Here is a 72,089-nt window from a genome sequence, read left to right as displayed (position 1 = left end):
TATAGGTGACTTGTGTAATACTGAGGAGCAAGATTATGAGGACAGAGAGGGAGGGGATAAAAAGATCCATGATTTAGGTGATCTGGATGAAGAATTGATCAACGTGACATTACACACAGGTTTATCTGATATTGTGAGTAGTATAAAGGACGGGATTCATGTGTTGAGGAGTTCAGACATACTATGTGATGTTAATACAGCTGGCAATAGAGTAGTTATTTCAGGTGACTTGAAAACTGCATCCTGGTCAGACATCAATCAGGGACGACCAAATACGGCAGAAAGATTTGAATATTATCAGGTTTTAAGCACCGATAGTTTTTCCACCGGGCAACATTACTGGGAGGTGGAGACCAGTGAATCAGTAGCCTGTAGAATAGGAATGTGTTACCCCAGTACACCCCGAAAAGGAGGTCAGTCTCTCTTCGGGAATAACAATATATCCTGGTGTTTGCGATGGTGTGATAATCAGCTTTCTGCAATGCATAACAGTAAAGTAATCCAGTTAGTGCACAAGTTTACTAGTCGTAAATTGAGAATATATCTGGATTATGAGGCCGGTCAGCTGTCCTTTTATGAGCTGTGTGACCCGATCAGACACTTACACACCTTCACAGCCACCTTCACTGAGCCCCTTCACGCTGCATTATGTGTATGGGTAGGTTGGATACGAGTACGGGGATAGAAAACCAACCAGAGAGACATTTGTGGGTCATAGTGATATCGCAGGAATAAAAGTGTTTGATTTCTGAGCGCTGTACAGCCATCTATGTTCCTTTAGGTTACAGCTGGGCCACTCTCTTGTGCAAGAAACTAAATTGTACCTTTTACCTACCCCAAGGGTAGGCAACCTGCGGCTCGCCAGGCGTCGTGGAACTACAAGTCCCAGCATGCTTTGCCAGTAGAAAACCAGCAGATAGGTGGCAAGACATGCTGGGATTTGTAGTTTCACAACACCTGGAGAGCCGCAGGTTGCCTACCCCTGATCTAGCCAAACTGGAAGCAGCCATTTTTGTGGGCTAAACCATGTTTATAAGGACAGTCTAAAAAATTGGCTAGGTAACTGGTCACCAGTAACGGAGGCAGTTCAGGAGTGATATTCATGAGGTACCGGATCTCAGTGACTCAATAGGCTGCAGTGTAATAAGCATTGGTTCAGCCTACAAAATCCACACCTCCACTATCTGAGGGGATGTGCACTATAAGGTTTAAGAAAAAATACGATTATCAGTTTCTGGCAAAATGCATCTAGTTCATATTAATTTTAGCCTCTGGGTGGCATTGCTCAATTGTTGTCCAATAGAGTATTGCAACTTCTACTTACACAAACAAGTTTAAATCTTTAAAAATGATATTGTGTGACATTGAATAGTGAGACCGCATGGGCGAAGGTTTGAAAATAAATCTCTAAAAACCCGTTGAAACATGTTCTAATTTTCTTTAAGTTAGTATATTTCTTTTGTAGAGCTGCTTACTATAAAAAAAACAAAAACAAAGAAAGTTCTCCCAATTCAGAGAAAAGATTGGTGTGATAGTTATTGCATAGGAATGATAATGTGAATTATTTACCCCCAAATTATAAGGATATTGGAGACCACTGAGCAGTTTTCTACAGGTCATGGAACTCCGAGGTTCTAGAATCACTTCTATTTTACAGTAAGGGTTACATTACTGCCACCGTCTTTGCCAAGCATTAACTGTTGAAGCCTTTACGGGCAATGAGCTCATTGCTTTGGAAAGTTATGGTTTCACATTTTTTGCATAATGTCACAGGATTGGTGGAATAAGACGGCATTCTTTTTGGTGGCACGTTGGTTTTTCTCTTGATGCTGTGCACAGAGAGCTATGCACCAGATCTGGCACAAACATTTCTATGGGCACTGACTGCATAGTTACACCATCTTAAATGTGGCGGAGACTGGACATTCTCAAACTGGGTGATCCTGGCTATGATCAGATGGCGCATATAGGGGCTGCAAGGGAGTGGAAATATGCACATTGGGGCTGAAAGGCAACTGTACTGTACTGTGCATACTGGGAGCTACTAGGCAGCTGTACTGTACTGTCAATACTGGGAGCTACAAGTGAGCTGTACTATACTCTGCACACCAAGGGAGCTGTACTGTACTGTGCACACCGGGGGTTTCAAGGGAACTGTACTGTGCACACCGGGGGTTTCAAGGGAACTGTACTGTACTGTGCATAGTGGGGACTGCATGGGAGCTGTACTGTACTATGCACACCAGGGGATCCAAGAGAACTGTACTGTACTGTACTGTGCATACTATGGGCTTTTAGGGAGCTGTACAGTGCTGTGCACACTGGGGGATCCAGCTCATACAAGAGTGTGTGTGTGTGTGTGTGTTTGTGTGTGGACAAATACAAATGACATACAGTTTATATATGTATCGTCATTATGAGTAAATCATTTTCAGAGTACAAGTTATTTTAACTTAAGCTGGGTACACACTACAGAATATTACTGCAGATGTGATTTATGTGTCAATTTTACCAGCGACTGAAAGTGCTGATGAGCATGCAGACTCCTGCGTACACACTTACATAATGTACCCTCAGATCTGTGCTCTTCATCTGTTATAATCATCCACTGAAAAGATCGTAACTCTATGCAGATCTGCCTGCACTGCCGGTCGTGTGTACACTCTGCAGAACTTGCCCGAGCTCCTTCCATTGTTTATAGAGATTTGTAGTCAGTTTATAAAATCATATCAAATGATACATTGTGCTTCGGTGTGATAAAACATGATTGCGGGAGTGTACACACTGTTATATCAGACCTAACCATTGTTAATCATGTGATTGGCCAATACTCGTGTAATTGGCATCCTCCAAGAGTTCCATAGGTCACCTGCAAGAATGTGGCTTTTTCATATAAGTCAAAATCAATAGACAAGGCAAAGTTTATTTAGTGGCCCAAGCAATTGTATAACAAAATGTCCCAGCATGCCACGGCTGTAGCTGTCATTGGCATGCTGGGGTCATGTGGGTCAAAGGTGAGGACATTTAAACTAGATTTTGCCAAAGCATTGAACAGAAAACACCCTTTGGCATCTTATCTCTATATTTTATACGCGTCCTAATTTAGCAGCTTGGCCATTTAATATTGAACACCGCACTCCCATCCATCTCAATCCATTCCCAGCTAGCCATGTATAAAATGCTCAAGTTGTTTTGGATTTTGCACAGATGAATGCTGCAAGAATGCATACAAGATAATTCCAGCGTTAACGTTCCATTCAAGTGTTACCCTTATCCTGCTCAGTCATTCTTGGAATGCACAGGGTTAACATTTGGCAGCTGAAGTTTAAATGACAAATACTGGACTAGGATTTAAATAAAATGAACACACCCTCCTGAGCACACACCAGCTTCAGACTTCCTGTTGCTGTTCCAACGATGGCAGCGTCAACTGAGCTGAGAGAGGAGCTGACCTGCTCCATCTGTCTGAGCATTTATACAGATCCTGTAACACTGAGATGTGGACACAACTTCTGCGGAATCTGCATTGAGGATACACTGGAGAGACAGAAGACAACTGGAGTTTATACCTGTCCTGACTGCAGAGCAGAGTGTCAGGAACGTCCCGTACTGCAGAGAAACACAACACTGTGTAATATTGCAAAGCATTTCATGTCTACTCAGCCAGAGCAGAAGACTTGGGTCTTGTGCACTTACTGTGACTTACCTGTTTCTGCAGTTAAATCCTGTCTACAGTGTGAAACTTCCATGTGTGATAACCACTTGAGGAAACATGACAGGTCAGTGGATCATATTTTGATTGCACCCACAATTTTGGCGGCAAAAGCAAAGCGCTGCATTCACAGTAGCGTTGGGGACGGTACAATCCCTATAAATGTTTGCAGAACCCAGAAACAGCCGTTGGAGAAGAACGCAGAACGGGAGAATGATAAGCTAAAATACATTCTGCAGAAGCTGACAGCAAAGAGGAAGAAGACTGAGAAAAGAGTCCAGAATTTGCAGGAGTTCCGGAGAAAAATACAAGAAAAAGCTGCCGGTGAGAGAGAGCGAGCCGCAGCCCAGTTTAGAGACATCAGGAGACGGATGGAAGACCTAGAGAAGAGAGTCCTGGGTAAGATCTCCAGGCAGGAACAGGAGGCTTCAGTCTCAGTCTCTAATCTGATCCAGCAGCTGGAAATAAAGAAGGACGAGCTATATAGTAAAATACTTTACATAGAGGAGCTGTGTAACATGACCAAACCATTGCCAATCTTGCAGTTGGAGACAGCAGAGTTGTGTGATATTGATGATGGAGATGAAGAGGACGGCGAAAGAGATGTTTTAAAGTTTTTTGTTGCAAGTGATGCGGACAAGAATATTATCTCAGAGACCTTACAGAGCGGATTAGTTGATATAATGACTGGTGTAAAAGGAGGGATCAACGTCCTGAAGAGATCGGGAATATTACTGGATGTAAACACAGCTGGAAACAAGTTAATCTTATCAGGTGACTTACAAGCTATATCCTGGACTGAAATCAGCCAGAATCGTCCAGAAACCCCGGAGCTATTTGAGTATTATCAGGTTTTAAGCACCACCCGTTTTTCCTCAGGACAACATTGCTGGGAATTGGAGACTAGTAAAATTGGGCGCTGGAGGGTTGGCATGGCCTACGCTAGTATAGAGCGGAAAGGGGGCCTCTCTCTCTTGGGAAATAACAAGAAGTCCTGGTGTTTGCGATGGTGCAATGATGAATTTTCAATCATGCATGACTGTAGATTAATAAAACTACCTCACAAACTTTCTAGTCAGAGGATAAGATTGAATCTGGACTATGAGGCCGGGCAGCTGTCATTTTATGAGCTGTGTGACCCGATCAGACACTTACACACCTTCACTGCCGCCTTCACTGAGCCCCTTCATGCTGCGTTCTGTGTATGGACAGGTTGCATGAGAATCCTGAGCTCGGAACGCTGATCACTGAATAACCGAGGTTCAGAAAGGTGAATGATTTATAAAATTGAGAAACTATAATTGAAATCACTGGGAATTACAGAGTCACAGAGTGACTGGTGATGGTGTATGGGTAGCTTTCCCTTTCTAGCAAGGTAAAATCTGTATTATTTGTATGTATTTTCTATATGTTCTATCATCAATACGGATGAAGTCCACAAGACTGAGATACAGATAGTGGTCACTTGAGACAATTTGTGAGGCAGCCATTTTGTAGGTTGAACCAACGGTCAGGACAACGCAGCCTGTAAATCCTCGAGGAGAGAAGTGATCTAACTGGCTGATGGTGGATCGGGAGGTGACGGTTTTATAAAGTAGGTAATTCCACAAAACGTCCACCTCACAAATTGTGTCCGTGATATCACTGGTTTCTGCTAAAAATCTGGCTGCATTCTCCTATATAAGGGAGTCTGGTGTTAAAATGAAACTTTCACTCTTAGTGCTAGATTTACTAAACTGCGGGTTTGAAAAAGTGGAGATGTTGCCTATAGCAACCAATCAGATTCTAGCTATCATTTATTTAGTACATTCTACAAAATAACAGCTAGAATCTGATTGGTTGCTATAGGCAACATCTCCACTTTTTCAAACCCACAGTTTAGTAAATATACCTCTTAGTGCCTAACTGAAATCACAAAGCTTTGACCTACTGAGGTCTTATACTGCCACCAATCACATTAGCTCTAATAACTGTATCAGATCCCAAGCCTGGGATCTGTCCTAATTATGTGGTATGAGCTTTGCCTTTCACCAGTATGAAATGGAGTGGGAAGGTAATATTTTGTACTGTTGCTGCAGATGGATGGCAGGGGTAAGATATTCATTCCTCAATGCCTCCCTTACACTAGATTCTCCTGCTACTGAAATGTGAAATTCCAATCTTCAGATCCATAAGGATTTGTAATGTGGTTAGAGCCCCAGTCAGTTCCTTCTTTGGACACAGCAAGCTGGTCATTCATCACAGGGTTCGATAGGATCTTGGATCGTGTTACGATGACAAAAGTGTTTAACACAACATTTCAAAATTCTCCTTGCACCAGCAGCAGGATAGTCAACTGGTAGAGGAATTGGACCCTCTCTGAATGTTATAAGTGGGGAAGGGGATTTCTTATTAAAACCTATGTTTTGCTCTATGTTACACAAAGAAGCCTATGTAAAGTCAATAATTAATGTACATGTTTTAGAGTGGATGACGGAAAAGTAAAGCAAAAAATTGTAATGGTAAAAAGTACTTGCATAGAGAAAATGGAATGGTTTCTGAATCATAAACCAATTTAAATCTGAACTCTTTAAAATACATTGTTGTTAATAATAATAATAATAATTATAATAATTTCAACCATTATTTTGTTCTGTTCCCTTTCTGCATAAATGAAGAGTAATGGTGCTGTTTTAAAACACATTTACTTGGTTGCTGGAGAATCCAACTAAGCGAATAAAAAAAGGCGGCTTTCAGCCCCCCTTCCTGCCTCTTTGTTTCATACAATACACTTACCCCTTGTTAGTAGTCATACGGAGAGGAACCCTAGCTTGGCACCCCTAGTCCAGTGGTTCCCAAACTTTTTCAGTACGCGGCACCCTTAGAGTCTCCGTCATTTTTTCAAGGCACCCCTCCAAAATAATTACAGAGCAGTCCCGTTTCTAAGTAGTTGGGTCAAAAAACGTAATAAGTATTTAGCTCAGGACAGAAATACTTATTTAGTTTTATGCAAAGATACACATAAATCCAAGGGAAAACAATATTTTTATATATTTTTTTCAATTATATTTCTGTCAAAGAATAATTTACAGCTAACTCACACTGTGCCCCCTTCATCTCCACACGCTCTGTGCCCCCTCTGCATCCTCACCCTGCCCCCTCCATCATTCTCTTGCCCTTCCATTGCTGTTTCCTATGACTATTCCCTCTGTTTCTTTACTTGCCATACTTGACCTTCTTTCTTCTGTTTCTTCTTACCAATTTGGCGGTGCCTGGGACCCAGAATCCTCTCTCCTTCCGCCTGTCACTGAATGTCGGGCGTGATGACGTCATGCCCGACATTCAATGAGAAGCAAGGAGGGAGGAGGATGCTGGGTCCTGAGTACCACTGGATTGGCAAGTTTTTTTTTTTTTGTCCCCTGGCCACGGCACCCCTGGGAGCCGCGGCGCACACTTTGGGTACCTAGGCCCTAGTCTGTGCTGCAGGATTTTCACCACACTGTAAGTGACAGGTCTGTACCTACCCGTGCCATAGTGCAGCTACAGACAGGCAATGCAGTTATTAGGGAGGACCTATATCAGGCAGCTGTTAAGATGGGAAGGTCATCCACATTAAACAAGGCTTAGGAAATAAACTAAAATGCTGCATGTTTGAGCAAGTAAATACATAATCGCATCCAGTGCTCTCTGCATCCAGATTCTGTATGGGATGTGGTTGGGGGCTATGCAATTTATTATGTGGGGCTTTACTGGGAGACATCTGTATTTTATTTTTTAATGGCTCAGTGGGGTCATTGGTTCTTAGCAATTTGATAGGCTGCTGGTTAGGACAGCCCACAAAAGAAGTAGACAGAGTTTTTCACTCACCAGACGTTGAACATTACAAGCCAAACAAAATTGCCTCTACAACGTATGCAAACTTTTCCAAAAGTAATAGATGGATACTAAAATGTTAGTGATTTCCATCCTTCCTTTTTGAAGCTAGCTTGCTCAGGTTAAGTTGATAATTTGTAGACTGTAGATTAAGACGTGCTTCAGAACTTTGTCCTGTTAATCAAATGGTGTCTTGAAAAAACTTGCTCACAATAATAACTTGTATCAAAATCAGATCGAGAGAACGTAACTTTCTTTATTGGTGCAAATTTTGATGGTAGTTCTTCCCAAATACTGGCTGTAATGTCCAGGAATCGATTTTTACCCCTCAAAGCTGCTGGATCTACATGTTACACTTCTGAAAAATCTATTCATTCCAATTCCAGAGATTCTATTTGAAGAAACTTAAAACAAACAGATAAGTGTTATGATCTGCCCTGTTTCTTTGTGTGCATTTTGCCCTGTGTTATTATTTGCCTTGTTTTCCTGTGTGCATATTACCCTGCTGTTATGATCTGCCTTGTATCGTTGTGTGCATTTTGCCCTGTGTTATTATTTGCCTAGTTTCCCTGTGTGCATATTACCCTGCAGTGCCTGTGATTCTCCTGGGGTACTGCTGTTCAGCCTTTCCGGTCAGGGGTTAACTTGCACTGCTAGTTAATCACTCCACACCTGTCTGTGGCCTATATGTGCCTGCTGATGCCTGTATCCTTGGCTGGTCATTGAAGTTTTCTTGCCTGTTCATGTGATGTTCCTAGCCTGTTCATGTGTCTCTCTGTTCCTGGATTACCTGCATGTTTCTGGCTGCTACTACAAACTGGTTTCAGTTAAGTCATCTGCTGCATTTCTTTATTATTTACTGCTTGTTTGCCAAGATCTGGAAATCCATTGTTCCATTCAGCCTTACCTGGACTTTACTTTACTGCAATAAACAGTTTAAACGTTTATATCACGTGTCTGGCTCCATGGCTGTAATTAAGGAAGTGGTTGTGAACAGAACCCTAACAATAAGTTCCAGGTTATTTTATGTTGCTTTCTCAGGGTTCAAGATACATGGGAACACAGGGCCATGAATTTGGAAAACTTGAAGCCTTCGTGTAAAATCCTATTGCAAATGACAAATGTACGTAGAATGTTTAATTCTGGATGCCCAACAATTGGAAAGTATGTCAGAGTACTTTTGTGAATATTATCTGCGAAAATCTGAAGTTTCTATGTAAATAAAGCCCAATCTTCATACATGTGTAGCACAGTTTAGCAGGGGAACCCGCAGCATGGGGTCCCCCAGCCATAATGGTAAACTAGGCTGCTCAGCACAGGGCTGGATTGGGTTCACACACACCAAAATAAATAAATAAAAAAAGGTGCAACCTCTCCCCAGGATACGTCATTTAGGTATGTGCTGCTGTCCAGAGTGTAAAGACTTCAACATTAATAATGTTTTCAGTCATGTCAATTATAAGACGTTGAACAGTTCGAGCCGAGAGCGGTATATCGCAAACTTGAGCAATATCATTTTTGTTTTGGAAAATTCACAAAAATATTTTGTAGAGATGCTCACCGACCCCCGTGAACTGGTTTTGGATCATGATTTGCTTCGTGTTTTGGATTTTTTTTAGAAAAAAATCCTAATATGCTAAAATCACATAATTTTGAGGTGTTTTTTTTTTACATTATTATTAACCTCAGTAACACTAACTTCAAGTTATTTGCAGTCAGTTTAGACCACCTCACAGGTCACAATATTATTTTCATACACTTTCGGACAAAGACTGCAGTGACCTGGCTGGATGGTAAGCGACAGAGCAATGACACAAACACACAAGGCAGTTCCTAGCACATCTAGGACACATTGGCACATTGCCTCCATGATATTGGATCTTTAAAAGGAATTCAAAACTCGCGAGATCAGAGGACGTCACAATGACGTTTTGCCTCGTTTTCAATTAAGAGGGCGCGCAACAGTAGCTCGGTACTTGGATCCCCTAATTTCGGGTATGTTCGGCTCTCGACGAACCCAGCCTGAGCATCTCCAATATTGTCACAAAAAAAATAAAATCTTTCAAAAACTCACCCTTAGTAAAAGGTTTATCTTTTTATGCAATATGCATATAGCAGCCATATAGCTGCTGTGTAGGAATTTCACATTTTATAAATTTAAAAACACTACTGTTTGTTTTTTCAGACTCAACACGCTACTTTAAATATGTCGTTCTTCAACACCCAAATGTACTGTGTTGTAATGTCTTTGAACATGGAACGTGCATGCAACAAGACTCAACACAAAGCGCAAACGGTACACTTACCTTGTTCTTAAAGCCATATATATTGTTGCTTAGTTTCTTGGATATTTTGCATGTGCTGGCAATTGTTGCACAGGTTGTCATCTTACTGAACAAAAGATTAGCAGGGAGAGAGTTTATCATGAATTTGTGCTGTAGAACATTGAGCACAATACCCATGGCAGCAGGGCCACATTACACGGGTATAAATCGTTATAATTCGGACATACTGCAGATGAGGTAGAGGTATTACGTCCGCTGCAGTTTAGGCTGCAGTATTTGCACTGGACGGAGAGATGGAAGTTTGAGGGTGCCCAAACACTGAACTATATGAGCACACGCTATTATCAGTGTAGTTTATTTATCCAAGACACTGTTGAACAGTTATTGACAGAAATATGGCAGTGCACATAGAGCAACTTCTACATTATTTTCTGAATAACCAGAATATTTGTTTTAACATTCAAGGAGAGCTCACAATGTACAACTGGTTGCGAATGGTTCATGTGATTAACAGAAATGTTCCTAAATAAGCCTTCATGGGTGGACTTTATGAAAGTGGTGTTATGGTATTTCTAAACTAATGAAGTCTTTAATTGAACATTAAATTCAATAAGCAATGTGTAATGTAAACGATCTCCAAGGTCAAGCTTGAACTTGAAATCCACAAAAAACAAACAAAACCCCAGTGGTTAACACTCCTGCCTCATAGCACTGGGGTCATCAGTTCGATTCCGGAACAGGGACTTATCTGTGTGGTGAACGCATGTTCTCCCCATTTTCCAGTGAGTTTCTTCCCACACTCCATAAACATAGCTGTAGGTTAATTGGCTGTTGCCAAAATGAACCCTTGTGTGTTAAGAGAATTTAGACTGTAAGCTCCAGTGAGACAGAGGTGAACACAAAACTATTCTCTATACAGCGCTGCGGAATTGGTGGCGCTATATAAATACTCAGCCAGAGTTAGGATGTCCAAGCAGTCATAAGTGCAAGAATGCGCCTTTTCTGGGGATGCTCAATATCAATTTTATGCAGGATGAGCTACGCTGACTGTGCATTGTCCACTCTGCATCGGAACCTTAGGCTTTATGTTAAAGCTGCTTAATATTTTTTTTTAATGCAATACTGAGCACCCGCTATTGTTTTTCTGTCTATACATTCTACATAATAGCTAGCCATTCTGGTTTATCTTTTTTTATTTTACCCCAGATATAAAATAAGCAAAAAAGAGTAAAACATAAAAAAATGCTTAAAAAACAAACAAAAAACACAATCTGACTGCAAATTGTTTCATATACATTATTTATAGATATATTTACACACATGTATATCATGTACAAAGCTACATTCTAACCTCAAAGGGTTGATGATGGAAATAAATACTTAAAATTCCCAAGTACCAAAATGATCTCTCCCGATCACAGAAGTTCTCTTTTACAATTTACCAGGCAGCAGTTGAGTGTTCCACTACCGATGGTCAGTTTAATAAACAATGTTCAAACGTTAAATGCCGTTAAATAATTAAAAAATAGAATTCAACGGAAATGAATTGAAATGTGTTAAATGGGTTTATAAAGCAGATTTGAGATTGTAAATTAAAATGATTAAATACACTGACAACAGGTTAGCAAAATTGTGCACAAAAATATAATTTTTTGCAAGGCAATAGTTTCCAGCTGATAGCTTAGTCCTACATTTTTAAATGACTCATTAATAATAAAAAATAATAATAATGTAAAACCCCACTGTAATTATATTAAATCCTTTGGTACATTTGGAGTTACAGTTGAATAAATATCAAATTGCGCAACAAAATCATGCAGATGGCTAAACATTTACATTGTGTGCCGCAATTGTGATCAAATTGAAGTTACAGCGGAAACCAGACTTTGTTCATCGTATAATAATAATAAAAAAATCTATTACATACAATACATTGTGAGCACATAAGCTTGTGAAATGTTGTGTGTATATATAAAACACACACATCTACACACACAAGTTAGTGACATAATTCAGACATATATAAAAGTTAATTTTAATATACGTATATATCTATATAAAATACAATTCAGCAATGCATGAATGTTCATTGTGATGTCTGAAAAGGACAAAAACGTAACAATGTTAAATATGAAATAGAAACGCAAGGGACAAATGTACATATACAAACAACTGGATTATTTTCTTAGGGACCCCTCTTATGTTATACAAGCTTATTAGGTTTAGGTAGTTGGCAATAAAAAAATCTTGATTGTATTAGTCTACCAAATTAAATGCAAATAGCTTCTGATGTCAATCTTCTTGGCAAATTAAAATATCAGTTTGTGGTGAGAGACAGATCCAGACCACACACACAATGCTAGATTTCATCTTGAGAACTTGAGCAGGTCCAAAACGCGTTGGTTTAAAAATCGCATGACAACAGTATTTCAGTGACGCATTTTTCCATTAGTGTCACTTTTAACGAATACAATTTATAGTGCTGGTGTATGTGTGTTAATGTGAGAAATAGGGCCTGCTGCGTTCCATCATTTGAAATGTGGCAATACAACTTTAGAAAGCAATGATGAAAACAAGCCCATACCAACCAGATCACCCCATTTTTTAACCAAGCTTTTCTGGTGTTTGCAAATGAAAGGCGTGTTACACACACACACACACACACACAAAAAACCAACACTTGTTACAAAAATGATTTTAGTGCAAAATAATTCTGCCCATATTTTGCAATTTTAGAATAATTGAACACTATAAAATATTGAGCATTGAAAGGATGTTCCACTAAATTATGCAGGAGTATGCCAAGTCTAGAGGAACCGCTGATCATCTTTCAATGCTCGCCTATAAACCAGAGTGCTATCTTCTAGCTGCTTGCATACAGACAACGAGCAATTTCCATGTATCATACAAATACTTGGTGCAAACCATTTCTCTAAACACTTTTCTCATATCAAAGTGCATCAGTAACAAAATAAAAAATAAAGACCTAAATGGAAAAGAAAAATAGTATATAACAGCAACTCTATATGAACCAAGTATGTATATAAATGTGACTCTTACCTTCTAAAACTTATTTATACATATAAATATTTAATGTTAAATTATATACCATACATTTCCTATAACTTTTTTTTTTTAAGTGGAATTTTGTTCATGTTGTGGGAGATGTTAATTTCTCAGTAGCAGCCAAAACGTATGTGTAGAGATGTGGTTTAGGGTTCTTTTTGACAACATTAGACATTTTTGTCATGGATATTGAGCATGTTGAAAATATAAGGCTAACTAGACCTGAACGCAAGTCATTACCCAAAAGAGTTACTAGCGAGTTCATACTCGCTAGGTCTGGGATGGGAGAGTGACCTAAGAATTCCAGGTTAGCGGAGGACTACCATGGCCTGGAAAAGTACACTGACAACGGTCAATTATACCCCATTCATACTGCACCAAAAACCCGGGTTTTTGCAGAGGCACGCTGAAAAACCCGGGTCTTGGTGCAGTATGAATAGTCCAACCACAAAATCCCGGGTCTAAAATCCCGGGACTTAGACCCGGGATTTTGCGAGGGGTAATTCCCGGGTTGGACCCCGCTCGCCTGCAGTATGAATGGTGCAACCCGTGTAATTCCCGGGTCTCACCATTCATACTGTAAAAAAAAAAAAAAATGGGGAAGTAAAGGGAAAAAAAAAAAAGATTTTAATTAATAAAAAATACATAACAAATGTTTACTTAACTTATTTTCAGCCAGCGGTGTCTCCGGTGCGTTGCCGGCTGTCAGGGGGGACCTCTGGGTACTAAAATGACGTCATTTCTAATGAACTAGAAATGACGTCATTTTAGTACCCAGAGGTCCCCCCTGACAGCCGGCAACGCACCGGAGACACCGCTGGCTGAAAATAAGTTAAGTAAACATTTGTTATGTATTTTTTTTTAATTAAAACATTTTTTTACACTTTTTTTTTTCCTAAAACCCGGGTCGGGCAGGTGCAGTATGAACCCGCCCGACCCGGGAATCTTCTTATCTATACTGCCCTGTGCCCCGGCAATATCCCGGGTAAACAACCCGGGATATTGCCGGGGTGGCAGTATGAAAGTGGTATTATTTAAAGAACACCTTAAGGTTAAGTTCACCTTTTGTTGGCTTTAGATATTAACATGACTAGCTTCTTGGGGCCATTCTCATTAATAAATACCCTTACTGGCTGAATTAGTTTATTTACACGTCAGCGGATTGTATACAATATTTTCTTTACTCCCAACATTTTTTGTTACAATGTCATGTTTTCTACTTCGAAAGCTATTTTCAGGGCTCACTCTTTCACTTACCAATAACAGGCTCTGGATTGGAGAAGACCTAAAAGACATGAAGTGCAATAGGCCGATCACAGAGCCTTCACCTTCGAACCCTGCTCCTTCCTATTGCCATATGTGTTTGTTATAGCCTGCAGCACTTGATTTAAATGCCTGCCGATATGTTATTATGGATAGGTGTCTCTTTCTTTGATTAATTGTATTGTTTTAACTTATTACTGAGATTAAGGGTAACATATGGCCCTTATGAAGGTCAGAGGTCCATCCATGTGGGCCCTGAAGTGTATCAGGTCAGGTCACCTATCATTGAGAGCTTCTATCTAGGCCCACTGGTGTCCTAGAAGGACAAGATACCCCATGGCTCCAAAGGGGAGAGTCTCTGTTTTCAAGTGAAACGTAAAGTTAAATTTCATTCAAATACTAGGCTCAAATGACATCTAAATAGTGACACTTACACGATCAACACCCTAAACCTGAACTTACATCAAACTTTGAAAAAAATATCCAAATCCCTAAACAAAATCTAACCATAAACTGGACCCAAGCTCACGCTTCCTACTCCTCAAATTGTAACAGATGTGAGAATCCCTCAAACAGACTTTATACCAATGGAAATGTTTGTTGCTCTCAGGTGAAAAATTGCAACTATATCCCAGATATAACAGGTGCTAGTTCTCCTTTGTGTTTTGCAATTGGAATAAAGTCTCACTAGGAATCATTTTGTTGGGCAAATGATGTAACGGTGGAAACATACCATAGATGTTGAAGACAGTTATGTCAGCTTATAGCTTGTAAATAGATGTAAATACAGCAAGTAAAAGGTGAAACATCACATGCACACTAGTTGAAATTGCCACAAAATAATAGCTTGTTAGTATGTATTTTTCGTAAAAAACATCAAAGTTTGATGTAGTGTTCCCTGAAAAGTTAGAGAACACATTGGTGTGAACAACAGTTGATGGTTCCAAAATAATTTGTACTGTGAATGAAATCAAGATCTGATACACACAATTACTGTTCCTAAACTGTTCATTAAAAGGCCACACAAAGAGACACCATACTATTGGCATTGGGTAAAACTACAGAATGTGTTTTTGTAAACCTGCAATTTATAACAAGTGCGCTATTTAACGTCAATAGGCAGGCTGTAAAGGTTTCATTAAGAATGCTCTCTCAAGACGCTATTTGATTGATCCCCGTGAGCAACCGGAGGTGTTTAAACATTGTTTTATCAAATATAAGCTTAATATATAAAAAAAGATCAGCAACAACAATAAATGCTTATCGTATAATGAAGTTGTGAGACGGCATCTACACTATATGGATTTGCATAGCAAGATTGGAAGCATGTGTGTTTTTTTCTCTAATATTGGGTATAAGAATATTTTGGAAACTAAGTGATAGCTAGGACACCGTGGTTAGATTGCAAGATTATAAAACTTTATAAATATAGTTAACCGATTTCTATCACACATTACTCCAGAACAGAGACCATCTAATATGGAAATGCCGTATTGAATAGCCACAGACGTGGGTAAGGGAGAAGTGACGCTATATTTGCAGGACAATAAGGATCAAGGATAGATGTCTAGTGTAATTAGACAATCACAACTTCCTCAAACATCAGTTCTAAAAAAAAGGCTTTTGAAACACTCCTATTGTGTGAAGATTACTGGTGACTGTCTTATTAGTATACTGCTCCTATACAGTCTGTGCAGCTTGCATTTACCTTTGATCAGTGAGCCAATAAATACAACTTTTGTAGCACGTTAACCAGTTTTATGTTTATAAAAATAAATTAATCACAAAATAAAAACTTAAGCTTCAGGCAGCAGACATTATGTGGCCCCCAGACCGAGCAAAAAACGTTTAGACGGGAGCTGGTGTATCACACATCCCTGCTCCTCATCTCTTCTCCTCTGTGTTTTCCCTGCTCCTCATCTCTTCTCCTCTGTGTTTTCTTGCAGAGTCCCACTTTTTCCCCTCCACCTGTGCGTGAATGCTGGGACAGATGAGCAAAGACTTAAAAGCAGGCCTGTCCAACCTGCGGCCCTCCAGGTGTTGTGAAACTACAAGTCCCAGCATGCCCTTCCAGCTATCAACAGGTTGTCTACTGGCAAAGCATGCTGGGGCTTGTAGTTTCACAACACCTGGAGGGCCGCAGGTTGGACAGGCCTGACTTAAAGCATAGATTCTGGCAGCCAAAGTCAGGGAAGACATGGCAGAAAGATCTCGTTCTATGGTTACATAGCTGCCCATGTAACACATATCCCTATAAACCAAAAGGATCTTATTGATTGCAGATCTAAGCAACCAATTGCTATACTGCATTAAAATAGGGAGAGACCAAGGGGTATATTTACTAAACTGCATGTTTGAAAAACTGGGTGTTGCCTATAGCAACCAATCAGATTCTAGTTGTTTTGTAGAATGTACTAAATAAATGACAGCTAGAATCTGATTGGTTACTATAGGCAACATCTCCACTTTGTCAAACCCAGTTTATTAATTATACCCCCCAAATGTAGCGCTGCTGGTCTTTTGGTTGTTACTGGGAAGGTGGGTCCAGCTTCATTACCCAGAGGGAAGGGGCGTCTCCCCTCCCCCCAAAAATGGGAAAGATTACAAACTTTGTTCGGAGTACTATTATATACAGTGCATGTGGGTTAGGTTACTTTTAAATCCTTCTATAAACACATACATAAAACTAAAACAAAAAAACACTTCAGATGTACACAGCAATATTAAATAACAATAAAAAGCTGTTTAAAAACAAAACTAATGAAATGAACAACCAGCAATATCTTGTAGATATTTCCTGTTACCTTCCAATCCTTGTTAGAACCGTTCGTCACAGGCAACTGATGCATGTAAAGGGTGCCCGCCGCCACGATGCAGACGAGGCGTCCATTTTGTAGCTGGGACCTATATTACACCAATGAATTTACTAGGAACATCACTGAGGCATAAGGCGCAAAGTGGCTTGGTGAGGTCACCGTTTACTGGCCAATCGGCAGTCTGCATTCCCAGGAATGCAGACTAAGGTCGTGCTCAGGGAGGACAGAAACCTCCCGTGGAGCAGAACCTGCCCTCCTGCTCCACGGGAGGTTTCTGTCCTCCCTGAGCCCGCCTTAGGACACCTGCGTTACAGTTTGACAGGTGTACCGCCCCGCTCAGTAAACAAAATGGCCGCCTCCTCTGAGTATCAGTGATGGGTACACTTTAAGCCTTGTTGTGCAAGCTACGTTTTGGTCCTGCTTTTTAATCTAATTCTATCCATAAATCTTAGACAATTAAGCAATTGATGAAAAAACAAAACAAAATTCGGCCCAATGGGATTATTACACGTAGCTGACATACAGCCTCAAATTCATATTAAGCCAACAACTGTGTATCGCAAACTATATTTTATAGTTACAAAACACATTGGAGATCATAACCAATATGGAGCATATGCAAGTGTCATAAGTCTCTTGTTTTATCACAATGTCATTGTTTTTCCTTAATGAGACTGGAAACGACGCGTGACTATCTAGCTTATTATAAGGAGAGCGGATTCGTTAGCAGACCACAAACTCTACGTGTGTGTATGCCGTACACCACAGTGCAAGATAAGTCAAGAACATTACGATGCCACGTGTTCCTATGGCAGAACGACGCATTTCGCCATGAGTGTGAAGAGAACATTTTTATACATTCGCTGAAGTGTTAAAATACTGATAAAAGAATACAAAATAGGAAAAAAAAGGGGGGAGGGGGGGTAATATATACACCATGCAAAATGTTTTAGAGTTCTGATGTTCTCCTGTTCACTCGTTGCTGTTGCACATGACCTGCCAGACTATTAGGTGACTTCTCTCCACTTTGGCCATGGAAGGTTCGAATTGTAAGGATTCCTCCAAAATCCCAGAATCTGCGCCGTCATCACCTGAGGAAGCACAAATGAGTTTAGGTAATGGTGTAAGCCCTGTGCGTACATGCGCCTTCCTCAGAGATCACTAGAGATGAGCGGAGGCAGCCATTTTTTTTGAGCTGGTCCATCATTCACAATTGTGTACGTCTCGTCTCACCGACGTCGTTGCTTACCAGTGAACTGATAGAGTCCTACCCTTGCACACAAAATACAGCTCTACATTGGATGGCACAGGCGTGATTTTACAACATCCGCTTTTCTATACTAATTATCATTTGTTTAATTCATCTTTTACACGGTATAAAGTATATTAACCTGGAAACCAATCAATCTGCCACAGTCCTATTCCAATAAGCCTATAGAACAAGGCGTCTCTTTATAGACTTATAATTTAGCTCTTACCCATTCTAAAATCAATGTATCCTTCTCCTCCGCTCATCACCAACATGGACTTCTGTGCCAGGCTGCCCGCTTCCTGCTGTGACGTGGCACCTTTATCATCCGACACATCTGGCGTGCTCCCACTGGATGGGTATATTACCTGACCTGGGCAAAGGACCAAACAAGCACGTCAGGATTGAAGATCTTCTTCTACATTCGAAAGTTGTGTTTATTATACGGCATCGGTAACAGAAACAACACACCTACCTGGTACCGCAACAAAGAATTTGACGGCATCGCGGTGACCATGGAAACACAGCTGAGCATGCGCCATAGAACAATACGGGATGAATGTCCCAGGGGTCACTTTGTCGCTGTTCTCATCGCCGTAGACACGGATGACGCTTCCTGGACGACTCCCGCCACCGGGCAGCGCTTTATTCGCTTGAGCGTGGAAGTAAAAAAAAATGGTTGCAGATTTAATAGCTGCACGGATGTGCATTTAGAAGCACGGATGACAATTGGCATCTAAAAAGGAAAGCTAGTGGGGAAATTACAGTCAGCATTTAGTATTTCAAGACATAGCTTCAAATATTAGCGCAGCATGCTTAGATTCTGAAGGAGGAAGAGAATGGAATGTGTTTTTTGCTCATCTAGCAACAACCTAGAACCCAGCATGCCCACAATTAGACGTAATCTAGAACCCATCGTCTGACCCACAATGTTCCTTATACACTAATGTACACATCCACCTACTTGTGTGTATAGTACGATATTAAGGAGGCGCCAACCTTTCAGAAGACCGTTTCGTTTGGTCATTTCGTATACTTCAAATGGACCAGTACCTTATACAATAAAGGCAGACAACTTGTGGGCTGAACAGAGATCCAAAACAATACACAAAATGTGCGCCTCTACTAAGTCCACTTTCATTGTTCAAAATTATTCATGGGTTTGCACAATAAAGAGCTTTCAGAAAGCATCAGTAGGTTGAATCTAGACATTAAGGTAGTTTGGATTATCTGAGGAACGAAGGCTTCATAGAACCTCCGCCAGTATTCCCGTCTGAAGGAGTCTATCGTACCATGATAAACTGACTGTACCCTTTAGCACTGTACGTATTTCATTAAAATGTACAGCAATTATCTAGGCACCTGAAGACAATTCAGGATTTGGGGAATTTTAAGGGCCAATCCGACCCCAGATAAAATAGTGTACCTATTAACAACAGCAATTTTCTGGCCCAACTGAAATTGATGAGAATGCAGCCTATGAACTCATCAGAAACCAGGGACATCCCTGACGCATGAGGCACTGTGGCCATCAGTCATGTCACTAGCCCCCTACTGAATTAAGCTGAATTATGCTTCAGCCCAAAAAACGTCTGCTCCTATTGCATTAAAACGTCAGGCAGGCTTAAACGCCTATCGAGTCGTATGGACAGGGTAGACATTACCAATATCATGTCTGTGAGTTCGTTACTTTACACCTACGGTAAGTGGGATTTAATCTTCCATGTGACATACTAGATTTACAAGACACATCCATTAGAATTAGGGAGGCCATGACACAAGGAGAGAGGTCCAAGGAGAGAGAGCGGTGTGCAGGGATGAGAAGCCCAAGAGCGGATGGCTTGATGTGGTGACCAGTGTAAAGGACAGCAACTAAGATTAGCTGCGACACGTGAGCGGACACTAAACCGCTGAGCCGTTTAGTAATACAGGACACTACTGCCAATTAGGGGGGACTTCCAGAAGAAGACGACACTCAGGAACATACAAGGGGTGACTCTACACAGCCAGAACTAAGTGGCTACTAAAGCCGAAGGGAAAAGGTTTTTTTTTTTGCTTTGTACCAGCACTTACCCCTTAACCCAAGTAACCGGCCCTGGTGCAGTATAATAGCTATAGTGAGACAGTAAGGGGAGGGTGGTGGACAGGGTAGAAGAGTGAAGAACAAGTTCTTGAGAACCTGGTAGGCAAAGATTAGACAACATCTACCAACTATACTTGGGTTCTAGGATTAACCTCTATCCAGTCATCTGACCGGTTTTGGATACATTAAACTGTGTACAGTGAACAACTACATAATTTGTCCATATGCCTTGGTGAACGTCAAAATAAAGAAATTACATTCAGCTCGGAGCCAAAAGCATGAAACCCAGAACAGAACCACCACCACCACCACCGGCTCAGGATGGGAGGAGAACGCCGAGTGACGAAGGCACCACACGTTGCTTTTCTCCAGATAGATTTCCCCATTGTATCTCAGTCATTAAAGGATTATCTTTAGCTTTCAGCCTCTCCATGATATGGCGGAGAACAGTGAATATAAACCAGAACTGAAGTCTGAAAGCTGATCAGATATTACTGTCAATGTGGCAGCAACTTCCTCTCCTCAGTCCAAGATTAATTTATGTGATACAGAACAGAAAACAAGTCATTAAGACTGAGTGGAGACAGGACCAACAACACATTCTACAACAAACAGATTTTATTTTTTTTAAAATCTATACAAGTGTCAATACCTAGCAGAACAGACCTTTATATGAAATGATGATTGATAAAAGAGGATTTGCAAACTGTTTTTTTTTCCTAACATCGTCTAAGATTACCACCTGCATAGCCAAGTTTGAGTTTGGGATGCATCCCAATGTGATATATGTCTAAATGTGTGTATATCATTGTAAACTTAAAGGGAAGTGTTATAAGTTTTTTTATTTGGGATTTGTCAGGAGTTTCCTCTTGCCAGCAGTAAAGGATTCAGTGTACATTGGGCCTAACAGCGCAGCATTTGTTAGATTCCATTTAAATGGATCGAATAGTAACTGGTACAGGTCCTCCAGTGGGGGAAGCCATTGTGACATCACTGCAGTGACATCACAAGACTTCCTGTCCAGAGGAGAGCAGTCACTTCCAACACTATGTGTTGCACTTGTGGTCCCAAGAACTGAATGTTATTGACAGATGAGGATGCCAGTTTCTGCGCTCCCAAAACATGGTTGTCCAATCACTGTTGCAGTTTTAATACAGTGCACGGCTGCCAAATAGTTAAGGCACAGAGCAATTTCAATGCTCCGCTGCTGCATCCCAGAGAAGAGACACCAGTGGGCCATATTTATCTCATTATGAAGAAACCGGACACCCAGGCACATGGTTACCGCACAATGTAGGATAAAACGTGTCCTAGCAGGTCCATACCGGTCCAGCAATACGTGAAGACCCCTCAGCGCATGGGCTGCATTTTTTCCATAAGCATTAAGTATCCCTACTTCTCTTGGGGGATCTCTGCCTTCTACTGGCGCAAAGTTGGAGAACCACGCTATTCTAGTAAATGGTGAAGGGATGGCAGCGCGAGAGCCCAGTGTGCTATGGTTTCAAACTGAAATGATATAGGTCGGCTGAAACATCCAGCTCACAAGTAGATGGGTTACATTCCACGTAATGGTTTATTTCAAAACCAGAAGGCAGCAAAAAAAAAAAAAATTAAAAAAATTAACAGTTTGCAAACCAGAGACAACCAGTTGAACGTTAAATAAAGGACTTGAACCACTCAATATCGATATTAAAAAGGACAGTTCATCATCACAAACATTTATATAGCGCCAGCATAATTCTGTGACGCTTTACAATTGGGAGTTGTTGTGCACTGGTCTCTGCATAGTTATCACTACACCTATACACATGTCAAAGTTTCCCGTGTACTTACTTTCTGTTAAGGGGATCGAGATAATGACCCCGTTTCCTGTGCCTACCCAAAGTCGATTGCAAGACACCATCAACGCTGTTATTCTAACAAAGGAGAACCCAAGTTTTCCGGTGCCTAGAGACAAATAAAAGTATTTTTACATTACTTTATAAAACAAAACAAACCTGCATACCTCCTTTAGGTGTTTTTCTTACATCTCCTAAATAAAAGTCATTTGTCCCATCACTGAGAATATTCCAAGGAACCGCACCCAACCCACACACACAAATTTATACAAAATGACATTTGTTCCAACTGTGCATCAACATTCTTACTGTATCAAATGAAACCTCTTCTAATCTTTCTTGTAATCTCAATTTTGTTCTGCACAATTCAATATGGATTAATAATTTAGGATTTAATTCTAGCAAAAACTCACCTAACATTTTACTAACATAAGGTTCAATGTCGACATCCTGTAAGTGTTGGTATGTGTGCGCGTGGTAGAGCCGCAAGGTGGAATCCAGCCGGATGGAGACCCAAACGCCGTCACCCACCCAGGCTAGCTGCCTTACTTGGCTCTCTTTCCTTGGGTGGGCGTCAAAAGATTTCTGGAGAGCGCGAAAAACAAAAAGGAGAAAGGGAGTCACAAAACAATGGGCACAGCACAATAACGGGAAGTCTTCCGAGTGCCGACGTATTCCGTTGGTCCTAACACCACTACTACATTGACCAATCACAACCAGGAGTCTCAGCACTAGTTCTCCCGTACCTCTATCTTCATGGCCTTCGGGTGGACAATGTAGATCTTGTTCCTGTATCCACACCAAACCTTCTCGTGCACCACGGTCATACATCGAATAGAATGGTGGGGGCGGCCAAAGTCAAGAAGGTGGTAGTTCGACAGATCCCATTGACCATCTGCCGAGAGAGATCACAGAACTAATAAGGGCGAATGGATCTGTTCAGTTCCAAAACACATCTATTGATTAATAACCTACAATGCATTTTTTTTTTTTAAATTCTTATTTTATTAACAATTAAAAGAGGATTATGCTTTGCTTTTCAAGCAATCCGTCTAGAAGATTATTTTGACTGAGGTTGGAGTTCCCCTTTAAGAGCAAAACCCTTAAAAATAGAAAGGCTGCTTTTGTTTATATGAAACCTGATGGTTTTAATCATTAATCCATATTTATTTAGCATATAACCTCTCGGATCGAGACCTACCTACGCCTCGATGGAATATCGCCAGTGTCCCGTCAGCCAATGCCACCAACACAATCCCTTTCACGTGCCTGAAAAGGGGGAGGAAATACCACGACATGAGATTAAGACATAGGGGTATATTTACTAAACTGCATGTTTGAAAAAGTGGAGATGTTGCCTATAGCAACCAATCAGATTCTAGTCATCATTTATTTAGCACATTCTACAAAATGACAGCTAGACTCTGATTGGTTGCTATAGGCAACATTTCCACTTATTTAAACCTGCAGTTTAGTAAAGCTAGCCCATAATGAGACTCAAAGTGTGCTGCAAGCATGTTTAGGCTGTATAGCCTTGGTGCCGTCAGTGTAAAATACACCAGCTATTTTAAAAAATAAATAAAAGGGCCCCATTTAGCATATTTTTTTCTTATATCATTGATTCAAAATATAAAGCAAAAAAAAAAACAAAAAACCGAAACACAACCTAAAAGTGTTTTCTTAACTACAAATAATTAAAGAAAAAAATAAAAATAAATAAATTTACCACAAAAATATTGACCTTTTTTGTAAAGGTACAACCAAAACCCTGGTGCAATCAATTGTCTTCAGAGAGCACTTAATTGATTACTTGTACATAGGTGTACTCAAAAGTGTTCTCAATGGATTTAAAAATAAGTGCCGTCATCAGTGAACAGATGACTAGTGAATTTCTTATTAAGAGCTTCATCATGAAGATCAAAGAACATTTAAAGAAGTTATTGAACAGTGCAAATCAGAGGAAAAATAAAAAAGATTCCTATCCCAAGAGCCCTGTCAGGTCCATCATAAAGAAACGGAGAGAATAGGATACAACTGTAAATTTCTCTACAACAGGCCGACTTCCAGAACAACATGGCAGATATGGTAGAAACGGATCATTAGACAATAGCCTGCCTAATAGCAGATTTTCAAGCTCCCCCGTGTATCTTACTCACACAATACTGAGGATGGAGTCTTTCAGTTTAATCTGCAGCAGACACTTCTTCCATTGGGCGACAGAGGAATGCACATACAAACTATAACAAAACAAAAAAACAAAAAAACCTTGTACTTTAAGTTTATAACATAACAGAACAAAATCATGTTAAGGAGTCAGTGGCTGACAGTTTAGCATACAGAGTTGCGCATTTCTAAATACAGCTCTCTGAAACGATAGTCAATACATAAATGATCAACAGCGCACTCTACTGGTGAATAATCAAACTTCAGGTGAGCAGATTACTTACTATCCATTCTGTGCTCCCAGCCACATAGTAGGCAGCAGGCTATTCATCTTCTGGGCCTCCTCTCTCATGAGGTCCTGCTCGCTAGGAAGTGTCGCGACCCCATCTTTATAGAGGTCAGAGTCATTGCTGGGGTGGAATACAACACAAGTATATTTATTAACATAAGAGTTGCTACGTAATTCCTTATCCTCTGCGCTTTATCCTGGGAGCGGGTGGCAGCGGCTGATTATAATAGGGAGGTTTTGGTAGTAGCAGAAGACCCTTAACAGTACTGACCCCCCCTGTCTCATTAAATTCAGTGCTGCAGGTAAGTCCTTGACACAATATATCAATGAGCTGGGCGAGTGGGACTTCCTGTATATTTCAATGAACTTTGGAGTTGATATTTATTATATTACTGTAAGTAAAACACTAAGCGAGGAACATGCTGTGTTTAAACTTAGAGTACAAATAAGGGGATATTTCAGAACTATGGTGCGGTGTGTGAGATCAGGCACAAAAAAGTGAAGTGGACAGCTGTGGCTTCAGCATAGCCCAGATGCTCATGGGAGTTTAAATATGCCGCTGTCGAGTTGTAATATGGTGACAAGATACAATACACTATATACCCGTCAGTGACGGTAAAACGCGTCTGGTAGAGAAACTCTGTTTCAAATTAAAACTTGTGCATTATAATTCACTACTGCATTGTGTTAATATTGTTGGGGTATCTTACCTCCCCCACAAATCAATCCCCCAAAAAAGCCAATCATGACATAGTTGCAGTTTCCCTTCCTCTGGGTCTCTGCCCACTATACCACAGGGTCGGCCGCACACGTTCCAGAAACTCCGCCCACAGACCAGCGCATCACCTTGCTCCACCCACATCAGCAACACTACACTTAAGGCTCACCTAGGCTGGCAGCTGGTGTCCTCTGTCGTGCTCCGTACGCCTAGTGGGTCAGTGAAAACATGCTCCGTATAGATCCCTGCCTGAGAGATATCTGCCACTTCATCTGTGGATCCCTCACCCACTTCAGTGGCCTCTGTCGCTTCCTCTGCAGTGGGCACGTTATCGTCCAGCTCAGAACTGGCAGAGTCTGGATCTGTCACCAGGAACAAAATACACGGAGGATAATGAAGATAAAACTAGAAGTTATACAGCTTACATTAATAAAAGTAGTCATTTCGTCTAAGATAACCTTGTAAAAACCTCTCTCGCAAAAGCAACGCGGTGACGTGTTCATTCATATAAGCTATTAAGTTATGTTGTGTCAACCAGAGCCTTGTTACGGACTCCATCTTATTAACGTGCTATTCATCATCACCATTTATATAGCGCCACTGATTCCGCAGCGCTGTACAGAGAACTCATTCACATCAGTCCCTGCCCGATTGGAGCTTACAGTCTAAATTCCCTAACACACACACACACACACACACACACACACACACAGAGACTAGGTCCAATTTGTCAGCAGCCAATTAACCTACTAGTATGTTTTTGGTGTGTGGGAGGAAACCTGAGCACCCGGAGGAAACCCACGCAAACACGACGAGAACATACAAACTCCACACAGATAAGGCCATGGTCGGAAATTGAAGTCATGACCCCAGTGCTGTGAGGCAGAAGTGATAACCACTGAGCCACCATGCTGCCACCAATATTGCGGCAGACAACCAGCATTATCAAAGGCTACCGAAGTGTGAACGATTAAACCTCACCCTGTGAGATCTATTCGCCAATACGGCTTTCAGAGCAGCTGGTTTATACAAGCACGATACAGCCAGATATGCAGAATCACAAACCCAGGTTGCTGACAAGCTATTTCACTTTTGTAAGATCTCATCAGTGCAAGATATGAATCAATGGCTTCTGCGATGTAGGGCTTGAGGGACGCCCAAACAGGGCACCTATTTGCTTTTCAGGGGATGGCAGTCCCAGAAACCCTGAGAGAAGCTCCAAGATAAGTCACAGGGAGAACATTTAATTCTCCGGAAGCTGCACTCACTGCATGGAGTAATTTCATTGGACCAGACAAAGGTTACAGGTCATCTCTACCTGGACTGAGTTCTGCTTCAGGGGATATGACGCTTGGCGTTTGTGCTGCAGAGTGCTGGGTCTCTTCCACAGAGGCAGCGGTAACTTTGACTCCCGCTATGGCCTGGTCAGTGGAGGACGTGCTGCTCACTAGGCTTTCGGATAAGGAGGATCTGTCCGTCTGACCACAGTCTATGTCTTGTTTGACGTCCTCTCCAGTGGGGTAATCCGTTTCCATCACCCCTGTAACAAAAGCAACAAATCTGGTTACTTAGAATGTTGCTTCTAAACTAATCCATTCTTTAGATACTAGTAATAATAAATCTAATGTGTACATTAGCGATACATAGGATGTGGGAGTACTTAGTTGGGACTCTAGCAGTACATGGACCGTGGAACAAAGGTCTTACCTGGTACACTAGCGATACATAGGACGTGGGAGTACTTAGTTGGGACACTAGCGGTACATGGACCGTGGAACAAAGGTCTTACCTGGTACACTAGCGATACATAGGACGTGGGAGTACTTCGTTGGGACACTAGCGGTACAAGGACCGTGGGACAAAGATCTTACCTGGTACACTAGCGATACATAGAATGTGGGAGTACTTCGTTGGGACACTAGTGGTACAAGGACCGTGGGACAAAGGTCTTACCTGGTACACTAGCGATACATAGGACGTGGGAGTACTTCGTTGGGACACTAGCGGTACAAGGACCGTGGGACAAAGATCTTACCTGGTACACTAGCGATACATAGAATGTGGGAGTACTTCGTTGGGACACTAGCGGTACAAGGACCGAAGGACAAAGGTCTTACCTGGTACACTAGCGATACATAGAATGTGGGAGTACTTTGTTGGGACACTAGCGGTACAAGGACCGAAGGACAAAGGTCTTACCTGGTACACTAGCGATACATAGGACGTGGGAGTTGCAGACTATAAAACTATCCAACATTTTTCCCGGGTCGTTGGCATCGATGATGATGACCTTGGTTGAGGAATGGGTACTGGTGCAGATCCACGCCAGACTGGATAATTCATCCTGGTGTCTTAACTCCTTCTGCTGCACCTGTGCAAATAGCACACATTTTTATAGTCTGGTAATTGGCCCGGATTACCTTCTTATTAACTATAGTGAATGGGGTGGGTGGCATATAGCTTACCCAGAGGAGATAAAAGTAATATCCTTGTAATTCAGCTATAATACTACAGAACAGTATAATGCCGTCTATGCTTCTGTGAAACGTACCTTTAGCTCTTGTTCCAATTTCTCTAAACTGCTTTGGGACTCGCTTCTGGGTTTCTGGTTGTCTAATTCAGTGCCTGGGATGTCGCTATAGAAGACACTGGCTCCGATAATGGAGCCCCCGTCTCTGGTCTTTCCCCCGGAGAGGTTGACACCGACTGCGCACCACAGCTGCGGAGTAACACACGTTATCCAGTGAGCCGATAATATCGCACAATGTTCTTATTTCACACCAAGTAAGAACACAATAAGTGCATGCTGGACCTAATACTACCAGGATACAGAGAAGGTCTGTTCAGAGACCTTCCGCAGTCCTCCTGGCTCTCAGTTACAATTATGAATGATGCATTCTGGGAGTCATCAGTACTCAAATCAGCCACTGATCTATCAGGCTGTCACAACGGCCACCATTTGTACATGACCTGCATCGTGCCACCTGTAAATATTACCTTTATAATAAATACATGAGTGTGTAATAGGTCTAAACTCCTGTAAATAACGTCTGTATAACAGTGTGTTCCAAAATCAACATTTCAAAGTTCATGTGAAAAACTTGTGCATTATAAGGCTTAAAGCACCCCTAATGGACTTTTAGATGATTCCAGAACTCAGACTTCTAATATCCATATAATATACAGTAGGGAGAGCATTATCCAATAAATAATAGTATTGAGAAGACGCTAATCCAAAATAAAAATTATTTAAAGTTTAGCGGCCCTTCACAAACATGCAACGCTTCAGGAGCTGATCAGAAACGAAGATGATTGAGATCACGCTGTGTTTATGGTGGGGTTTCCCAATACACGGCGGACATCACCCTCTTCCAGTCTATTAGTGGATGCTTTGTCTGTAAGTGTGACTTGGTCGATACTACGCTACAAAAGTAAAAACAATGTCAGCCATCCACACACACACATAATGGGACATGGAGCAAGAGAAACTCTGCTTTATAAGAAATGCTCCAGGACACGATAGGTACACGTACATAATCTACATGAATGCACAATGGTGCTCAATAGTCCAATTAAAACACAGTAAGCAGAGTTTAGGGATTGTCAAGCCCAGAAAACCCATCAGCGTGACAATCCCCTTCCGCTATACGAATCAATTACCTCTGTTTTACCCAGCTGTTGTGGAACTACAAGTCACAGTTTAATGTCAGCCAATGCCGGGCAGGGCATTCTGGCACTTGTAGTGCCACAACAGTAAGACACACTCAGGTTAAATAGCTCCAGATTAAAATGAATAAAAACAGGGTAAACAAAAAGTAAATAAAACAATATATAACAAAAAACACACATTGTAAAATTATAAATTGTACTTTTCTTTTTATAAAATAAATAAATAAAATAAGAAAGTGTACTGACCTTCATGGATGTGTCCTTCTCATCCAGAGGCCTTAAATACACGGGAACTGGTAAATTCTTCATTTTGCCTTCATTTTGTCCACCGTTTGGCAACTGTCAGGTCGGAATAAAGATAAAATTTGCAATACAACAACATTTTCCTAGCAGTTTGCATCCTTCAGTATAAATGTTTGCGAGTATTAAGGAGAGAAACGTGTCCACCTTTGTGGCCCTGTGTTAAGCAGTTACACATATAAAGTAGACATGGTCCGTTTTACATATATCCCCGATGGGCTTGTGACAAGCTGGTGGGGAACGGCCATAGTCAGGGACAGCGGAAGCCACAAGCGGGGAGGTCACTCCAGCGAGAGAGTGAGGAAATAAGACAAACTGCTAAAAAAGTTATTTAAAAAGGTAGGACCAATCCCTGTCAAATCCCATTTAAGGATCCAATTTAAACCATTACTTGCAAACAGCAGAACCCGATTCACAAAAGTAAAGGACATTAGTTACCCCGGACCTAGAAGTCACTCTGTGACACGGACAATGCATTAGCCAAGGGGGCCTGGACTAGAAACTCTCCCTCAAGCTGAACTAGGGAAGGAGAAGAAGCCAACCAGCACAGCCACAAGCACCCAAACATGAGCGGCACTACATCTAATTAAATGGTAGATACACGCTATGAGAGAGCGTATCTAGCATACTAACATACATAAGGTATTTGCATGATAGACCTAAAGTGAAGTTCTCCTCTCATAGAGCACGTTCCCAGAAAACTAGACAGACAGTAAGGGGATTGGCCATAACTTGCGGAATGTAAAGTTACTTTTAGAGTATACTGGGACTTTTAGTAACAAAACACCAGAGTACGCTCTGAGGTTCTGTTACGAGAAAGTCATTGTCTGTGCAGTGGTTTAAAATAAAAAAAATAATGAAATATTGCACATGTGAATCATACGTTACCGGCTTGTACTTTTGAGGAAGACTCCAGCCAAACGCCTGCACGCGGCCATCTTCTTTTTGAACGTGTGCCTTCACTTGGCGGTACTGCTCCCGCTTCTGCTCCCGCCGGGAGGCTACAGCGGCTTCGTTACCCGTGGAGACACTGTCAATCAAGGACACACAACATTGTTTAGTCTGTTAAAAAAAAATAAAAAAAAATGCAAAAACGCAAGTGACCGCCTAAGTGTACAAGCTGCTTTAAGTAATATGTACAGTATACTTGTAACATTTACCAATAAACTAAGAAAGTTTATGTTTTTCTTCGTTAGAACTTGAGATTTGAGGAATATATTTGTGGTGGAGGCTTTTCTCCCCATGCACACAACACCGGCTGTCTTTGCCTATTCCCAGATACTAAGCGGTCACTCAGCTACACTAGTCGTCCATCATTTTCCAGTGTACAGTTAAAGGAGATAGATGTGTGGACACAGGACACTCACTCTTCACTGAGGAAGTCAAACGCTTTGTACTTGTCACTGGGGAGTTTGGCTAAGGCACCGCTCTTCTTCTTGATGGAGGGGGTGATGTGCGAGGTTGGAGCGTTATACTTGACGTTAACGGGGAGATCTGGTTTCTTAGAAGTGGTGCCCGAGGAACTGAAGAGCCGGCTGAAACTATACACGGTGGGGGGAAAAAATGGCACCCGGTTAGGTTTTACTTGTGGAACATGAAAGCGAGATCAGAACATTTTAGTCACAGCCCACAAATGTCATAGCAATAAGGGAATAGCTGAGAGAACAAACTCCTCTGCATACCTTACATGAGGATAGTTTAGAGTGTGATCTGACTTGCAGGCTTGTGATGGCCAAGTATCATGCGTTTTACTCCTAGAGACGTGGCAAACAATATATGCCTGTACTACTGGGCAAAGTGACATGGCCACGAAACTATGCCCGTACTACCACCTGGCATGGTGACATGACCACGAAACAATGCCCGTGCTACCACCTGGCATGACGACATGGCCACAAAACAATGCCCGTCCTACCACCTGACATGGTGACATGGCCACGAAACAATGCCCGTACTACCACCTGGCATGGTGACATGGCCACGAAACAATGCCCGTACTACCACCTGGCATGACGACATGGCCACAAAACAATGCCCATGCTACCACCTGGCATGGTGGCATGGCCACGAAACAATGTCCGCGCTACCACCTGGCATGGTGACATGGCCACGAAACAATGCCCACGCTACCACCTGGCATGGTGACATGGCCACGAAACCATGCCCGTACTACCACCTGGCATGGTGACATGGCCACAAAACAATGCCCGTACTACCACCTGGCACGACAACATGGCCACAAAACAATGCCCGTGCTACCACCTGGCATGAAGACATGGCCATGAAACAATGCCCGTGCTACCACCTGGCATGGCCAGGAAACAATGCCCGTGCTACCACCTGGCATGACGACATGGCCAGGAAACAATGCCTGTGCTACCACCTGGCATGGTAACATGGTTACGAGACTATGCTCGTACGTCTATTTTTTTTTTAAACTTTTGGCGAATAAAACCCCCCCAAAAACAAACAAACCAACAAACCATTCCCATCATGATAGAATACTAACAATTGCCAGATGCTCGACCTTTTCTTCTCCTGCATGGCAGGATTTTCTCTTGATGCCCTGGTAAGAAAAGACAGAAATTCCAGATCAAGTACGTACAAGTCACACAATGGTTTCAGCGAATAGAAAATCTGCTCCTAAAACGAAATATAAATCACCATATTGTTTACAAATAAAAACGTATTAAAATTTATAGGCAATAATAAATACCGGATCATTTCAGTCCACCGGACTGCCTCCTGAAGCTCCATCAATCTTTCTTTATACTGGTTCCTCTCCATCAGTACCCGAGCCATCTCCACACGTGTGAACCTTTTTCTCTGAGCCGTGGGAACGTCACTCTATACCAGAGACATGTGGGCGATAGATTACATCTATAACATAGTACGTTTAATGTGGATTCCAATCTGCCATAGATTGTTCTGAATTCCAGCTAAAATGTCTCTGAACAGCGGTCTTCACGGTCCAATTGTCAGAACGCACCATCCCCTTTGTTGGGGCCCGACTATCCAATAGGCTGACTAAGTTGCAGCCTAGCGTGCAAGGCTTTTGTGTAAGAGTGCAACATTTTTGGGCTGAAGACAATCTTAGGCGGACGCTTGAGGATAAGAGCGTAGAAGAGACAAAGATGGCGCCCGGCCCCTCCCCACTCAGTAGCGCTCATTCACGCCTCCGTTCCGCTATACAGTTAGGATTTTACTTAAAACTAAGAGAGTGACAAAGATTGGCGTGACCCTTAGTGGAGCAGTGTTTTGAAACATGATAACATTGGTGAGGTTGGAGGATGCCGGATTTACATTAAAGGCCAGTTCATTTGTGCCTACTGCGTGTTAGCCTGGCGTGAAAGGTCGCGGTGCTACGAGTATATTGACCTAGAGCGGCTTAATCAGGCCCTGCTCTTTATATTGACAATTTCCAGTCCAAGCTGACAGTCAGCCGTGAATCTGATGTGAAGAGACATTTTAGCTGGTAGCCAGATCAGCGTCACAGCCCACATCTGCGCAAAGGGTTTATTTTCTTTCAATGTTTAGAGCAAGGAAACCGAACAGGAAAAACTTCTTTGGTGAACAGCATCATTCATTCATTAAACACTAAAGTTGGTCACTAATTTGTGACGCTTATACTCGCTGAAAGGAAAAAGACAATTCTGTATTTTTCATTGTTTGGCGTATTATACAAAGGAACATTAGTCATCTGAAAACTAGAATGGTACAAACAGGATATCCAGGATCTTCCCTGGTTACAAGGCAGCAAAACCAGAAACTAAACCACAATTCAATTTACTTGCTATCCATTAAGAGAGTTCAACAAAACATGTAGCTTTTCAATGATTGGTCGTTTCTAGGTGCATGTGATAAAAAAAATAACAGATCATATGCAGAGATTCAAAACACACGGTGCAAAACAAAGAACGGTGCCAGCAGGAATTACTTAATACACGTATACTATGTAAAATATTCATTAAGGGCTGTTAAAATGCACCCCTTTAATTTGTCACAATATAGGCAGTCGCTGGAGAATGAAACCATCTTTGTTAGAAGAATGCAGTCTATCAATTCACAAAGAACCAATGAAATGGATGACTATGTGGCAGCCATTTTGTGGGATGACCAGAAATGTGAGGCTGTTAACTAATGTACCCATAAGGTACACACAGTGGAGACAGCCATTTGTGGGACCAATAAGTGGTCATGGGAACATTGGCTTACAATTCACTAGGAACCAGCACCTCAGAAGTTACAAAAATAAATAAAAAGTCATGGAGTGCCTCAGGTGACGTAACCATTTCCATTTACTAGGATAGGCTGCGATTTAAGCACACAAAATGTCTGCCTCCAAAGAACGCAGGTGACAGATTCACTTTAGTTAATTCGTGGCATAAGTTCTGAGTGAATTCTTAAGCCAGGTGACAAATGTCGGTTTAACACACAAAATGGCTGCCCCCACTGTGTATGAACATTGTGCGTCCTTTTGTGTGTGAATGGATCATTAAAAACACAAGTTATTATAGCTTATATTCTATTACAGAGGAGATAAAAATGCCAGTTTATAACAATCTGATGAGAGGATCAGTTACAGACGGCCAAAAACGTGAAAGTTGACCAACAACTCTGCGTTGTTTTTTGGAAATTTTCTATATTGAGATATTAACATTTGCATAAGAGGGTTTATATGTTGTGACAGTTATTCAGTAGGAATACTTGTATACTGCAAGGAAAGATTACATCCTGCTGTAGATTATAGGATATATAAAATATAGCATATATTAAAAGGGAAGTGTAATTTTTAATTTCTCAGCACCACTAATACAATAATATGGTAAATTACAGAATTAAACAAAATATTTATGATTAAATAGGTTAACAGAATATGTTAAACACAAATTCTTATACAACCATCTCTTCCGTTTCCAGAAGAAAATAAGCTTCTCCTGCTCAGCAGAAGTCACTTCTGGGAAATGCCAATTACAGGTCAGCACAGTCAAGAAAAGTATATAAAATGAATTTACATCTTCTTCGTCTTTTGATTTCTGTCTTGCTTCCTCCGTCTCTGCTCTCGCCCTGAAAGAAAATAAAAGATTTTCACCATCTACGTTATCCTGGGCGACTACATGGACAATTTATACCTCACAACATCCAACAAGTCACAATTGTCACAACTTCTAAATTTAGGGGAGTCAAACTTGTAACGTAGCCGCGTTTCCTGCGACTCCCAACGCTAATTCACACATTCAAGCCAGACCATTCTAACCTGCCGGACCACATTCAATCTCAGGTAATTTTATTTGCTCAATAGTTATAGGTGTAAGAGACAATTGTTCATTTGGAATGTTCTGCATTAAATTGGAACCATATTGGAATCTAGAGTGGGTACTATAATTTTCTGGGCATTACATGGTTACACTAGGGGGCGTATTCAATTGTCGGCGGAAACGCCGAAAATCCCGCGAGCTGAAATCCAGCTAGATTTTACCGTATTAACTGTACTAGTTTTAACGCCGCGGGACTTTTTAACAATTGAATACGCCCCTAGGTATGACATAAGAGTAGCAGCACAGGGAATAGGGGGCAGTAAAAGACTATAATTCACTACAGTAAATAGCAGCTACAATCAGATACAGGCAGAAACGTACTTCTTTAGCTCTTCCTCCAGCTCCCTGTTCTTCTCTTCCAGCTTCTGTTTGGCCTGTTTGATGGACGCAAGCTCACCCTGTAAGACATCCTTCTCACACACCAGCTCATCCAGCTTCACGATCAGGTCATTCTTCACCACGTTCAGGGCGTTCCTAGGTTTATACCAAGCACAAAAGCGGAAAATGCATCACAACACAACATTCCAGGTACAAAAAAGGACGGCAGCGTGTAATCTTATTTTACGAGCGTTTTCGAAGGTTGGAAGCACCCAAAAGATCCAGAATTAGTCAGCATATTACAGTGTCTGCACTACAGTGCCGAAATACCTCTCTAAAACCAATCACTATAGTATAACTTCCATAGACTAAATTAATTAGTATAGTGCATGCATTGTTATTTGTATGGTCACCTAGGATCGCCCATTAATAAATAAAAGTACAAAAGATTTCTCAAAAACAATATACTTGATGCAAGGCCTACGCCATCTTTGCTATGCACACCATGACTTCTGCCTTAACAGGAAGTCTTCTTTGTAACAGGAACGGGCAGAACAATGGAATGTTAGACATTTGAAAGTGGTCTCCGTAGACATCCTGTATGTATTTTTCTCTTGAAAGAATAACGGATGGCAACGCTGACCTACATTTGTATCAGTTTACAGTGATTATAGAGAGAGCTCTATGCCCAGAGGGAATACAAAAAGGGACGTACTTTGTTTCTAGAAGCTGCGAGTTCTCCAAAATAAGATTTTCAACCTCTCGCCCCATTCCTGAAAGAAACAAGCGTTGCAATAAATAAATAGTGTCTTACTGCCTATTAGCAGTAGATGAAATGAAAGGGTTAAGTGAGGCGCCAAGTGGGTGTGCCCAATGTAAACACATGAACAGGCTGTAGTGAGACTGAGCTCTGCACTCTGCTTTTGGACAATTATGTATGATCTAGCTGCCAGCCACGCCTTTTGGTCATTTATATATTTTTATAGGTAGTAATACATAAATATTTTTTTAAAACTTTAAGATAGCCTTCATATTTATTTCAACAATTGCATTCATAAATTTCTCCCCAATTTATTACTTTATTTCTATTCTTTTATTAAATACTACTCATATTTTTATCCCTATTAATCGCTGTGACTCTGTTAGATCCCCCCCCACCTCTCTACCACCCCATACTCTATGAGTCTGCTATACTTACATTCTTCTGCCATATACACATCAACATAGCTTTCTCCGTTCTACCAATATCCGCCACATAAACCCCAATCCAACAGCCACTAACCCTCACTTTCCAAAGTGCCCAGTGACCCGTTTCTGGACAGCCAGGAATACTGGATGGGGTGCACGGCCACGTAACAAGTGACAACAGCCAGCGGATCAAACCCCTCTATAACAAATTCTGTTTAACAGCAGTAGCCATCCCATCTTCAGACTTTCGCTCTGGTGGCAAGTCTCCACCTCAGCAGTCTGTCACGTGTTTAACATGGCCAAGGGACACGTCGTCTCCAGCACCTGACACTGTTTTCCCTTCACCACCTAAAATTCCAGGAGGTGCTATGTTTTTTCATTTAGTGTGCACTCGCTCCATCTTAAGTCCCTTAGTGGGGACATATTTGGGGCTCAGACCTATGTTAAACAGCAGGGTAGCCACCTACTTGGTGGGTCCACTTAATTATGTGCATAAAGCCATATTTAAAACTAGAGATGAGCGGGCTCGGATATCTGAAATCCGAGCCCACCCGAACGTTGCCGATCCGAGCCGGATCAGAGACAGATCCGGGTATTCCCGCCAATTGCAAAACTGAAACCGAGGCTCTGAGTCATAATCCCGCTGTCGGATCTCGCGATACTCGGATCCTATAAATTCCCCGCTAGCCGCCACCATCTACACTCAGGCATTGATCAGGGTAGAGGGAGGTTGTGTTAGGTGGTCCTCTGTCCTGCTATATCTCGTGCTGTGCTGTGCTGGGGAAATAACAATGCCCTTAGAAGGACACAGCACAGCACAATTTTTTTTTAAAAAAAGTTATAAAAAAAATTATAAAAAAAAGAAATTAAAAAAAAAACATCCAAAAACAATCCTGCAGTATAAGTCCATTGGTACTGCAATATTACAAAGTTCACTGATTCTGCAGAATAGACTGGGAATTAGTGGAAATGATTGTTATTGAATGTTATTGAGGTTAATAATAGCGTAGGAGTGAAAATAAACCCAAAAACTTGATTTTTAACACTTTTTATGTTTTTTTCAAAATAAATCCGAATCCAAAACCTTAAATCCGAACCAAAACCTTTCGACAGGTGTTTTGCAAAACAAATCCGAACCCAAAACACCAGACACCAAAAGTGGCCGGTGCACATCCCTATTTAAAACTAGTTGTGGACAGCTGGGCCCCTCTGTACTCCTGGCGCTGCTCCTATGTCTCAAAAAGAACACTCCGGGTATGAGACCTCTCAGGAGATGCTGGGGCCCGAGTGGCTCTGATGTCCACATTTACCACCTTCTAATCCTTCTCAGAACCAGGTCTGGTTCCTTGATTCAGGTTCTTGAGGACCTGTCAAGAGTGGATAATGCCCCTCTGAAGTACAAACACCCCTCATACATTTCTGTTAAAATTCTTGTTTCGGATGATTCAGTATTGGACAAGTAGGAAGGAGGAGGATCTGAATGGAGAATAAATTAATTCTAGAACTGAACAAAATATAAAAAATATCCCTCTCTCTTTACAGGACAAGAGACAACAGAATTTGGTTAATTCAATACGTAGAGCAATAAATAACTTGATGACAGATATGTCTAAACACGAGAAGGAGTAAATGTCAGGAAGGAAGCACAGCTCAGTAAGTGAGGAGACGGACTATAGACTGACAGGAAACAAGAGGAGTTTTCACTCCAGAGAAAATATGTCTGGTACACAGAAAAAGTAAATTATTCATGCTGTATTCCGGGAGATAGTCCCCATATTAGAATATAACTAGAAGGTGACCTATGTACCTGAATGTACTCAATACACATATATTGTTTATATACACGCATATATACAGACATATCACTTTTCCGCTGTGTTATGGGTGAAATACAGCACTTTCTGATGCAGGAAGTCCAGCCAAATTTACCAAGTCAATATAAGTGAAAACCAGGTGGGGATTGCACAGCTGTGTCATACATCCGTCACCACCCAGAGCTGAAAACAGTGGTAGAAAAGTGTTTAAAAGTCTGAACAACTACTTTCAAGTTGAAAAATTCTTAAGACTTCCTGCTGCAGAAATCCAGGACAGATTAAAACAAAATGAGCACTGCATTTTAACCACAAGGCTGTTAGCCATTTCTAAATAAAGAATATGAATGAAACCTAGGCGGAGTATCCAACCAACATTATGAGTAAGCAATGTGACCAGGCAACTGTCTGCAGTGCGTTTTTCAACGTTCCATTGCAGGAATTTTTGATTGGTGAGCAGAATAATATTTTTCAGGGGACCGTTTTTTTGGTCCTCAAATAACATCGTAATAATGCTGTACAACTAAAACAAACTATATGCACAACAAACAAATAAAAAAGGGCCTTGCTCATTAGAACTCAGTCTAAAGATTTCACTAATCTGAATTGCACAACTTTCAAATTGATTTATCAATTAGAGCTTTAAACATATTTCTATAGATGGTATTGGCTATACTACATATTAGTTCCTGCTACACACTGCAGCCCACATGAAGCACAATTGTTTTTGTCTTTTCAGATAAGACCTTTTTGTGTGTGACCCTTCAGAGTTTACTTCCCAAATGCAGGCAGCAGTATTTGTGCTGAGAAATCCACAGAAAGGTCTCTATCCATAAAACCAGGCAGAATTTCCCATTTACTTTCTTGCACACAACATACAGAGCAACATCCAAGTGGGTAGGTTAGCGTAGGTGTGTGCTCAATCTGCCCCCGAACAAAGATTGTAAATGAATTACCTAACAAGTCGGCGCCTTCATCGACATCTCCAATAAGGTCTGTTCCAGCTGACGACAATTCCTCAAATAAGGACTCTGTGTTCCGGTCAAATGCTTGATTTTCAATCCCTTTGGATGGGGTACTGAGGAAAAGATGAAACGTGTTCGTATTCAACGTTGCTAAGCAATGAAACAATATCCCATGGTTGGGATTTATTATAGGCTATTGATGAACAGCCCTTTGTGCTGGCATTTATATTACAGGTATGTGGCTATACATTTTTCACCTGGTAACCTGATATGCTCTGGGGTCTTTGTCCATGTCCAACTCCGGAGTGGATTCTATGATAGACTGGACCTCTGATTTTTCCACATTATCATTGGTATCTGGAAAACATTTGTGAAAATTCATCAGTAGTGTTGTCACATAAGCCCACTGTATTTAAGACTCGGTAGTCACATTCATATTGATTGCCCCATTGACTGTAGAGTAAAGTGGTCCTACTGGCCAAAATGATGATAAAACATATATAAATACATGTCTACTTTAGAAATAAATAAACTTCATCAATAGAAAGAAGGGGATGATTTGTAGTTACACTTTTTCCTACAGTGCTTTATATTCTACTGCTGCCCTATTGATATAAATGTGTTTTGCTTAGAGGGCCTCACACAAAGAAGATGGTCTGTTCTGGCAATTGTTAAAGAGTTGCTAAGCAGCGTTTAGGGCCAGCAGCAAAACACCAGCAGCTTTATAGAAGTCTAGGTATCCAGCATCTATCACACAAGTGATTAGCTGCTGAAAAACTACGTAGAACTACCAACAGGAAAAACATTAAAAGACATTGAGGAGCTTCTTTCCTTGGCTGCTTTTCCGCAAAAATGGGGGTCCCCGATTATTACAGTGTAACTACCATTGAAAACCTAATGGTGCCATTGTAACTAGCTCTTGTGTTATCCCATACATAACAAAAGACTTTTCTAGTATCCACCGTGTCTATTCAGTAGCCTCCCTTTCATTTGTAGACATAATACCAATAGAAAGACGATAGTAAGGTCAGACAAAAAAAAAAGCAAATAAAAAAAAAAAGAAACAAAGAGTTAATACACTGCTGACTTAGAGACCTGAAATCTGCTTCTATTTAAATTATGTTGCTTTGCACATTTTTTGAAAGCTGTAGCTTTCAACTCTGCCAAGTAAATCATCATCAATAAAATGTTTGGCTAATAACAGACACGGAACCTCTCCTTTCTCTCAAGATCCCTGCGGTATTCTCTTTACTGTAGACGTAATCAATACATTCAGTGAACTGTGCGATCCATTAGAAGGCACTGAGCATTAATAAATGAGCTGTTAGAAGTACTCTGGAAACCACAAGACTGTATGACTTCTATGAGCGTGCCATAACCTTGAGGTCCACAGTGAAGACTAACACAGTCTCCTCACTTGAGATCTAGGATGCTCGTCCTCTAGGGGGCTGCTCCAAAAGGAAGAATTTCATATATTTTTAAATATAGGGTAACATTTTATAAGCAGTTTATTTTTAAGCACCTCATTTCCACTTCAGATGGCAGAAGAAAAAATGTAAGTATCTTGGGAGTCTACATTACCACTTCTTATGAGTCCCTATACAAGGAGAACTATCCAGCTCTTTTCCTCAAACTTAAAACAGATATTTTCTCCTGAAAGACCCTAATCGTATTGTGGCTGGGCAGGATCATCGCGGTGAAAATGACTATTCTGCCTGAACTCCTTTATCTTTTCCAGACAATGCCTGCTAAGATTCCTCTCTCCGAATTATACTCTACACAACGACACTTAGCTAAATTTGTCTGGCGGGGCAGGCCTCCCAGGGTCCGACTGGCGCTACTTAAAAAACCTACGAGCCGTGGAGGTGGGACTTCCCCGACCTCATCGCTTATTACTGGGCGACCCATCTTAGTTCAGTGGTGACCTCATTTGCACCTCCCGCCTCTCACGCATGGGCAAACATAAAAGTTGCCTCTCTCTCCCTGCCTGACCTATCTGGTCTTTGGGGAATGCCTCCCGTTCCTAGGAAGGCTCTGATTAAACGTCTTCCAACGTTGGAATTTGCTGCTTGGACCTCGGAGACCTGTAAGCGTCATTTATCTGTTCACTCCAGCCCTCTCGCCATCACACCCCTGTGGCATAACCCCGCCTTCCCTCTGGGTAGGTCTCGATCTTTTTCATGGACAACAGCAAGTTTTCGATTCACCGGTAACCTTCTCGAGTGGGCAAAGCCCATACCCTATGACCCTCTCTGCTCCAAAATCCCTGACTTTCACCCACCTTTCTATTAATATCTGCAGATTCTGCATTTCCTCCAGTCTCTGTCGGATAACTCACCTCACCTCCCCATTTGAAACTCTCTGCCTCTCTTCCCCCTTGTGGAAAGGTACGATATCCTCCTTGTATAACCTCTTGCTGGAGAATATGCCGACTCCTGGGAATGCACACGAGAGGGAGTGGGAGAGAGATCTGGACCTTCCTCCGGAGGAGGACTGCTGGGAAACCATCAGACTGAATGTGGCCTCTAGTTCTACATCTACGCTGATTAAAGAGAATGCATACAAGATTTACTACAGATGGTATCTCACACCCGATAGACTGCGGTCAACGAGGCACTCTTGCACATATTTGGTGGTCGTGTCCTTTCATTTCCTACTTCTGGGATAGTGTTGGGGGTCTCCTCTCCTTCAATGTCCTATCAGGAAAGATCCATGGTCCTTCCTACTCTGCTACCCTATACAAGACCTAGATCCGCACTCAGTGAAATTAGCTTCACACGTTTTGGCGGCCGCTAGATGTTTGATAGCCAAGTTGTGGATGCACACGGAGCCCTCCTTCCCCATCCCTGCGTCTCTTCTCTAAGATCCTATGTTTGGTTCATTGCCAACATGGAGAAAATATCACTTCGCTACTAAAACAAGACAAATTCCATCAAATCTGGGCTCCCTGGCTGTATTTCTAGGGTTCCACACTTTATAATTTTCTAAATAACCCTCCCTCCGTATGATCCCCAGGCCTATTGCCTCTGAGTCCCATAATACAAACTTGACAACATCCCCTCCCGTAGGAGTATACACTCTTTTTAGCTTACCTGACGATCACACCCTTCCCTGCTCTAGACCACTTCAATGTCCATCGTCTCTCACCCACCCTTTATTCATTATTATCCTGTTTCACTGTAATATGTACTTTTACTATGGAAAGTGACACTGGCTGGTATTTGTGTTTTTAATGTTTCATTCAAGTTTTCTGTCACTTGTGTTTATATAATAAAATCTTGAGTTCAAAATAAAACACCTCTCCATAAAGGGTTGATACCAGGAATTAAACATATGAAACAGTTTTCCAGAAATTGCATTTATAGACAGAATCGATATACACAATTTTTGTGAAACATAATATAGTTGATGTATAGGTTTATAGTTTCCCAAATATAATACCACCATTCTGGTCTGCAAGGAACCATTCAGTGACCTCAGATGAGACATTGGTTTCTCAACAGCCTTAAACAGCCAAATCTGTGCAATATGAATATCCATTACTAATTACAAAGGACATAGCCTACTGCTTACTATTACCTACAATCTAGAGGCACCAATGCAACAAACTCTGCTGCAAGCCACACAACCAGGCACAATTGACCATTGTATTGGTCACTGAATTACAGCAAAAGGGTGTATTGGAACATTCCACTGTGAAATAATAACCATCAGACATACGTTTCCATGGTCTAACAGATACAAATTGAATGCTGATTGGTTGTTACGGTTTAGTACAAATGTGCACATCTCTCTCACATAAAAGATTCCGGGATGTTTACAAATACATGGTACAATATAGTCATTAATGAGAAAGGGAGGGTGTTTAATCATCTCTTACAGAAATATAAAGGGCCAGCATCATTGAACATGAAGCTATAACCTACCGGTAGACGATGGGGTGGTCTCCTGGTTAACCTGCTCATCTTCAGAATTCTTGTTTTTCTGTACATTGTTGTTCTTTAAATTTGCCTTCATTATGACCTCATCTTTTTGCTCTTTTGACGATGGGTGCACCATGTTGTCAGGGTCTAGGCTAGCAGTCTTACCTGCCCCAGACTGGCTGAGATTCAACAACTCATCCTGAAACGGCAGCAAGAAGGGACGTCTGTTAGACCCAGTGCCAATGACGTATTTACTACACCCAGGCGGATCTAAAAACATCTTTATCACAAACATACCGCAACGAATTTCAGCTGAGCAGGACTGAGCGTCAAGGACATTAGACCTCTGCCGTTCTGCTAGTAGGGGAGGGGGAAGGAGGATTTAAAATGTTTACTTTACGTGGCCCTCTCCTTTAAATATAAATGCTTGGCTTCCTCTGACAGTCCAAATACATACTGTTAGGTTAATTGGCTGGCGAAAACAATGTGTCCTTGTACATGTGTGCTAGGGAACTTTAAGCTCCAATGGGGCAGGAACTAAATATGAATGATTAAAGTAAAACTTCAATAGCCCAATTTCTGCAGAGGAAATCAAAGACAAACTAGTCTTAACATGTAATATTATATTTAAACAGTTTTGTAAACCTGTGCAGCAAAGTATCCCGATCTGGTAAGTGACGGGCATTAGCGGCTGCCGTGCACCACAAATCCCGCAGCACGCAGACAATATATAGTACCTTTAAACTGGTGTTGCAACGTGCATGTTTATGTTCGTGAAGTTTCCAGGGTCCATTTCCAGGGGTGTCAGCGCCATGGGTGTCTGGTAAAACCAAAGAGTCACCGGGAGACAGTGGGAAGATCCCCAAAGAGATGGGACGCTCTTTCCTGATTGGTAGATTAAATAAGTTACTTTCGCAGGGGAAAGACCACAACTGATTCAACATTATAGATCTATGGTTACACTCTAACAGTGTAATCCATTTCTGCTAAAATCGCTCATAGGTTTCAAGTCTAATTAATAAAATGGGTCACTACTAAAATGTACCAAAAATGAACATCTGGAAGAACCATACTGGTTTTGCACAATAAACACTGGGCGGAGAATTCAGGTCATTTGCGGGGACATCCAGCCTCCCTTATTTAGTTGCCGACAGTAGAAACTACCAAACAGTCTATGAAAAAAAGAACATTCATCCATAAATCTGGCTGGTGTGGGAGACAGAATGGTTATTCTGTCTACTATACTAGTTACTATGTAACAACTCCCAAAATCATCTGCCAAGTTAGAATATCACAGTCAACAATATCCTTCCTTCAGTGATTCTGTCACTACTACCCCAGCTAGGCAATGAAAGCAAATATCTAACCATGCTCGCAGTGGTGGGGAAATAGCTCTCCTCCAGCGGATGGACCCCGATTACCTGTACAGTCGTTAGTATTGAAGCTCCGACAAATCTCTTGTCCTCAAATTATATATATATATATATTCTAATGAAGCAACCAAAACTATTATCCGCGCGCTCATTCATCATTTCCCGGCTGGACTACTGTAATCTTCTCCTCACCGGCCTTCCCCGCTCTCGCCTTGCCCCCCATCGTTCTATACTCAATGCGGCGACGAGGCTTATCTTCCTTTCTCGCTGCTCCTCTTCTGCCTCCCCTCTCTGCCTTGCCCTTCACTGGCTCCCCTTCCCCTATCAAATCCTTTTCAAACTTCTTACCCTCACCTACAAAGCCCTCTCCCACTCTTCTGCCCCTATATCTCCAATCTCCGCTCCATCCACACTCCCGCCCGGTCCCTGCGCTCGGCCAATGACCGTCGCCTCTCCTCCACTCTAATAACCTCATCCCACTCCAGAATTCAAGACTTCTCCCGAGCTGCCCCCTTGCACTGGAATGACCTCCCTCGCTCCATCCGTCTGCTCCTTCAAACGGGCACTCAAAACTCATCTCTTCCTCAAAGCTGACCAGCCCTCCACTTAACCCTCTTTCCATGTTCGCTCTCATCTCCTGGATCCTCCTTTGAAAAGGGTGCGCTTACTCCCCTCCTCTGACTCCCTTTGTGCAGATTGTCTGTTTGCCCTCCCTTTAGGATGTAAGCTCTAATGAGCAGGGCCCTTCTCCCTCCTGTCTCTAAACCTTCTCTTCTGCTCCAACCTCAATATTTTTGCTTTTCCTGGAGAATCTGAAGCCTTGGTATTACTCGTTTATTGTTCTGTACTGTTATTCCCTGTACTGTCCATTGTCTGTACTGTGTACGGCGCTGCGGAAACCTTGTGGCGCCTTATAAATAAATATTTTATTATTATATATATATATATATCTCCAGTTTGTCAAGGCCTTCCTTATAATGTAACCCACCATTCTGTTAGCAAGTTAGCCACTCTCTGAACCTCCTCAAGCTCTCCTAAGTTCTATTCTATGCATAGGTGACCAAAAGTGAATCAAAGGCTAAGCCTGAAAATAGAGGAGCAAATTTTTGCACATTTTTATATTTTATATATATTTAAGTAGCAGACCATACACCTAGCCCCCATTAGATATTACACTCCCTTTAATCCATATCATAACTCATCTTTACTCCTTTCTATCTACGCATCAGACATCATCTTCCTGTAACTCTTCTATCCTACCTCAAGTCCATTCTCTACCCTACTCCCCCAAAACACATTCATCCCCCAACCAGAGCATTATCATTGACCTCTCCATCCCCAACTCCATCCCACCGTCCACAATAATCATCCTCTGTTCCCCAGAATCACCTGATCAACATATCTCTCTCATCAATTTCCATCCAATAATCTCCCCTCTATTGCGCATCAATACTAATCCCATTGCCAAGTCCCATTAGCTTCTTGTGCATCTATGCCCTGTTTTATTCATGGATATGGTAACTCTATATAGCAGAACCCATTGCTTATACACATTTTGTGGACTGAATATTCCGCCTTCCCATTCACAACAAATGGAACCAGTACCACCATCTAGGCATAAGGCAAGATACATTGGATAAACAATTAAAGAAAGAGGCTGATGCTTTAACACCAGATGCCACCCAACAGCAACCTGTAGTATTTAACTTTACGCGGTCAGCAAGAAATAAAACTTCTAGCACCTAGTAGGATAAAAAAATTAAATAGAAATAAATAAAATAAAAAAGGTCCATGGGCTGTGTAACATTTAATATTGTCAGATATTATATTTCGATTAAGATGTCTTTTATTGTTATTTATCATTAAGAAGAAAAAGCCCGAGCTTTTTCCGATTGTCAATACATTTACTTGACATTTGCAAGCGTCCTTCTAGCACTCTAGGGGGGTAAATGTATCAAGCCGAGAGTTTTCTGGCGGGTTTGAAAAGTGGAGATGTTGCCTATAGCAACCAATCGGATTCTAGCTGTCATTTTGTAGAATGTTCTAAATATATGACAACTAGATTCCGATTGGTTTTTCAAACTCGCCAGAAAACTCTCAGCTTGATACAATTACCCCTAGATGTCAGGAGCTGATAGGACCCAGAACATTGTGCTGAAGCTGGGTCATATTATACCGTATACTCTGCTCATTGCTTATCGGAACCTACAAACATTCAGAACTTCATAGTTATTCCAGTCCACTTTAAATGTATCCACTAATAATTTTTAAGTTATATGCATCGTACCATAAAAATATATTTTACTATTCTGTCTGCAAAAAACCAAAACATCCTACTGAAACAAGATTGATCGCTCAGCCGCAAACCTGGATGCTAAGCTTCACTTCCTGCCAATAATTCTTTACAAGAACCTTTTCCTCCCTTAAGTTCAATGCTAAGCACTGATACTCTGGTCAAGGGTTTTGTAACCTATAAAACAGCTGACTCACTCGGAGACAAGGATCACCAAGGCCGATCATTTTACAATACTGAGCTTTATGAATCGGTGGTGTACTGTACATCCCGTAATCACTGCAACACCTACTCAGTTACTGGGGGCACCAGCATTTTAGGATTTATTGAAAACACAGTTCTTATAGGCTACATCATATCCCCCTGCTACATACAAAAGTCATGATTGTAGGAAAACACCAAGTCACTCCAGCACCCTTCCCCCCAGCCTGACCTACAAGGTAGCTGACTGTCCAGCTTCAATGAAAGACAAGCACTTTCATATCTACGCATATACATTACAGTACACCTGAGCCGTGAATAATGCACAATTATGTCTCCCCGAGAAACAACCACTTAAAGCCAATTATACATTTTCCATTGCACACAAGCTGCCGCAGTAATGTTTTAGGTCTTAAAAAGCCAAAAGATCACACACACTTATCTCTTTAGCAAATATTTTCTATAAAAGCTAAACTTTGATATAAAACATCAACACAAATCTCAGACAAACATAGCAATATTTAGAGCAAAATAGTCTTAAATAAAATAAAAATAAAAATAAAAAAAAAAGCTACAATAAAAACAAAACAAAACAAAAAGTTTCCTTCATTGTAGAGAAAGGACGAGCAGGAGAACGCAGCAGTTGTCCTCGTTACCGGCTAATCAGAAAAGGAATTAAGGTCATACACAATTAATGATGGAACCGAGTCATTCCTCCTAATAAAAACAGACCTAGTTAAACAAGATGCTACAGAACCAGGACAATCAACCACACATAAAACCGGAATACCCACCCTCTAAATTACAGCAGCAAAAACACTATGCTACAACCACACATAAAATATGCTAAAAACTCCAAACTGCATGTAAACAAGTTCACCAGCCAGAAAATTAATATTAACCAACACAAAATATTATAAAATAATTAAATCCATCATCTTACAGATTACGTACGTTCTAGTGTGTAATAGGAGGTGGCAATGTACAATCGTGATGAACTACATAAACTATGACGTAAAGCTTCAGTGATAAACACGAATAACCTCTAAAGGCAAAAAGGGGCCTGGCTGGGAGCAGAAGGGTTAAGAAGAGGCAGGCACCCAAATACAAGGCCCCGAGTACCTGAGGATCCTGGGGAGGGTCTCCGTTAAGGCTGGCAAGCCCGTAGAAAAGGAGAAGTGCACGAGCAGCAGAACGGAGAGGGACACTAGGATGGCAGAATTAATAACCACCGCCCCGCCAACAAAGCCAAACACAAACAGAAGCATGCATCTGGGACTCATGGCGCTGCGCTGGCATGGTGGCACGCCGGTATCAAGGAATCCACACGGCTACTAAAGGGAGTATCTGGACTCTGCTGAGGGTCTGTCATTCAGCTGATGCCATGGACAGCCAGTGTGTACGCTCCTGCAGTAGCCCACAGCGATGACATCATCCCTGGCTCCCCCCCCCCTCCTCCCTCCGCCTGTCTCTCCCACAGAAATAAATGAGGAGGGAATATTCTCTTCCCCGCGCTGCAGCCAATCGCTGCACACTGATTATCTGGGGACTTCAGCAGGGATAAAAAAAAAAAAAACACATCAAAAAAACAACAACAACCATGCACTCAACCTAGAAAGACTACAGACCCAACAATTAAACAATGCAGATAAAATTGTCACATTAACTCTTTGCATAACCACTGAACAAGAGGAATTGTCATTTGCGACTTTAAACCAGGCTGTGGAAACCTGTGGCGGAACGTCAAGCCCCAGCGTACCCCGACATTCATAATCAGGCAAAGCACACTGGGATTTGTAGTTCTCTCACAGGTTGCCCATCACTCCTTTAAAGAATAGGCCAACAAAATATGTTATTATACAATTTTCTTCTTCTATTGTTTAAGAAAAAAAAATAAAAAAAAATTAAAGCAATGTAATTACAATAAATACTGTAACATAAATAAAAATAAATACCCCACACACTTTTTAAAAACAAACAAAAACAAACATACATGTTCCAAACAAGAGCATAAATTAGATTTAACACCAGCAAACACTGTGTGGTATGACATTTTCTGTACATTTCAGTTCTCTTCTCCTACAAAATTCCAATCATTCAGCCAGCTTTTCTGAATCAGCCCAAGCATTGTTACGGGATTTAAATACAATGGCTGCATTCTCTCCAACAGACAAAAGCAGCTTTGGGGGTGGGAGGCGTCCTTCTCACTGCAAATTAATTTATTTTTTATTTTTTTTCACCTTTTATTTTAAAGCCAAATTGATCTTACCTAATTTTGCTGTGCATGGTGGCTTCCAGCTGGTCGGAACCCGTCAGTTGATGAAGCTTGGTACGTTCCAAGTGTTCCATGTAATTATGGATCATCTATTGAAAGATTTGGAAGGATCGCCTGTTAATTCTATAGCCTAAACTATACAAACCAAACGGGAAAACAAAAAAACATTGACCATTGCAGACTAAACATTTACAATATATTTCAGATATTTAAATACACTACACAGCCAAAAGTACGTAGACAACCAAACATCCTATCCCCATGCGCTGATTGAACATCCCATTCCAAAACCATGGGCATTAATATGGAGTAGATCCGACATTTGCTGCTATAACAGCCTCCCCTCTTCGGGGAAGGCTTTCCACTAGATTCTGGAACATGGCCGCAGAGATTCACATCCATTCAGCTATTAGAGCATTAGTGAGGTTGGGCACGGGTTTTGGGCAATGAGGTCTAGCTCACAGTGAACGTTCCATTTCATCCCAAAGGCATTCAAGGAGGGTGAGGTCAGGACTCTGTGCTGGCCAGTCAAGTTCTTAAAACATCAAACTGAGGAAACCATTTTTTGATGGACCTCGCTCGCTGTGTGCATAGGCGCAACGCTGAAACGGGAAAGGGCCTTCCAAAAACCGATGCCAGAGATTTAGAAGCACTTAATTCCACCGAAGGGAAAACTTAATGCTACGGCATACAGTGACGTTCTAGAGAATTAAGGGTCCAAGGGCAGTACGCATTCACGTAGGAAGCGTTATCCCAGCATCCTCCAAACCCAATTCGCCTGTCAGATGGTGAAGCATGATTTGTCACTCCAGAGAATGAGTTTCCACTGCTCCAGAGGCCAACGGCGGTGCGCTTTACACAACTTTTCCAAGACATATTTATACAAAGATTTCACAGAATTTAGTCCAATTAGATTATAACAACGTTCATCTATTGCAGGGGTCGGCCAACATGCAGCTCTTCAGCCATATATGGCTCTTTAACTTAAAAATTGAGGCTGCTTGCCGGCTCGTTGATACTCGGTGGCTGTCAGCCACAGATCTGACTGCTCGGCTGACTGACGTCAGTCGCGTCATGTGACCTTCTCTGCATAACGCAGGGAGGTCACGTTATGACAGGCTATCCAATCAGGGAAGAAGGAGAAGCGTCTGTGTGAGAGGCGTGACAGGTAAGTAAAGGGAGCGGGGGGAGGTCTGGTGAGAATGTGAAGAGGTGTGAGTGAAGAGTTCTGAGGGAAGAGCCAACATGTGTTGGCTATTCATGACTTAGGCTCCGACTGGTTGGCCACCCCTGACCTATTGTAATAATCATTTAGCAATTTAGTAAGTCATATTTTAAATCTGGTGTGTATGTACGTATAAAATTATCCGTTACGCACCCACCATGTTTTCTAAAACAATTTGTCATCTACTGTTCAATGGTGGAAATAAAACTATTCTACACACAAAACTTTTTTTATTTATTTATTTTTTTTAATACATAATTTTTTTTATTTTTCATTTTTATTGGAAGCATTCAATGTTGGTTCAATGATTACATCCATGACTGGGCATTAACAGATGTAGGATTAAGTATCTAGACTGTAAGCTCCCTGGGCAGGTCCCTCTCTACCCTTAGTTTCACGCCTGCACCTCCTTAGTCCACCTCATCTGTACATGTTCTCTTCTTATGTGCGATTGTATTTGCAGTTCTCTGTGGAATCTCGTCTATGTGGGCTCGCAGTGTCCTGTGGGCTTTTACCTGCTGGTATTTTTAATGAAATATTTTTAAACATATAGTTTATTTCCCTAAGAATGTTTTGGTGAACCAGTTGCCGAATAACCAGCCAATCTCTATCTCTGAGCACACATTTGATTTTTAACCCACTCAGAATGGATTTCCCTGACTCCATTGCATGTGATCAGTTACTTTCCAACCTGCACACACAGGGGGTACAGGACATCTACACATTATCTTTTAAAAAACACAAAAGGTTTTATTGGATTCCAGGGCCATGTAACGGGGTTCAATATAAACTCAGGAATACATTTGTTTATACACAATAGACATAGATTAAGGTCTCGTACAGATGGACATTGAACAACAACAACAACTCTGATTAATAGAAGCTTGTACTCTGCCCTATACTTAATGAGCATTCCCACAGAGCCCCATTGTACACTATCAAACAAAACATGTTTTGCAAGAGCCCTCCCTTCACCCAACTTCTAGACTTTTCAAGTTACAGGTAGCATGGGGCAAATTTTACGAGCATTATACCGTGTGCCACAGAAGACGACCAGACAGTATTGGCATTATCGGTTCGAATAATGCTGGGGGGAGGTGGAGGGGTGTCTCAAACCTTAAATAAGTATCTGTGCATCCTACACAACCCTATCACTCAACAACCCATCCTTACATCAAGGTGTGACCACCACTGGTCAACGGTAAGTACTGAAAACTGAACAAGAGTAGGTCTGCTGACCCCTGACCAGTGCTGACCACGCCACTGTCTCCCTCGGTCAGTATGGTGGATAAGAAAGGAAGGACACAAACCTGTCACCATGAGGCGTTAGATGATGGTGCCCAATTATAGTTATAGTCAAGGTGCTGAAATAAGTGGTTGAAAATGGAATACAGAAAATTTGTCACTATTTCAGGTGACTGCATGTAAGCAATATAAAAGCAATGAGGAAGGTAAGTCAGATGCTTGGTTGCATAGGGAGAGATATCGGTAGCAGAAAGAGAGCAGTAATAACACCACTGTATAGGTCATTGGTGCGGCCTCATCTAGAATACTGTGTTCAGTTCTGGAGGCCGTGTCTCCAGAAGGATATAAATACATTAGAGACTGTAGAAAGAAGGGCAACTAAAATGGTGCATGGCCTACAGCACAAAACGGAAAGACTAAAGATCAGGACATGATAGAAACTTTCAAATATATCAAGGGTTTTAATAATGCTGCAAACATTCTTCAAAGGAAGAGAAGTACTAGAACAGGAGGACATGTACTGAGACTGGAGGGAAGTAGGTTCAGAGGAAATACTACTCCACAGAAAGGGTAGTGGATAAGTAGAATAGCCTCCCATCAGATGCGGTAGAGGCTAATACAGTAGAGCAATTTAAACATGCTTGGGATAGACACAAGTGGGCAGCACAGTGGCCTAGTGGTTAGCACTTCTGCCTCACAGCACTGGGGTTATGAGTTCGGTTCTCGGCCATGGCATTATCTGTGTGGAGTTTGTATGCTCTCCCTGTGTTTGCGTGGCTTTCCTCCGGGTGCTCCGGTTTCCTCCCACACTCCAAAAATATACTGGTAGGTTAATTGGCTGCAATCAAAAATCGACCCTAGTCTCTCCCTCTCTGTCTGTGTGTGAGTGTGTGTCTATAGTAGGGAATTTAGACTGTAAGCTCCAATGGGGCAGGGACTGATGTGAGCGAGTTCTCTGTACAGCGCTACGGAATTAGTGGCGCTATATAAATAAATGATGATGATGATGATAAGGATATCCTTACAAAGAACTAAGGATCAAATAGGGTTTGAGGTTACCATAGGTTAAAGAATGGGCAGACTAGATGGGCCAAGCGGTTCTTATCTGCCGCCACATTCCAGGTTTCTATGTTAAACTGGATAAACGGGTTGGAGCAAGGGAGCATGCACTGAATATGCAGAAGGAGGTAGTAGGAAGGCAAAGGCAACCTCAAATATCAGATGTTGTGGGGTTTATACCGTGGGAACACAAAACAGACACTGGATCAGCTACAGACTCAGCACATGCCCACACTTCCTCAATTCTCTGCCATTAGGAGACTGAGTCACTATATGTAAGCAAACAATTATATGCACACAGAACCACATTACAAAATTACTTCTAACAAAAACACTCCACATTCTCAGGATAATGAACATCTTAACAATAACTGCAATATTTAGGATGATTTTGACTCTGAAGTGCCATGAAATGTCTTTTAACAGATTCTCTGCCAGGAATACGTGTGCACAGGACACAATTATTCCCCAGAACCAGATCTTTATTGCCAAAGTCTTTAGTTACTTTTGAGAAAAAAACAAAAAACATTTTTGGATATATCTGTGATAGTCAATAGCAGCTATATTACCATCTGCCTCTGGTATTACCAGCTCACTATGTGGCTGTGATGGAGCCACTCGTCCTTCCAAAGTGGAGGTTAATAACGTTTACAAGTGGGTCCGGTATATCGTTCATTGATTTACAGCTGTAGATTGTAGTTGGGAAAAGCTCATAACCCATGAACAAAATCTGATGTTCTCAGCCCCCAACCTTTACACTCAATAGTGACTGAAGATATCCACAGGATGACAATTTTGCACCCAATATCAACGTAAAGATGAATCCACACAAGGTTACAGGACCCCTTCCAGGTCACAAGCTAATTAGAGTGGAGTTATTACTTGCAATTAGAAAGAACATCTTCTGTTTGCAGCCAAACATTGAATTGGGGGGGTATAAATCCGCAAATCTTTTCTATCGTTCTGCAGTGCCAGAAAGGACCTTAGCCCACATGTCATCAGATTGTGCAAATATGGTGTGCAGAGCATCGGTGCTCGATGCAGCCACATAGGCACCTGCACAAATTGGACATATCAGATTTTCTGGCGACCAAACTGAACGATAAAGTCCCATGGGGATCGGCTATGCTGGTTAGCAAATGGCGATGCCGATAGACTATAGTCATGCCCAACTGGTTTAATGCCAATCAGCCCTAGATCAACCCAGGTTTTCAGCTTGCTGAAGAGGCAAACTGGGCCCACAGACACAGGGCGCAGTGTAAAATACAATTATTCCTCTTTACATAAACCACAGTTAATAAAAGTAGGGAGCTACAAGGTTATTGCACTGTAGTACATTACATGTGTAACCGCTCAGTCTTTGCGCCTCCATTGTGTCAGACTAAGTAGAACGAACGCTGTTGCCTATTCCTCCCAGAAACATCACTAAGTTGCCCAAATACACAAAACACTATAATCTCATGCTACAAGGTCTGCTCTGGACACCAGGGGGTAAATGTATTAAGCTGAGAGTTTTCCAGCGGGTTTGATAAACCAATCGGATTCTAGCTATCATTTATTTAGTACATTCTACAAAACGATAGTTAGAATCTGATTGGTTGCTATAGGCAACATCTCCACTTTTCAAACCCGCCAAAAAAACTCTCAGCTTGATACATTTGCCACCATGAGTTTGATTTAAACATAACAGTTGAGATCTGTAATATATCCATAATTCCAGAGAGCCTGGTTATATTAGGTACTTTTTATAGTTCTTACGTGCAGTAAAGTCATTTACCAAAATAATGCATTTATGTTTAGCTGCTTGTGCACCAAATCCATATTTAGTACTGGGCGGAATACAGAATCACTTCACAAGAGACTTCCGCTTTAATGTCATTGTGAGCGATTTGTAACATGAGGCCCAGAATGTACATCGTAGCGCGTTTGCACATTATAAAAGTTAATACATAAATATTAGCTGCTGCATACTGAACAGAATTAACCCTCCTCAATCTCAACGACAAAAGAAAGTGGAGCCACATGTGATAAAATCTTACTGGTGATTGTAGGTCTTGGCAGTGATGACTGTGTGGATGACAAAACCATAAACAAATTTTGATGTTTCAAACTTTACATTTATTAAATCAGTTAGCGTTTAGCTGAATCTTAAACCAAAACCCGGATTGGGCGATATCCACTTTCAATTGCAGTTTTTCCATTTTTAAAAATAAACAGTAACCTCTTTTTTTCCCCCACCCATTTCACCACAACACCAGAAAACCCCAGAGCGCGAATGTTCATCAGAGTTAAAGACGTCCGACAGCCGCGCCGTTCTATGCTATAGAACACTGGCACCTACCTCTGAATGTCTCTGGTGGAGGGAGTTGTATTCCTTCTTCAGCTCTGCCTCTCTCTCTTCCAAGCGGCTGACTGAAAGAAAACACAGATTCACAGGTTAATAAGCACAATAAAGCTCATTTAAAAGAAAATGACATCTATTTCTGAAAGCATTGCTATGATTAACCCGCTGCGAGTTCATAATTTGTATCGGAGATGAGCCGAGAGAAATGAACAAAAGAATATAGTTTTGTTTTCACGCAAAGGACTTTCCATCAGAAAAGATTAAAGAGTTTAACGCATCATACAGAAGTGCAATTTTTCTGGATCACCGTGATAGAAGCCTCACACCACCTCCCTCTGTGCTGCAGGAGGATCCTGCACCTTCCACCAGCTAACTCCTTTCAGTCTGTGACCTCCTACTGCCCTCTCTCAAAAGTACCTTCAAAATTTTATATAACAAGTCTTACTGGAGGCAATGAGATAATGTGAAGCCTTCCAGGGCAGGATCTGACTGTCTGTTGGACAAGTTTCCTATACTGTGTAATCAGTGCATGAATATCTAAAATTAAAACCACGTTTTGGATCAGTAATGATATCTTTACCTACATGCAATGTAGGCAGCTGTGGACTGATCCAAGATGAAGCCTATAAGTTTGCTAGGAACCAGTGACATCACTGAAACGGGGTAGAGTATGGCTGAGGGTGTACAAAAACTATGTACGGCCACATTAAGTTCTTAAGTATGCAAAATTAATAAAAATATATATATATTTTTTCCCTTCACACAGTAGTAGACAGTCAGAACAACATTTCATATTTAGTGTAGTCGACGTTTCAATTAGCATTTCCATCAGGACTAATATACAAAGAGTGGGACGAAAAATCCAGATACAAATATCAGAAAGTTGGAAAAGCTGAGAGCAGGTGCCCCACGCTCATTGGTCAAGACGTGGTTATACTAGCAATCAAATAAAACATTTATATGTGATTGACTAAAAATAAGGCATCTATTGTATAAACACAGCCGATTGCAGAGTTGTACAGAAACTAAGTAACGGAGAAACATTGTGGTAGACACCAAATAATGCAGCAATATAATTGAAATAACTGGCATGTTGTTCCCTCGCGGCCGACTTTCTTTGTCATGAGGCTATAACGTGACTCATGCTGATGTATCGTCATTAGTGTTCCCTATATCGTATGTAACACAAGGTTCAACGGTATTACCGATTCAGTATTCCATTGCGACTTTGTAGATTTACTCTATTAGGTAACAGTATATGGATTGTTAAAAGTTTTATTCAGCCTTGTCACTCATTTATCTCTATTGTGATATATATACTGTAAGTGTACGGCATTGGGTTATCTTTCTTTCATTAAAAAGATATTGTATAGAAATATCTTGCATGAACTGATGTTTACATTCAAGCAGTTAGTTATACTGTATTACAGATGAACACGTAGAACCTATAACAATATATATAACCTTAATGAGCTTTTGTCTTGAAGAGTAAATGCCATCATCCATTTTTTTAATTATTTTAATACAACGCTTGATTTTTCAACTGTCTGATACTGATGTAAGTGATTAGGAGAGCCACTACCATGGTCCATTCTTATATATAGATTTACGACCCACAAACAATTCATTTAACATGAGCCATACCAAAGAACTGTAGTTTAAATACAGTTTATGCTACACTCACTGTAGGGTGAGTAGCAGGCCTCAATGACTCATGATTAGAGACCAATGCCTCCAAATATACGTACTAAACCGCTGATAGTTCTTATGTAAAATTAGATAAAATTCTTATACAAATGTAGAAAATTAAATATTATAAAGAGAGTACTCCATTATGAAATTATCAACAGATACAGATGAATTGTGGAGTGCCCCCTAGATAAAAGAATCCCCCCCCCCCTTTCCAGTCAATTTGCGATTAAACCACTTCTAATCAGCAGGACAGACTTTTAGGAAATACCATGAATCTATGGCTGTCCTTTAAGTCAATGGTGATAAAATCCCATCTACACACCGTTTCTTGTAAATTGGTGCGCATCAGTGTAGGGTAGCGGTGGTCAACTGGTGACCTCCCCAGCCGGCTGCTCCCGATATGATCAGAACGGGAGCAGCAGACTTTCGAGTCACATGACTTCTTCTGCACAATGCAGGGAGATCACGCAGTATACTCTGAGGATGGAGGGCACTGTGCTCTACCACATTCACTGCGTGGTCCCTTTGAAGGCCGGAAGTCCGCTCATTGCGCTCCCCAGATTCCAGTGTTCCTTAGATCTACCTTGTCTGGAAGGGTCCCCAACATATACATTAATCAAGGGAAGCTGTCCTCACTACTGCCATCTGCATGTGGTCCATTGACAACACGCTACATGCAAGACTATGGACAGCCTTCTCTGACTGTGCTAGATCTTGGGGACTCTACCAGACCAGATGCATCTGAGGAACACTGGAATCTGAGGAACACTGGAATCTGAGGAACACTGGAACGTTCAATTGTGCATTTATATTTAATTTTTTTAATTGCGCTCAAGAATGAATTTTCAGTTTTAGATTGGGTTATCATTTAAGATTTTATGAGAATCTCTAAGAATCGGCTCCATCACGGCTTGTCAATGTTTTTGCCACTGTAGCCGGACACTGCCAAATGCAGAGGAGACCACATTGCTTATCTAATTGTTCGTTTTAACCCACAATGCTTTATGGAATTTGTAACTTCTCAAATGAGGGGGAAAAAGGAAAAAAGAAAAATAATGTATCCATGAATGAAGCATTTGACGAGTACATCAGCTACATCCTTACTTTGATCAGCATAATTTTTCGCTTTAAGTTCAAGCTGTCTGGTTTGAGATTCCAAATTTTCCACATGCACCTGCAAGTCTTTCTTGTCCTGTTCTTGTAAATCTTCAAATTCAATAAATTTCTACAAATAAAGAAAAAACAAATAAAATAAAAATGATTAAACAAAAAAAGTTTGTAAAGATTAACAAAAAACTAGAAATAAAAGGTTTTGTATCTGGATTGTTAGGTTCTAGTACCAATAATACTTGAACACAATACAGATATTTTTAATAGAGAAATGAAAAGCTATGTACTCCCTTATTGGACAGTAATGGCATTACACATCCCTGAGAAGACAACAAGCAAATTTTGTTCTAAGTTTAAGATTAGCACAGTAGAATAAGTTGCAAGAGAAAGAAAATAGACACAAGGAAAGAGTACATATGAAAATACACCCAACAAAAACAAATGTGGTGCTTTAGCGGCAGCTGTATAAAGAAATGATCCATTGTTCTCATAGCCACAGGTAGTTCAGTTTATCCCTATCTGCTGAAACCAATCTCTATACCATACATAGAAAACTAATCTACCTGTGGTGATACTCATACTATAACATCACAAGATAAATAATACGTAGAGGCCACATAACACAACAAACAAGATGGGTATATGAAACTAATTCATACATATCCACTCTCCCAGAATTGCCAGGAGGCTGCTGAATTTTGGGGAGACCTAGGCACCCTATAAGATCAGAGGGGTCACTTGCACTAATAGAAGTTTTTTTACTACAAAGACCAAATTATTACTTACAAAGAAAGCTCCTGTAACTTTACATTTTCCAACAACAATGTATAGCTATAAAGTTAACATAATAGTGCTAATATACAAGCGGTCTAGTGAAGTCAAATAATAATATAAAAAAATATATATATAATAAAAAAAAAAAAAAAAAATTAGAACTCGGCAGATTTTAGACACCAACATAACCAGATCACAAGGCACAAGGCCCCATGACCATCACACCGCGCCTCCGGCATACTCACAGGCCTAGATATATATTCACCCACGTCACATGAACCATCACTTGATATTTAAAAAAAAAAAAAAATGTTTCTAGTAGGAGTTTCTAGGGCTTGAAATGTGTAGTACAGCAATGTGACAAGGAAACACATGGCTTCATTGTCATGTTAATCATGACAGCTGGAGATCTTAACAGAATGGTCATCAGAGCTCTCAGAAGCAAGGTTGTCCAACACGGACACCAGTCAACAGCTATTGTTAAAAGCTGGAGGTTAAGGGACAGTTGTGGGGAATTTAAATTTTGCACCAATATTAAGCACCAAACTGTTCACAATTATTAAAACTGCCACACAGAATCTGTTTGCAATGGACTACACCCGTTTTCTAATTGCAGTTTGCATAAATGTTTCTAATAACCACACCCAGCACATAAGTTACACTGAAGGGGGGGGGTGTTCAATGTGGGGATTCTCCCATGATGCATCTCAGCTGCAAAGTCCACGTTCAAATCTCCACACATTTGTGCACTATGAGGTGCATGCAAAAATGAGCAGAGATTCATCTACCGTAATACCTGTGCTGGGCTCCTAAGAAGGGCTGCATTCAATCTGAGGGGTGTTCTATAAAAAGTGGAACAAAAACTACTTTTAATATTTAAAGATTCTATATTATAGAACCTTTTTCTACAGTTTGTATACAATGTGGAGTCTGTCTTGCTAAATTACCAAACTTTGCTTCCAAAACACAACACAAACAACATAAAATTGTACATACAACTTTGAAGCTCTAAAACAGCTTATTCAACCTAATTTTTGTAGGCAACAGGAACAGGAGTTTTTTGCCAAGTCATAATTAGATTCCCCCCCATTAAAACAAGATTAATGTTCACATTTTGGCAATGTGTCCATGTCACAGGAAATAATTACTGTTATTTCTTACACAAGTAAACTTGATCTTAATTTTCTTGGGTGTGTAATATAACCTTTATAAGCATAGTGTAATAAAATATCTTTATTTATTTTAAGGCCATTATATAGTGGAAAAATAAAGAATGTGCAGCCCCATACATTTATCCCCAAATTATGATCAGCTAACGCTCCCAAGTATAGGGATACTAAATATGTTCACTTTATACATCAGGTCCAAGAACAAAGCTTTCAGACCTTTAGGGTGGAAACATACAGGGGGTGGGGGGTGAGTACATTTTTCGGGGTGCTGGGCTGGCATTATTTATGATGTTCTGATGGGGGTGACCTTTACATTACTGCACAATAACTGACATGGGTTCATTAAGATGGAGAGGAGCGTAGGGAAGAAAGACGCTTGTGCTGATATATTTACATTTTTAAATGCAACATTTTTTTTTACATTAATTTGTATTCCATTCAACATGTAAACTGGATCTTAAATTAAGTGTTGGTGACATCCGATCTCCAGCTCACCTGCACATCTATTTAATCCTTCACAACTGGAGGAATCCTACCACCATCATAGTGTAAAATTGGCAGTGTAAAAGTGTCAGTAGTGTAAAATTGGTGCCAATTTTACACTACTCACTGCCCACAGGTGACTGCAATTTCAGCCTGTTCCATTTTCTACAACACTCCCCTAAAGAGAGAGAGAGAGAGACAGAGAGAGAGAGACAGAGAGAGAGAGAGAGACAGAGACAGAGACAGAGAGAGAGAGAGAGAGACAGAGACAGAGACAGAGAGAGAGACAGAGACAGAGACAGAGACAGAGACAGAGACAGAGACAGACAGAGACAGAGACAGAGACAGAGACAGAGACAGAGACAGAGACAGAGACAGAGACAGAGAGAGAGAGAGAGAGAGAGAGACATCATCAGTATATATATAGCACCACTACTTCACCTTGACTTGTTGAACAGAACCAGGATGTTTTAATGCACACCCACCCATCAGCACACACAAACACACACTGGCATCAGGGTCACGGGCGAGGCTGAACGTGACATGACCCCAGTACAGGGCTCTGGAAAGTCCCAGGCAGACAGACATTTGGCCAGAGCTGAGCTGTTCCCCTCCCTTTGTGAGAACAACTGACTGAGCTAAAATATCCCTGCCAGCAGTATCTCTACCCCTGTACCGTAATCAGCCTGGTTTACGGTGTTAGTCACTCCCATGTCTGTGCCCAGTCTGCTCGCTTCAGTATCCTATTCCTCTGCTTTTATAACCATGTAGCGTATCTACGAACCCTTCACGTCGTCACTGAGTCTTCCAGTGTCTGCTCACGTACTAACCAAACTAAACCACCCTAACAATTCCTGGCACCAACTAAAGCACAAGATGACCGCCCGCTCTGGCAGCCACAGGAATGGAAGAGGTTGGACCACCAGATAAGGATGAAGAACCCAACTCAGGGCTGCTGTCAGGTACCTCCTTAATGGGCATAAGTGTAAGAGGCCAGTAGGAAGGGAAATATATTTTTGTTTGTGCTTTTAAATATTTTTTTCTGAGAACTATGTGAAATATTGTGTGATGGTTAAAAGAGGAGACGATATATGTAGAAACGCCAGGGCAGAAATGCATCCATTGTTCTATCATAGAACACAGATACAATCTATAATAATTACTTAAAGAACTCATCTCCTTACAACTAATATCCCAGGCCAGTCAGCCACGGCTCATCCAATCAGCTCCAGCTCTGCATGCTCCACCCATTTCTAATATGCTCCAGGTGCGGCGACCTGGAAAATAGTGGGTTGTGCACAGGGAGAATAACTTGCTCTCCAATTTACTAGATGATGCTGGGTGTGGAGGCAGTTAGGAGAAAAGGAGTTCTCTTATGTGTCAAATAGGTTTTACAACCATTAACAATGTAGACTGACACATGATGGAACAGACACGTGGAGAAGTTTTCAGAAAACATAGCGAGTGCCCAAAAAAAAAAAAAAGTGTAACAGACTTAAGAATATGACCCACTATGGACCAGAACTGGCAGAAGGAGAGGTGAAAAAATACACTGTAATTTCCTTAGAGTTGCATTTTTTATAGGATCTGGTTAAAGCAAAAGTGAAATCTCAGCAATAAACCCAATGGAACAGTGCCCCCAGTGGCCATATTGTCATGAATGAGAGATTGCACTTAAAGCAGCAATACCATTTTTTTTTTTTTTATTTATTTTTTTTTTAAGCATAAATCACCATGGCAGGCTATAAGAAAAACAAGGTTATTTACAATTGTCTTTTTTTTTTTTTAAATTCAGGCTGCTATTAATTATTTATGAACCTGTACTACCATGGCAACCACAGTCAGATGACACAATGTAGGGAACAGAGGTAAATGTTCTCTTCATTTTCTGGATCAGTGTTTCTCAAGGTGTGCTCCTCTGAGCTCTGGGGCTCTCCAAGACCCCTCCAAGGGTGTTACCCTGTGTTACCGTTAGAAGATTTTTTTTTCTAACGTTTTCGGTGGGCAAGAGAATCATTATTTATGCTGAAATATTGATTACATTTATCTCTGATTTCAATGACTTCAGCATATCGTTTGTAGGGAAATAAGTATATTGGATTAATTTTGATTCCACTTTGCATATTCTTAAATGGCGATCAAAGTGAATACAGGAGCGATAGAAGTACAGAGAGTAGTTAGAAAATCTATTAGTTAGTTATTCAAAAATATACTTTGCTATATTGTTTTACAAAATGTTTTTACATCTTCTATTAATTTGAAGACTTATTACAAAATACTCTCATTTTGTTTTAAGGGATGAAACAATTGCTTAAAGGACAATAGTAGACTCAATCCACAGCAAGACCTACATCCATAGATGGATAACACGGATAAATTGAGTTCTGCAATTCATGATAAGGAGGAATCTACTATTTAAAAAAAAAAACAAAAAAACAACACTAAAAGAAACAGTAAGTAAAAAAGAAAGTTACTAAAGTTATATTATATGGTAGAGCCACAGTTTTGCTCCCTCAGTCTCAATGCCTTGACATTTCACTGCTCTGTGAATCAATACTTAGCTTTTGTAACAAATGACCCCAAGTACATGGAGTAAAAGATATCAAGTGAGACACGATTGCTGTAAGAGACTCTTAAAGAGCCACCGCGAACCAGCTCACACTATACAAAATGAACAGCAGTGAGAAAACCATTAGCTTGATACCTTGTAACAATAATTACACACTATAAACATATAGAGGGAGATTCAATTCCCCCGCTTTGTTCTTTAAACAAGAAAATGCACCAATCTATTCAATAGGAACCAGCAGCACAGTGGTTAGCAATGCTGTCTCAGCTCTGTGGTCATGAGTTCAATCCCCGACCAGGTCACTATCAGTGTGCAGTTTGTATGTTCTCCCCGTGTTTGCGTGTTTCCTCCGTGTGCTCCACATCCACATTTGTGTGCTCTGATGAGATATTCCCCAGCATAAGCAAATGTTTTTTTTTCTGTATATTACAATTTTCTTGCAGAAGTGAAATGAGAAAAAGAATTTATTTCGCCTTACCAGACAAATTTAAACAAACATCATATGCCATGCCTATTACCAGACAATTGCAGACTATAAAAACCATATATATTCATTTACTTGAAGGGACTTTAAAGAGTCAGGTTAATAAACAGGCATTTTAAAGGGAAACAACACAGCCAAGTAACAGGTTAGTGGGAGAGCTTTACGCTCCTCCACGGAGAGATTTCCGGGACACCTCTCAAAAGAGACAGATGGTTGCGGATAACGAATAGGACAGATGTGCTGTCGCATTAATAGGCCGATTCATTAGCCCTCCATGTTACAGTCACAGCAAATGCACTAGGACAGCAAGAGAAACAAATCTGTGGGATGTATATATTTTATGCAGGACAAAATACAGAAATGTTTACAACGTGCCATCAACAAATACAATTTTAATGCCATGATTATTTTCATTGCAACATTACAGGTAAATATGTTTATAAAGAGAAGTGAAAACAAAAAATATTACATTTCAAGTTACCCTCACTGGTGATAATCAAATCGCTAACTCTAATTGCTACGTTAATTCTTAAACACGGGTCACTAATGACATCTTCAGCCAAGGAATCCATCACCAGTTTGTGGCCCTAAGCCTATCCCACATCAGCACAGAGCGCTAACTTACATTTTATATTAGCACAAAATGATCTTATAAAGCAGCTCACCCTGGTTGCTAGTATCTACCCTTGCAAAAAAAAGGTTCTGTAACCCATGGCAACCAGACAACTTTTTTTTCTAGCATCGTTTAGAAAACAAAAGCAAATAATTTGCATCTATTTATTGCAGATACCAGAGCATCACTTTTCATTAATCTCACTTAAGACTTCTCTCTCTTTACTTGGTGTCTAGTATCCATATCCAGAAGCAATCCTAACAGTACTGAAATGCCTGGATGACTCGATGCCACATCAGTATTAAGGAAAGGCATTCTTGTATTAGATCAGCCACAATGAGTCACATACAGGGAAGTCACCTTGGCGTACAGTCAAATTTAACTCAGGCGAGTGAGATTTAAAGCAAAAAAAACAGAGAGGAAACGGGAACAAGAGCGATGCAAAATATAAAGTGAAACGAAAACCCTCTTCTATACAGAGTGCACAAAAGGCCTCGTATCAACTTGCAGTTTACAATTGCACAGCTACCTAATTTATATTTGTGCTGTTGCTGTAGCTTCACAAGTGTTTTGCTCAGGAGTTTCAATAGCTTGTTAAAAAACAACATATACTATAACCAATTAGGAGACAGTGTCACAAGATAATTCAGAGGCAGCAGACGTGAGTGAGAACAGCCAGAGATACCAACAAGACTATCCAGCAACACAATAAGCAAATTATACATCAATAAAACAGTGAAAAGACATCACACGGACAATTTTATGTTTGTAGATAACAGAACACCACAATCTATTTTAGAAGACACTGATCATTCATAACGCAAGGGTCCGGCTTATCCCAGGCTGACAATCAGGCAGTGAGAGCTCCACATTTAGGGAGGAATTCAATTGCTGGCGAAGTGGCGTACGGACATCGGGGCACACAAATTGCCGGCAATTATGGCAAAAATCGCCGGTCATTTTTCCTCGCACCTCTATGGTGAGCGGAGATTTCTGTCAAATCTCTGCCGCGAAGGGTCTCGTAGACGTTCGAGAGACTTTGGGGCATATTCAATTGTTGGCGGTTTCCGCCGCGGAAAAAATATTACCGTTATTACGGTAATACCAAGCCGGATTTCAGCTCGCAGCTCCCTGAGCTTTTGAAATCCAGCGAGAAAAGTACCGTAATAACGGTATTTACGCGCACTATTACCGTAATGACGGTAATAGTGCGCGCGGCGCGTTACTTTAGGCAGTAACGCCAACCATTCAATATGCCCCTTCGCGTCTAATTGAATTCCCCCTCTTAATGTGTGTCATATAGTCCAATTCCTTATGTTCTGATGCTGCACCAGTGATCCATACAGATATATACAATATAAGTAGACCGGTCACCTACACGCAGTGGGAGCAGCCATTTTGTGGGCCGGACAAATATTCATTACAATGCAGCCTTTAAATTCTTTATTAAACAAGCAACAATCACTATAGTCTCACGAACATCAGGGTTTAAGAACTGTGTCTATAAATCATTGATAGTCAAATACTTTTATGGTCCGGTTGCCTCCAGCACACCCTTATGTTATAACTTTCTTTTAACAACTATTTATAAAAATACGGGCCAGCAGTCAAACTGCTCTTTGTACCCTACTCCTCTAGCAGATAAAGCCCTGTAATTGCACCAGTCACTGCCATTAAAACATAATTCGTAGTCTTATGACTTTTTACACTACTAGAATGCCGGACGATCTGCCCCTCTCACCAATCGAAAGATGAGATCATTACAAGAGTCAAAGTATGAGAGCGTGCACACAACGAGAAGTATTTTTATTGCTAATTACACAAGTATCAGGGAGACGATGTCGTCATAGATCAATGTATATCTGTTGTGACTTTGCGCTTTTCATCAAATCATCTGAAACGAAGTTGTCCTAGGCAAATATTCAGATTAAATCACCTTACTGCAAGGTGTAAAACTTTCACAAATGCCCATTTCGCACGCAGACTTTAATTTTGGCTGCGCAAGACTCACAGATTAACTTATCGCACTGGGAAATCCTCAAACATAAGAGATAAGAATATATCGGTTTGCCCAAAACAGGAAACAAGCTAAAAACTTTCATACATTTTTATTTAGAATGACCATTTAAGTCTAAAGTGATCATTTGCCCCTCTTGTCCTGTCATCACCACCCCCTGTTGAGCAGATCAGCAGTAATAAGTAATAGATAGACCATATCTGGACAGCTTAGCAAGTGCCGTTCAGCAGCCCAGGTCAAAGTGCATGCCCCTCTTTGCATTTATTTTTAAGCTGAACGGGGAGGGTGGGGCCGGGGGGGGGTAGCAGTTGTGTGACAAATGCCACAGAACCTCTCCAGAGTCGTACAGTGTTAGGATGACATAACCTGCCCCTTTGTAGCATAAATACTAGAAAAGGGGTTGGCTCTCTGTGCCTGCTCAGTATTGTGGAATTGTACATGCAGCCGACCAGCCAAACATGGCTTCCTTGTCACACTGGGGTACCAGAGTTAAACACCGATAGGAGAGGGAACAGGAAAGAGTAGTTTATGACAGGGACAGAGAGATGGAAAGAAAATAATGATACATTAGTGATTTTAAACTTCTAGTTCACTTTTTGTTTTGTCGCACATGTACAGAACGAACACATTGACCTAGGGATCACGTCGCCTATTCACACCATAAACCATGCCTGGAAATCAATCCTGCTTCTTAGGCCCTGCAGAAGGAGAAATCCAGGGGAAGAGGAAGTCTAGAAAAGAATAGTTTTCAAAATGACTGGTGGATATTAAAAAGTATATTCCTCTTCCCATTTCACAAAAGCAACAATTAAAGCAACGGAGTCATAGTACAAATTCTGAGAATCCTTCTAGTCACAAACGGTCACTTGTTTAAGATCACCTAAATAATTGAAAACCACAGGCTTAATATAAAGTAGTGGTGAGTGAGATGACACGCTCATAGAGTCGTGCGAGGGGAGCAACCCGTTTCAAAGAGGTGTGAAGTTTTAGCGAATCAATCGGGGTGTGATTTTACTAACACAGTGAGCAAAGGCAGAATTCACGTTCTATTGGTAGAGTTGGATGAGGACAATTCATCCCGCTGCGCAGTGAGCTTCGTCCGGTACCCAATTCAGAAAGCAAAGCATGGTACACTTCTCAGTCCAATGGGAATGAGGCAGATATGGCGGAGGACTCCAGCGGATTTAAACCCGATCTTGCCGCCGTGACGACACCAGTGGGATTTATGTTCTTGACATTTTTATCTCGGACGTTGGCATTTTGCATTTAATAATGCCAAAGTGATATATTAAAAAAAGAAAAATAGAATAGACAACTGGAGGTAAATATATCAAGGTGAGAGTTTCCCAGCGGGTTTGAAAAACCAATCAGATTCTAGCTATCATTTATTTAGTACATTCTACAAAATGATAGAATCTGATTAGTTGCTATAGGCAACATCTCCACTTTTCAAACCCACCGGAAAACTCTCAGCTCGATACATTTACCCCCCCGATCTTAAAATATACTTAACCCCACCACTGTTTCGAGGCTGGAGACATTTGAAAGTTAATGTTACAGCTTCAGATTTTCTTACATATAATCCATAAGAGGGGCAAGTGTGTTCTAGATCTAAAACTCATTCCACTAGTTGGGGGAGGGGAGGGGGTCAGAAAACAAAAACTTTTTTGTTGAATTTTCTTTTAAGACAGGAAGCCCCTACAGTAAAGGAATATATTTGTTCACAGTTGCTTGCCACCAAGGTACATGCCAAATACAGCTGTACCTATCACACCAAATACAGCTCCCTCGCAAATTAGATGTGAAGAATAGTTAGGTTTAACTTTAAAATGCAATTTGAGCAAGCAATATTGGATTTACCCATACTTCTAGAAAAGTTTCCAATTTTGCAGAGGATTTGCTTACAATAAGGTACAAGAACGACCAAAATTACAATAGCCAAGTGGGAGGACTTACTGAAAGTGCACATTTTACCACAGTTTAATAAAGCTGTACTTTTAATTTTATTTTTTTTACTTCCCTTTAAGCAGACTGGTTGTTAGAAACCTACACAGATCAGTCGACCTGGAATAAAACATCTGACTTTACCACTTCATCCCAAAATAAATCATCTAAAACTTAGGTTCTCAGCTTTTGGGAATCATACCAAGAGGAAGATTGTTAAATTGTCTGTTAACCATAACATGAGTAAAGAATAAAGTATATTCAAAACTAATCTAAAGATATATTTGTAAAAACACTTAAATGCTTAAGAGTGCCTTAAGATGGATTTACTTAGGTTAGGTAACGCTTTTAATACATTTACACACATTAGGAGGCAATTGGTATAAACGGACACAGTAAATAGGGTATACATTTACCATAACAAGTGGGCACAACTGGTCAGACTCTACCCAACCCTTAAACGCTCTCTAAAAACTAACCTTTACTAGGGGCTAATGTTGAGATTAGTCATCATATGCAAATGTTTGAGACACAAACACTGAACACGTCTTTTGGCAGCGAAGGCCAATAAACTTTAATTAGAGAGCACAAAGAAACACCTCTTCATGTACATCATTACAAACTATGTTGACACTACACTACATACAGGAATTTAATTATATGAAGAAGATCTTTAGAATCTTGTCATACCATCAATCTGAAGTCAGGGCAGTAACGGGAGCCTCTGTTTGTACTTTTGGATTAAAATAAAGTTTGCACTAAAAACTTTTTTTCACAATCTTTTCAACCACAAACTATCTGGGAAGGACAGATTTGAACCTTTCTGCCACTTGCATGCAGATTAAGAGGGTCTTTGTACAAAAGGTGAGGGGACGAGGTATAAAACTATTATATACTAGATACAGCAGCACACTGCTGATGGACAATGACTGGCTGCAGAGCACATGACATCCCAGCGTAGGAGTAGGAAGACAGGACATAACAGTACTGATTACAAGTGGGGCAATAGAAGTGGGTGGTCATATTATACACTTTCCTGCAGATCCCTAAGTGACAATAAAAACAAGCAAATGCAACACTACCTAAAACAACTAAATAGCTGAAACAACACAGAAGATACAACAAATCACTCACAAAATAATCCCATTATGAATCCTAACAGGCTAAAATGTGAGAGCGAAAAATAAACTTTCTATCCATATAAAACTAATCATCAGACTCAAGGGGATCATTCAAAAGGATGGTGAAGAGGGCGCAGTCTAAAAAGATGGTCAAGCTGTGAGGTCTATTGGAGTACCTGTTACGTCAAGTCCATCGTTATAAAAGGGGTTGGTGAAGACTGGAGGAAAGGGGTACAGCATTATAGGAAAAGGAGAAATTAGCAGCAGCAGATATATTGCAAAGGAGAAAACCTTTAATTAAAGTTAAATTGGTTCCACTAGTAGCAAAGAAACAAAGAAAGAAAAAGGCAATTAATAAATACAGTATAGTCCACCTTTCATTAGCAGTGGGAAATGTGTAATAGGTGCTGTAGAATAAATTGTATGTGTTTTACCATCATAGGGGTAAACATCCCGATACGTGAGATTGAGGTGTATAACTATTAAATGTGTGAATGTACTGTGGAGTGTATTAATAATAAGGTGGAAGAAATTGGGGCTTATTGGTATTAGAGGGGTAAACACACTTATATCAAAGTTTGGCGAGTATAAGTAATCGTGGACAGGATAGAGATGTACTGGGACTAGAGCCAGTGGTTTGGAAGTTTTAGAGGACAAGGACTTTGGGTATATTAGTATTAAAAGGGTAAATACACTTAGGCAAGAGGTTAAGAAGTATAAGTAACAGGGGGATGGGATAGTGGTGTAATGGTACTAGAGTCAATGGTTTAGGAGTAACAGGACAATGAATTGGGTATATTGGTAGAGGGATAAACATACTTCTGTCAGATGTTGGGGAGTTTTAGTAATATGGGATGTGATGGGGGTGTATTGGTATTAGAGCCAGTGGTTTGGGAGTATCAGTAATAAGGGAGGGGGTTATATTGGTACTATAGCCAGTGGTTTGGGAGTATAAGTAATAAGGGAGGGGGGTATATTGGGACTAGAGCCAGTGGTTTTGAAGTATCGGTACTAGGGGTCGGGTTAGGGGTGTATTGGTAATAGAGCCAGTGGATTGGGAGTAACAGAGGACAAGGAATGTGGGTATATTGGTATTAGAGGGGTACACACACTTCTGGCAGAGGCTGGGTGGTATTAGGGAGGAAGCAGAGTCAGCAGAGGGGGGTGCATACACCCATATGAAGATAGCACAGGGGGTGCATACACCCATATGAAGATAGCACAGGGGGGTGCATACACCCATATGAAGATAGCACAGGGGGGTGCATACACCCATATGAAGATAGCACAGGGGGGTGCATACACCCACATGAAAGGTCGGGGTGCAGAGGGAAGTGTCCCCCCCCAGGCCCAGTGTCCCCCCCACACCTCCTCGGCGTGCTTCCTCAGCGCCTTCTCCCTCTCGTACTGTGTGATGAGCTGCTCGTTGTCCTCCTTCAGCAGCTCCAGCTCCACCTCATGCTCCTGGTTCTCGGCGAACACGGCGTCCAGGTTCTCCAGCACCGCCACCACCAGCGGCATCAGCTCCTTCACCACGTCCTCGTCATACTTCCCGATCAGCCGCTCGAACTCGCGGTAGATGGAGCCGGCCAGGCCGGACACCCGCTCGGACATGACGGCCGAGCTGCCCGGGTCCTCCTGGTACACCATGCCGTCTTCCAGCTCCATGTCAGCGGACTGAGCGCTGCAGGCTCCCCGGGCCGAGCACAATCCTTCAGGGGACAGGCCCCGCCACCAGCCGTGACGTCAGCGGCCCGGCTAAGATGCTGGAGGGTCTCCTCCTCCTCCATGGACATCCCCTCCTTCCTGCATGGAGATTCCCACCTCCATCTCCATATTCCCTCCTCACTCCTCATAAACACCACCTCCATCTCCTCCTCATTGCTCCTAGTCACCACCTTCATCTCCTCCTCATTACTCATAGTCACCACCTCTATCTCATTGCTCCTAGTCACCACCTCCATCTCCTCCTAGTCACCACCTCCATCTCCTCCTCATTGCTCCTAGTCACCACCTCCATCTCCTCCTAGTCACCACCTCTATCTCCTCCTCATTGCTCCTAGTCACCACCTCCATCTCCTCCTCATTGCTCCTAGTCACCACCTCTATCTCTTGGTTACCACCTCTATCTCCTCCTCATTGCTCCTAATCACCACCCCCATCTCCTGGTCACCACCTCCATCTCCTCCTCATTGCTCCTAGTCACCACCTCCATCTCCTCCTCACTCTTCGTGGTCACCACCTCTATCTACTCACTCCTCATAAACACCACCTCTATCTCCTCCTCATTGCTCATAGTCACTACCTCCATCTCCTGCTCACCATCTCTATCTCCTCCTCACTCCTCATAGACACCACCTTCATCTCCTCCTCACTCTACCTAGTCACCACTTCCATCTCCTCACTGCTCCTAGTCACCACCTCCCTCTCCTCCTCCCTGTTCGTGATCCCCACCTCTATCTCCTACTCACTCCTCATAGTAGCCACCTCCTTCTCTTCCTCACTATTCCTAGTCACCACCTCAATCTCCTCCTCAATCTTCATGGTCACCACCTCTATCTCCTCACATTCACCACCTCCTTCTCATGGTCACTCCACATAGTCAACACTTCCATCTCCTGGTCACCACCGGCACCTTCATCTCCTCCTCACTCCTCCTGGTCACCACCTCCATCTCCTCCTTCATGGATGTCCCTTCCTTCTTCCATGCTCAACTCCTAATCTTTCTGTACCTAATCCCCTCCTCAAACTACATGGTCACCTGCTCCATATACCAGCCCTCTTTTATCATCTCTTCTGCAATAGACATTTGTTCTTCTGTGGATCCCATCTACCTTTCATGTTCTCCACCTCCTTAGTCTTCCTCTATCTCCTATATCTACTAACTGATAGATTTACATCATCTATGTTTATCTTCACCTACTTCTTACACGAACTTCTCATCCTCCATCTATATGACCACACCCTATGCATTATCTCCTCCTCAGTCTTCCTTGTCACCTCCCCGTCTTCCTCATAGTTTCCTTCTAACAACCTTCAGGAAAAAATATGGATAACTTATTATAACTACACTAGTCGCCTCCTACACAGACAGAGACCAAACTCTTTTCTTCCTACATGGGCAGGTCCTGCCAGGGGAATTTTCTCCCCAATTGCCACCTCTTTCCCCATCTCCTCCTCTATAGGCAGACTCTTTTCCAGTAGCACCCTCCCATGCCACCTCTTTCCCCATCTCCTCCTCTATAGGCAGACTCTTTTCCAGTAGCACCCTC

General features: G+C 41.3%; 2 protein-coding genes across 4 annotated transcripts; one reads left to right on the top strand and one right to left on the bottom strand.

The window, feature by feature from the left end:
• Positions 1-3,408: 3,408 nt before the first annotated feature.
• Positions 3,409-6,598, top strand: LOC142160554 (E3 ubiquitin/ISG15 ligase TRIM25-like). Its single transcript, XM_075215419.1, has one exon. The coding sequence runs from the start codon at positions 3,418-3,420 to the stop codon at positions 4,954-4,956; it is 1,539 nt and encodes a 512-aa protein (XP_075071520.1). The 5' UTR covers positions 3,409-3,417; the 3' UTR covers positions 4,957-6,598.
• A 10,951-nt stretch (positions 6,599-17,549) lies between these two features.
• SPAG9 (sperm associated antigen 9) lies at positions 17,550-70,622 on the bottom strand. 3 transcript variants are annotated; one of them, XM_075178117.1, is made up of 30 exons: positions 70,186-70,622; positions 57,638-57,758; positions 54,839-54,909; positions 48,963-49,057; positions 43,564-43,711; positions 42,830-43,025; positions 39,161-39,260; positions 38,895-39,016; positions 35,655-35,712; positions 34,943-35,095; positions 34,319-34,370; positions 32,020-32,150; positions 31,813-31,869; positions 30,671-30,844; positions 30,192-30,333; positions 29,250-29,342; positions 27,886-28,053; positions 27,534-27,705; positions 26,653-26,874; positions 25,504-25,696; positions 24,612-24,737; positions 24,321-24,401; positions 23,366-23,433; positions 22,911-23,059; positions 22,578-22,749; positions 22,160-22,273; positions 20,317-20,355; positions 18,719-18,895; positions 18,473-18,616; positions 17,550-18,085 (listed from the first exon to the last, which is right to left on the bottom strand). In XM_075178117.1, exons 1-30 carry the CDS (start codon positions 70,483-70,485, stop codon positions 17,967-17,969), a joined length of 3,957 nt encoding a protein of 1,318 aa, XP_075034218.1. In that variant the 5' UTR covers positions 70,486-70,622; the 3' UTR covers positions 17,550-17,966. The 3 variants fall into 3 exon arrangements, with proteins under 3 accessions (XP_075034218.1, XP_075034219.1, XP_075034221.1); XM_075178118.1 differs by lacking the exon at positions 20,317-20,355; XM_075178120.1 differs by lacking the exons at positions 48,963-49,057; positions 54,839-54,909; positions 57,638-57,758; positions 70,186-70,622 and adding an exon at positions 47,816-48,125.
• Between the last annotated feature and the right edge of the window lie 1,467 nt (positions 70,623-72,089).

The sequence above is a fragment of the Mixophyes fleayi genome, chromosome 6 (genome assembly GCF_038048845.1).
Source record: "Mixophyes fleayi isolate aMixFle1 chromosome 6, aMixFle1.hap1, whole genome shotgun sequence".
Taxonomy (NCBI): Eukaryota; Metazoa; Chordata; class Amphibia; order Anura; family Limnodynastidae; genus Mixophyes; species Mixophyes fleayi.
The sequence above is the reverse complement of the archived record's forward strand: the minus strand, read 5'-3'. Positions and strand labels throughout refer to the sequence as shown.

Coding starts and splice junctions, on each gene's coding strand:
- LOC142160554 (XM_075215419.1), top strand. CDS start 3,418: ATGGCAGCGTCAACTGAGCTGAGAGAGGAGCTGACCTGCTCCATCTGT.
- SPAG9 (XM_075178117.1), bottom strand. CDS start 70,485: ATGGAGCTGGAAGACGGCATGGTGTACCAGGAGGACCCGGGCAGCTCG. Junction 39,261..42,829: donor GACCACCCCATCGTCTACCG/GTAGGTTATAGC, acceptor AATGTTTTCCAG/ATACCAATGATAATGTGGAA. Junction 32,151..34,318: donor AATCAAAAGACGAAGAAGAT/GTAAATTCATTT, acceptor TCTCTGGTATAG/AGTGACGTTCCCACGGCTCA.